We start from the raw sequence: 70123 nt of genomic DNA, 5'->3' as shown, positions 1-70123 counted from the left end.
CTTCAGTATAATTTTACTTGTGATGATATTAATGATATTGTTCAATATTTTTGTTGGATCACCTTTCTTTGGAATGGGCTCAAATATGGATCTCTTCCAGTTGGTTGGCCAGGTAGCTGTCTTCCACATTGCTTGGCATAGATTAGTGAGCGCTTCCAGTGTTGCATTCATGTGTTGAAACATCTCGATTCTGTCAATTCCTGGAGCCCTGTTTTCTGCCAGTGCCTTTAGGGCAGCTTGGCCCTCTTTCTGCACCTTCGGTTTCCTGATCATATGCTCCCTCTTGAAATGTTGAATGTCAGCCAGTTCTTTTTAGTACAGTGACTCTGTGTATTCCTTCCTTTTTTTTTCCTTCTAAATTTTATTTATTTTTTGTTGTTGAGTATATACACAGCAAAACATACACCAATTCAACAGTTTCTACATGTACAATTTAGTGATATCGGTTACATTCCACGAGTTGTGCACCCAGTCTCCCCCTCCTTTTCTGAGTTGTTCTTCCCTCACTAACATAAACTCACTGCCCCCTAAGGTTCCTATCTAATCTTTTGAGTGGCTGTTGTCAATTTGATCCCGTATATATAAGTCTTAAAAGGGCATAATGCTCAAGGTAGGCCTTTTTTACTAGTTAAGCTAAACTGCTGTTTGTTTTTAAGATTACTTCAGGGATATTTCTGGTTTAAGGTTTAACAGCTATCTTAGGGCAATCGTTTCAAGGGTTCATCCACCCTCCATCGCTCCAGAAAGCCTAGAGTCCGTGAAAATTTGAAATTCTGTTCTGCATCTCCCCCTTATTGATCAGGATTCTGCTATGGAATCTTTGATCAAAATATTCAATAATGGTAGCTGGGCACCATCCAGTTCTTCTGGTCTCATGGCAAAGGAGGCAGTTGTTCGTGGAGGCAATTAGCTACACATTCTATATCCTCCCCCTATTCCTGACTCTCCTTCTTCCTCTGATGCTCCAGGTAAACAGAGACCAATTGTTGTGCCTTAGGTGGCTGCTTGCAAGTTTTTAAGACCCCAGGCACTATGCAGCAAACTCAGAGGTAAAACAGCAGCACTAAACACATTATTAGGCCAATTAACTGGGATGTCCCATGAATCCTCTAAACCAGGGAACCAAATCTCATGAGTTTTTGGTTGTACATAAGCAGCTTCAGCAGCTACTCTTTTATTTATTCTTGTCATTGTAAATGTATCTATCACACAACTTTTGATAATTCAACTTTTTACAGGTGTACAGTTTATTGACTGCAATTACAATAATTGGCTGTGCAATCCTCTTAACGTGATTTTTCCATCACTGCTAATGCCCCTTTTCCCCTCCCTCCTGCCCCTGGTAACCACTAATAAAGTTTTGTCTCTATACATTTGCCTTTTCTTGTCTTTTTATATAAGTGAGGTCATACAATATTTGCCATTTTGTGATTGGCTTATTTTCCTCAGCATAATGTCTTCAAGCTCCATCCACACTGTAGCATGTATCAAGACTTCGTTTCTCCTGCTGGTTGAGTAGTACTCCATTTTGTTTATCCATTCATCTGTTGATGGGCATTTAGATTGTTTTCACTTTTTGGCTTTTGTGAATACTGCTGCAACGGACATTTGTTGCAATGTCTTTTTGAGTTTCTGCTTTCAAGTCTTTTCGGTATATACCTGGGAGTGGAATTGTTGGGTCATATGGTGCTCTAGTTTTAGTTTTTTGAGGAACCACTGCACTGTTTTCCACAACAGCTGTACCATTTTGTATTCCCACCAGCAATGGATATTGTTGTTGTTAGGTGCTGTTGAGTCGGTCCCGACTCATAGCAACCCTGTGTACCACCGAACAAAACACTGCCCGGTCCTGCACCATGCTCGCAATCCCAGCAATGGATAAGGGTTTCAATTCCCCACATTCTTGCCAACATTGTTATTTTCTGTTTTTTTAATCTTAGCCATCCTAATGGCAACGAAATGGTATCTCACTGTGATTTTGATATACATCTCTCTGATGGCTGATGACACTGAGCATCTTTTCATGTGTTTGGTGGCCATTTCAGTATTCTCTTTGGTGAAATGCCCATTCAGGCCCTTTACCCATTTTGTGATCGGGTTGTCTTTTTGTTGTTGTCAAACTTTTATATATGTTTGGTTATTAGATTCTTGTCAGGTGTATGTTTTCCCAGTCAGTATTCTCCCAGTCAGTAGCTTGTTCTTCACTTTTTTGGTAAAGTTTTTTGATGAATAAAAGCTTTTAATTTTTTTGAGGTCCCATTTATATATTTTGTCTTTTTCTGTTTGTGCTTTTGTTATTATATTAGATAATCCACTGTTGCAATCTAGGCCCGACAGAATTTCCCTTCCTTGTTCTTTTAAGGGTTTTATGGCTTTAGTTTGCACATTTAGGAGCTTAATCCATTTCGAATTTGTTTTTTTGTGTGATGCGAGACATGGATCCTCTTTCATTTTTCTGTATGTGGAAATCTGATTTTCCAAGCCCGTTTATTGAAGGGAAACCCTGGTGGCATAAGTGGTTAAGAGCTACAACTGCTAACCAAAAGGTCGGTGGTTCAAATCCATCAGGCACTCCTTGGAAACCCTATGGGGGCAGTTCTACTCTGTCCTATAGGGTCGATATGAGTTGGAATCAACTCAATGGCAATGGGTTTGATTTGGTTTGGTTTTATTTATTGAAGATACTTTCCTTTCTCCATTGAATGGACTTAGCACCCTTGTCAAAAATCAGTTGACCATAGATGTGTGGGTTTATTTCTGGACTCTCAATTCTGTTTCATTAGTCTGTGTGTCTCTTGTTGTACCAGTACCAGGATGTTTTGATTACCATAGCTGTATAGTATGTTTTAAAACCAGGAAGTGTGAGTCCTCCTACTTAATTTTCTCTTTCGACATTGTGTTAGCTATTTAGAACCTCTTGCCATTCCATATAAAGTTGAGTATTGGTTTTTTTATTTCTGTAAAGAAGGCTGCTGGAATTTTGATCAGAATTGTGTAGAATCTATAGATAGCTTTGGGTAGTATCGACATCTCAACAATATTAAATCTTCCATGAACGTGGAACATCTTTCCATTTATTTAAGTCTCCTTTAATCTCTCTCATCTGTGTTTTATAGTTTTCATTATATAAGTCCATTACGTCCCTGGTTAGATTTATTCCTACGTATTTTATTCTCTTAGATACTGTTGTAAATAGAATTGTTTCCCTAATTTTCCTTTCATATTTCTCATTGCTGGTATATAGAAACCCAGCAGATTTTTGTTTGTTGACCTTGTACCCTGCTACTTTGCTAAACTCCTCAAGTTTTCTTGTGGACTCTTTGGAATTTTCTATGTATAGGATCATATTATCTGTGAATAGAGATAATTTTACTTCTCCTTTTCTAATATGGATACCTTTTCTTTCTTTTTCTCATCTTATTTCTCTGGCTAGGACTTCTAGTATAATACTGAATAGAAGTGATAAGAGTGGGCACCCTTTCTTGTTCTTGATTTCAAGGGGAAAGTTCTCAGTCTTTCTCCATTAAGTATAATGTTGGCTCTTGACTTTTCATATATGCCCTGAACCGTATTGAGGAATTTCTCTTCTATTCCAATCTACTTTAGGGTTTCCATCAAGAAAGGGTGTTGGATTTTATCAAATCCTTTTTTCTGCATCCATAGGGATGATCACTTGGTTCTTTTCCTTTGTTCTGTTGATGTGGTGTATTATGTTGATTGATTTTCTAATGTTGAACCATCCCTGCCATTCCTGGACTAAATCCCACTTGGTCAGGGTGTATGACTTTGATATGATGTTGGATTTTGTTTGCTAGTGTTTTGTTGAGGATTTTTGCATTTATATTCATAAGAGATACTGGCCTGTAGTTTTCTTTTTTTGTGGTGCCTGTCTGGTTTGCGTATCAGGGTTATGTTTGTCATTGAGTGAGTTAGGGAGTGTTCCTTCCTTCTCCATCTTTTGGAAGAGTTGAAATAGTATTGGTGTCAATTCTCCTCTGTTTGGTGGAATTCCCCAGTGAAGCCAATGATCTGGTCTGGGGCTGTTTTTGTTGGTGGAATTCCCCAGTGAAGCCAATGATCTGGTCCAGGACTATTTTTGTTGGTGGAATTCCCCAATGAAGCCAATGATCTGGTCCAGGACTATTTTTGTTGGTGGAATTCCCCAATGAAGCCAATGATCTGGTCCAGGACTATTTTTGTTGGTGGAATTCCCCAGTGAAGCCAATGGTCTGGTCCGGGGCTATTTTTGTTGGTGGAATTCCCCAATGAAGCCAATGATCTGGTCCAGGACTATTTTTGTTGGTGGAATTCCCCAGTGAAGCCAATGATCTGGTCCAGGACTATTTTTGTTGGTGGAATTCCCCAGTGAAGCCAATGGTCTGGTCCGAGGCTATTTTTGTTGGGAGGTTTCTGATAACTGGTTTGATCTCTTCACTTGTTATGGGTCTTTTGAGAGTTTTTGTTTTCTCTTTCCATCTTCTTTTGATGCTTCCTGTGTCATTCAATATTTTGCCCATAGAATCCTTCAGTGTTGCAACTTGAGGCCTAAATTTTTTCTTTAGTTCTTTCAGCTTGAGAAGAAGACTTTGTCATAAGACAATGTCTTTTTTCTTGGGTAATACACACTGAAGTATTTAGGGGTAGTGGAGTTTGAAAACAATTTACTGTCAAACAGTTTAAAAATTAGATAGTAATGTATATAGACATGTACCAGTACCCGTTGCCATCAGATTGATTCCTGCTCATGGTAACTCCATGTGTATCAGAGTAAAACCGTGCTCCTAATTACTAATTGAAAGGTTAGAGTTTTGGGTCTACCCAGAGGTACCTCAGAAGAAAGACCTGGCAATCTACTTGTGAAAAACTGGCAATTGAAAATTCTGTGGATCACAGTTCTACTCTGACACACATAGGGCCACCGTGAGTTGCAATCTCCTTGCTGGTAACTGGTTTAAAGAGGCATGATAACCATGTGCAATGCATGAGAGCATGTATGAGCATTATAAAGAAAATGGGACAAAATGTAAACAATTGGAGCTCCTTGGACTAGTACTGAAATGTCTGTAAATTTGAAAGTGTATAAAACATTTATCAAAAAAAAAAAACAAAAAACACTGCAGTGAAAAGGTGCCCAGTCCTGTATTCATTTAAAGTTTGGGTTTCTTGCCTTTCCCTTCTAAACCTTCAGGTCTGGAATCCTGTAGTAGAAAGAAGAGGTGGTATTTCTCCTCCCACGCCTCAGTTCATTCCACAATTTTGACACATCCTAGGCTGAAACAGATGGTTGGAGGGTGGGTGGGTGGGGTGGGTGGGAGGAGAGGTACAAGAAAGGTTTTTAACTGGCATCCATCTAATCTTTAGCAGCTACTTGTAGCTGTCATAGTTTAAAGCTGATTCTTGGGTGTGTTTGTGGTTCTACAGAGCCCTCCCCAAAAATGGAAACTTCTCACTTGCAGTTCCCTTTGCCTGGTGAATGTCTTCTTTGACAGTGTGCCCACGTAGCCTCGTTTGTGGTAGTGCATCACACCCTTTGGCAGCCAACATGGGCAGAGGCCCTTTCAATGGCTCCAGGCCTTCTCTCTTTCCTTGTAGGGCCCACATCTGTACCACAGAAGCACTTAGACATCCTTTGCTCTGACAAGCCCTGGGAGTGTAGGCTATTCCATGACGTAGCTACCTCAAAGGAGCCTGCCAGTCTGTTTCTGCCTTTAGTCTTTTCCAGGCCTGAGTTGGCAACCTGGCCCACAGACTCCAGGGGTGGCAAGTCAGGATGCCAAGAGTGGTCGGTCTCCTTGAAGTGTAGGGGTCTCACAATACACAGCCAACTCTTTCCAGAAACATCTTCTAGCTCTTTTCATTCCCTCTTAGTGGGTGAGGGCTTGGGTTACAACGTCAGCTTTTTAGCCACTTTCTAAGTCATGGCTTAGGTGGTCTAGCTATGAAATGTGTGATGGCACCTATTTTCTTGGGCCTTCAGCCAAAACAAAGAATCATGTTTTAGTATCCTGTTGCATCTGTTTATTGCTATTCCTGATTTGTTGATTTTAGATATTATCTACTGATTCCTACTGGGAAGATGAAGATATGGTCCTCTTACACTATCCAAAGCCCCCACTTCTCTCTCCTCCATCCTCTCAGAACAGGTATCTCACACTTTTTTTGGTTAAATCAATATAAAATATTTGCCTAATTATGGCTGTGTGTTACTCACTGTTGAGCAAAGTGGTATATTATGACACTTTCTTTGTTGTAGGAATGTTTTTCCTTGGATTGAAATTTTTTCTCATTTTTTATTTTGTTCCTTTTCTGTACTATCGCTTATTCTTCCCAACTCTATCAGAATTGTGAGACTGCTCTGAATAGTGTTTTCCACGTGGTCAAACAATCCGTTTTCTATCAGTTTCATTCTTTTCCTGGATACTTTCCTCATTCAGTCTTGCATTTTCCTGAGCTACCTAGTTACTCTCTAGGAAGTCTCTAGTACTCTCTAGTAACTCTCTAGTACTCTCTAGTAACTCTCTTGTACTCTCTAGGCAGTCTCTAGTACTCTCTACGAAATCTCTAGTACTGTCTAGGAAGTCTCTAGTACTCTCTAGGCAGTCTCTAGTACTCTAGTAACTCTCTTGGACTCTCTAGGCAGTCTGTAGTACCCTCTAGGAAGTCTCTAGTACTCTCTAGGAACTCTCTTGACTCTCTAGGAACTCTCTGTTAACTCTAGTACTCTGGTAACTATCTGCACAGAGTGGCTGTGGACTTCTTTTGTCTCTCATTTCCTGAATCTGTCTCTTCTTTCGTGGTTTGTATTTTGGTGTAGAACATCTTCAGTAGCCTTTTAAGAAAGGGTGCATGGGAAGAAATTTTTTAAAGACTCTAAATTTCTGAAAATGCCCTTATACTCTTACAATTCGTTGATACTTTGGCTATGTGTAGAATTCTAGGTTGGAAATAATTTTCCCCAGAATTTTGAAAGCATTGCTCTTTTAGGTTTTAATAGTGCTATTGAGAAGTCTAAGGCCCTTTTTACTCCTAAATCTTTTAACACAACCTATTTTTTCCACTCTGGAGCTTTTAAAATTCTATTCCACTGATGTGAAATTTTTAATGATGTACCTTGATGTAGGTGTTTTTTTCATCTTTTGTGTTGGGCATCTGGTGGGCCCTTCCACTGTAGAAACTCTTATTTTCCAGTTTTGGGAACTATTCTTATATTATTCCTTTATGATTTTTCCCCATATATTTTTTCTGTTGTTTCTTCCAGAAACTCTCATCTAGTGCTAGTTAGATACTGGACTTCCTGGGTTGAGCCTCTTATTTTCTTTCCATTTTCTCCTATTTTTTGCTTCTATCATTTCTCTTCTACTTTCTTAGAGATTCCTGAATTTTATTATCTAATAATTCTATTTAATTTTTTATTTTTTCTAACATACTTCTGAATTTCCAAAAGCTCTTATTGCTCCTTTCATGGATGAATATCATGAGTTTTCTCTCTGGGACTAACAATTACAGCTTCTTCAAGTTTTATTTTGTTCCCTGCAATATCTCAATTTCTTCCAGTCCTTTTTCCCCACTTGTATCCATCTCTGTCTTTTATGCTGGAAACTTTTTTAATACAAATATCTGTAAGTTCATTCATATTTAAGAGTAATGCCCTAAAAATGGATTGGGAGCTATGTGTGTGTGGCTGGGTCTCACAGGTTTAGTTTAGGGTGGTCAGTCATAAACCTGGATGTTTCACTGCAAGGTCCACAAAAGTCAGTATCCGTAGATCTTTCTTTTCGGGGAGGGGAAGGGTGACCAATCATTTTCTCCGAGAAGACTGTTCCAGACATCTGCTTGGAGGAATTAGCCTGTCTTCAGCATTCTTGGAGCTGAGTCATGACCCTTTCAGTCTATATGCTTTTACTTCATCTCTGTTTTTAGTACAACACTTCTCCTTCCCCTTTCACTATACCCAGTGTCCCAGGGCCAGGGACTTTTCTGCTTAAATTTTTTCGGTAGGATAAATCTCTCTTCTCCTCCCAGGACTACATGTAGTAGGTGAGAGGACCCATGGGTCTGACTGGTCTCTATGCAGATTTTGGCTCGGTCCATTTCCATGGCATTCCTTACCCACCACCTTCTACAGTGCCCACTACCTCCGTTTTTTGATGCTGGGATTCTGTGGTCTTAACTTAATTCTTGTTATCCTCCTCTGCAGGCATTTGGTGTTCAGCTCAGTTAGCGCTACTCTCTCTTTTATCTCTTTTCCTTTTTCCAAAAATGTGTTAGCATTTCTAGCCCAGTATTTCTCTTGGGCTTATGCTTCTTCTTCTTCTTCTTATTCCTCTGGTCTCATTTTAGAGGAAGGAAATGTCTTAGGAAGCATGTGTGTCCAATCTACCAGACTTTAATAATTTCTTTAGCTCTATCTTTATTAGTAAATATGTGGATACGTATGCACACACACACATAAATATATTTGAGTGGTGCAAAAGGTGTATAGTGAAAAGTAGTCTTCCTTTTAGCTTGACTTCTGGTTCCTCCCCAGAAGCCCCCACAGTGACCAGCTGCTTGTGTATCTTCCAAAGCAAGTTTATACAGATTCATGCAGACATGCAAAAGCATCTAAGTAGACGTCAACAGATTTTGTTTTAAATGAAGGATGCAATTTTTTTGCGTACCAGTAAGAATACCCATATTTTAAATAAGGGCAGTGCTTCACCCAAAGACAGTCAGACTTCAGGTTTCACTGCAGGTGGGGGCAGGTACTTTTAAGGGGCAGCTGTGGTGCTCTGAGGGGTATGCTCATGGACAGTTGCAGGGGCTCTCTTCCACTTCTCATGTAGCTTTGTCACCCCTCTCTTCTTTCCTCTACTGTTTTATTGTCCATGTTTCTTGTATTTCCCCCTTCTCTTCTAGACATGTTTAGCTGGTTCAAGGCTCCCATGGCTGGCACATGGAGCTAAAGATGCCGTTTATCCTGGCGAGGGGATGCACTCCTATCTGACTGTCTCTTCGGGTTTGAAGCACAAATTGGCACCTAGATGGGTATGCGTCCAGCCTGCCCTGAGTGAATAGATTTTGTAAAGAGATAGAGCCCAGGGGCCATCCCTGAGTGTTGTAGGTACCATGTACAGCTTGAGGTGGGCTACTTGACTTGGCAGTTCCCAGCAGTTACATTAGCGTGACTCTCCATCCTTGTTATAGGGCCTGCTGCTGCCAAGCCAGATTTGATCTCCAAGTTGGAACGAAGAGCTGCACCCTGGATCAATAACCCCAAAGGGCCCAAGTGGGGGAAAGGTCGTCCTCCAGGTGAGTCTGGCCCTACTTAGTTCTGAAAGGCATATGCAGGGTCCCATGTCACTATGGAAACTCACACAGCAGAGGTTCAGCCATACATAGCCTGCACCTTTTGTGTGCTAGGCCCTATAGTAGGCCCTAGGTATACAGAGATGACTAAGATACTTACCCTGCCCTCTATGCGCAGAGTAGACTGGAAGCTTGAACAGTATAGAAACAGTAAGATCCTCTGATAAGCATAAGTGCCAAAGGGGCTCTGGCAGAGCTGATGAGAATGGCATGGGGTGGACACTGTGGTTAGGAGGAACAATGAGGCACAGGTCTGTGAATGGCTGTTCCTCCTTTCCTCCCTCCTCCTTGGTTTTTTAGTGACAACACTATTGGTCTGTGAAAAGTAGTTGCTTTGCATATCTCAATAACTTACTGGCTAGTAGCTACTATATATACTCCTGTACCTCCCTTCTTTCCAGGATAAACCACCTGTTTATCCAATAATATCTATGGCCATAGGTAGTTACTTAAACTTAGCATCTGATGTCTGCTAAGGTACCTGTAAGGAGAGGTGGAGGCTAGCAAAAGAACCCACAAGGATCAGGGTGGGGAACCAGATTGCCTTTCATAGATAATAATGGGGAAGGTTTTAAGGAGAAGCTCTAATGATCACTGGAAAGATGGATCAAATTCATCTTTTCTGCTTTGGCTAAAGGGTGCTTACTGAATTGATTGGGTATCTTAGCTGATAGGAGACCGTTCTGACTCTCCAGGGTACTGAGCAGCAAAACCAACCACAATTTTCTCCACAGGGAAAAAGAAGATGGTAGCAATAAGAGAGGTAGACACACAAGCCTCAACTGTAGGATCTGCATTGCCTTCAGCTCCTTCTGTGGAAACATGTGCCTCCTACTGCAGACCCAGCGTTTGTGAAGTAGAAGTAGATGGACCCGAGCGAATGAGGAGGACATACAGACCCCGTTCAATTCAGAGAGCTTGGTTTGGGCAGTTTCCATGGCTAGTGATTGACCCAAAAGAGACCAAGCTCTTCTGCTCAGCTTGCAAAGCAAGACCCAATCTCCATGACAAATCCTCTCGATTAGTCCGAGGTTATACTGGGCCTTTCAAAGTGGAGACTTTAAAGTACCATGAGGTCAGCAAAGCACACAAGCTCTGCGTTAGCACTGTGGGGGTCCAAGAAGATGCCCCTCAACCTTCCCTAGTCCCAGAGATCTCCAGCGACCTGATGGCCAACATGGGGCACTTTTTCAGTGCTGCCTACTCCATTGCGTACCACGCGAGGCCACTGAATGACTTTGAGAAAATCCTGCAGCTTCTCCAAAGCACTGGAACCATGATTTTAGGCAAGTATCGAAATCGCACTGCGTGCACCCAGTTCATCAAGTATATCTCTGAAACCCTGAAGAAGGAGATCCTCGATGATATCCGAGACTCCCCTTATGTGAGCATGTTGCTGGACAGGTCCATGGACTCCTCTGACCAATCGTGTGTGGGGATTTATATCCGATACTTTAAGGAGATGGAGGTGAAAGAGTCTTACATCACTTTGGCCCCTCTGTACAGTGAGACAGTTGATGGGTATTTCGAAACCATCATTTCTGCCCTGGATGAACTGGATATCCCTTTCCGGAAGCCTGGTTGGGTGGTGGGCCTGGGAACCGATGGCTCAGCCATGCTGAGCTGCAAAGGAGGCCTTGTGGAGAAGTTCCAAGAGGTCATCCCCCAGCTGCTGCCTGTGCACTGCGTGGCCCACCGGCTCCACCTGGCTGTGGTTGATGCTTGCGGGAGCATCGACCTGGTGAGGAAGTGTGACCGGCACATCCGGACCATCTTCAAGTTCTACCAGTCCTCAAACAAAAGGCTGCATGAGTTGCAGGAGGGCGCGGCTCTGCTCGAGCAGGAGATCCTCCGCCTGAAAGACCTGAATGCCGTCAGGTGGGTGACCAGCAAGAGGCAAACGCTGAATGCACTTCTGGTGAGCTGGCCTGCCTTGGCTCGGCACCTGCAGAGCGTGGCAGATGCGGGGGGCCAGGTTGGGCACCGGGCCCAGGGCATGCTGCGGCTGATGAAGAGCTTCCACCTCGTCAAGTTCTGCCACTTCCTCCTGGACTTCCTGAGCATCTATAGGCCTTTGTCTGAGGTGTGCCAGAAAGCAGTTGTACTGATCACAGAGGTGAATGCCACGCTGGCACGGGCCTATGTGGCCCTGGAGACCCTCCTGCACCAGGCAGGGCCCAAGGAAGAGGAGTTTAATGCCAGCTTCCAGGATGGGTGCCTGCATGGCATTCCCCTGGACGGGATGGAGATGGCAGAGCAGAGGTTCCAGGCAGACAGGGAGAGAGTGGTTCTGACTGGGATCGAGTACCTGCAGCAGAGGTTTGACACAGACCGCCCTCCCCAGCTCAAGAACATGGAGGTGTTTGATACCATGGTCTGGCCAGATGGGATGGAACTTGCCAGCTTTGGGAATGACGACGTTCTTGCCCTTGCCAGGTATTTTGCGCTCTCGCTTCCCACAGGGTACAGTGAGGATGCCCTGCTGGAGGAGTGGCTGGGCCTGAAGGCTGTGACCAAGAACCTCCCGTTCTCCATGCTGTGTAAGAATGCCTTTACTCAGCACCGCCGCTTCCCCCTGCTGAGCAGGCTGGTGGCTGTGGTGGTTTGCGTGCCTGTGTCCACATCCTGCTGTGAGCGTGCATTCCATGCCATGACCCGGATCAAGACCGACGAGAGAACCAAGCTCTCCAATGAGGTGGTCAACATGCTCATGATGACAGCTGTAAATGGGGTGGCGGTCACAGAGTACGACCCGCAGCCAGCCATCCAGCGCTGGTACCTGACCTCCTCCGGGCGCCGCTTCAGCCATGTCTACACCTGTACCAAGGTGCCTGCTCACCCTCACACTGGTAAGTACAGCAGGCGCACATGGCAGGGTCCCTGGGTGCGGGAACACTGTGCTGATGTGCCACAGGTCTGATAAAGGCCAGTGTCCGTGACGCATAGCAGGCATGGTCATGCATTTGCCGAGCCTCTGTGGTGTGCCCAGCTGCTTGCTGGCCAGTGGGTGCTGGAGATGGTATGCCTCCTCCCCTACGAGCTGATGACCCAGCAGAGATGAGACATGGCCATGGTAGGCAGCAGGACCCAGAGTTCAGAGCAGGAATTTCAGAGTCAGTCTGTCCGGATCCAAATTCTGACTCTGCCACCTAGCTTGCTGTGTGTCCTTGAGCAAATCAGGCTATTTGCACTTTGGTTTTCATTTGTAAAATGAGTTAATATGTGTAAAGCACTTGGAGCAATTCAAGGGTTGGGTATGACTAAGACAAGTGTTCAGGATAACTGGAGGGTGGGGCAGCCGGTGGACTCTGTCACACTCCAAGTGGGACTGACTGTGTGGACTTGAGTTGGGCAGTTGTTTTTGAGGGGGAGGAGGTCAGAGAAGAGGTCAGAGCAGGCCAGGAGGAGGTCAGAGAAGAGGTCAGAGCAGGTCAGGAGGAGGTCAGAGAAGAGGTCAGAGCAGGTCAGGTAGTACGTGATACGTGGGGGCAAAGGTCAGGGCATGTCAGGCAGAGGAAGAGCTTGGACCAGGTTGAGAACAAACTAATCCTATTAGGCCCAGAGAGGGAAACAGCCTGACTAGACTGGAGGGGAACTTTGTAAGAGAGGACAAGTTACAGAAACACTGAAAACTGAAGAAAACATGAGCATTTATTGAGATTCCCCAGCCACTTCGTGTTTCCTGAACTGTGACAGAGCAGTGAGTTTTCTCTTTTGGTTCATTTATGTAGCTGGCCCCCTTCCTGTGGCTTCCAGCTGTACTTCACCTCTGAGTCTGTAGTCGTCAACAGTGGGTCTGGGTCTCGGGGCCAAGAGAGGCGCTGTGGGGAGTGAGGGGGCCCTGGAGCTAGAACAGGGCAGGGGGAGGAACAGTCTAGGTAGAGTGCAGAGAGGAGAAAAGGCAACAGCTGAGCTGGAGGTTCCGTGAGTCCATCACCAGGCGTTTGTCATGTGATCGTTCTCAGTGGCCCACCCTGTGGGGGGAGGAGAAGACGCTATCAGGTGTGCCCTTTTGCAGGTGGCTTTTTCATGGGGGTAGTGGGACTGGTATGTATGAAACGTAGAGAACTCCCCAGATTTTATGCAGTGAAACCCCCTTCTCAACCTCAACATTATTGACGTTGGGTCACTTCGTTCTTCGTGGTGGGGGCTGTCCTGTGCATTGTAGGATGTTGAGCAGCATCCTGACCTCTAGCCACGAGGTACCCCATAGATACCAGTAGCAGCTTCCCAGTGGTAATTAAAAGTGTCTCCATTGTCAAATGTCCCCTGGGGACAGAATCACTCCCCATCCCCTGCTGAGGACCACTGTTCTAGGGTGAAAAGGGGGACTAGATGGGGCTGCAGAGCACAGTCCTGGTCATGTCTCCAGTCTGTTTGACCAAATGTACCCTGGGGTAAGCTGGAAGTGGGAGGGCGGTTATCAGTTAATCTGTTTTCTCCTCTGTCTAATTGTGGATTTTCTCCCCTCCTGCCTGAGGTGCTGGGCTCAGAAATGAGAGGATGGGAGCACTTGGTATGGAGAAGTCTGTGACCCAGAAGACACCCGCTCAACCCTACAGGGAACCCACAGGGGTCCAGAAGGAGTACACGGTGGATTCACCCAGCAGGTTCACGCACCCCACGCGCAGGGAACCCGCGGGGGTCCTGAAGGAGTACATGGTGGGCTCCCTCAGCAGGCTCACATCCCCTACGCACAGCTGCGCCGATAGAGAGGGGCTCCTGCAGGAGCAGGAATGCTAGCGCTGCCTGGTAGAGGCTGCCCTGAGGTGGTGGCCATGGCGCCAGGCTTTCTGCAAAGAACCTTTGTTTGGATGTAGGCAGTGACAAGACCACATTCCAAAGAGGCACCACTGCCTACCCTAACCCTAACCCTAACCTGTCCAACACTTAAACTCGTAGAAAAGGCTCACACCGCTAGTTCACTTCTGAGGTGCTCCAGGAAATCATTCTATTGTGAATGATGTCACCCCCACATTCCTGAGGGGCTGATGGCTTAAAAGAGCAGCGCAGCCCCCTGGGTAGGTGGGAAGTGTCCAGGAGGCTCCTACAGCTCAAGTGGCACAGGGCAGGGCCGCTTGCCGGAGTGGAGGGCTATAGGCTCTGGAGTCCCCATTCTTGAACCTTATACCGGCTCCCATGGCAGAGTCAGGGAGCCTCAACTTCAGCTGGGAGATGCACAAAGAGTTTCCTGCCTCCTCTCAGGCTTTCCTTTCAGAATGAGAAATAAAGGCCCACTGAACTGAGCCTGAAGAAAGGTGCTCCTCCTGAGCTTCCAGATGGGGTGGGGGAAGCGCCCCTGGGGAGAAGCCAGGTGCTTCCTGAGCTGCATCCCACCGAGCCCTTCCCAGGAGTGTGCAGAACCAAGCGAGAGTTGGGAGGCTAGGATTCAGCCCAGTTCTGCTGCAGGCAGAGGTGCACTTGTGATTTCTCCCTCCCTCTTTGCTGTGCCTCGGTTTCCCTCTCCATGAAGTGGCAGCAGAGAATCCAAGTGCCTGCTGCCTCCCAGTCAGCCCTGGGTTGGATGAAGGATGTCAGACCCACACACTGTGCATCCTTGGCCTGAGCATCCAACCTTTCTGCTCAGCCTAAAGTACTGCACTTTTCCTTCTCCTTTAGGGAAACTGCACTGGGCAGGCTCAGTAAGGCTGCTCATTGGATGGAGGTAGTTTTATTTTAGGTCTGTCTTCCTCAACATGGATGGGGCCTCTTCTTTTTCATCTTTCTCCCGAGGAAGCACCTGCCTGTTGCTTGATTTTCATCAGCAGGCAGTGGTGCTGCGTCCTGACCTTTCTCGTTGCCCCTCTCAGAACAGGCAGGTCCCTTGTTCTGTGCTGCACACCCAGGTAGTCTGGCCACATAACCCACAGTCTATGAGGTGCTGGAGGCTTCCTGGGATATCATCACCAAGCATCCTGGGGTGACTGCAGACCCTGTTTCTGTCTCTCTACAGCCTCAGCACCTTCCATCTCCCATTATCTTCTTCAGTGTCTAGCCTGGAATTCCTCTCTCACTTTCTGCAACTCAACCTTGTGGAAATGCCTCCCTTTAGCCCTGTGGATCTGGAAGTATGAGGCTACCAGGTGCTCTCTGGAATAAGAGATCCATTAGCGTTCCCAGATGTGCAAGGTTCCCCCTCTAGTCCACAGCAGCTTCTATTGGGGAGTTCAGGAATTTGCCTTTGATCAGGGGCTGTGGGTGTGAGTTGAAATGGAAAAGAGAAAGGCCCTTTAAAGTGGGCGGTGTAGACCTGCCCAGCTATACCCAGAGGGTTTCAAATGGAAGTGGCTTCCTGGCCCTTCCCCATGGGGTTACCCAGAGCAAAAGGCTGGGTTTCTGTGAGGGAGATTCTGTACAGTGATCCAAGAGTGGAGGTAGGAGCCAGGTAAGGAGCAGCTTCCTCCCCTCAGAAAGCAGTATGTTGGGCTGGTGGCCTCTGTGGTCTCAGGAATGCATCCAGTGGCAGGCTTGGACCAGGGGACAGAAATGCCGTTTAGCTTAGGTGTTTGTCTTAAGTCTCTCGGGCATGGCTGCCCTGGTTTCTTTTTGATAGCTAAAGGCAAAGAGGGCTACTGATGTTTTATGGAAGGAAGGAGGAGGATTGAAACATTGCGAAAGCCTTTGGTAGAGACCGTTGCCCAGGCTTGCCTCTTTGTCTCCAGAGACTAGGGCTGGAAAAACCCTTGTTGGAGAGGGCTCCTGGTTTTGCCTCCCAGGAAGCAAGCCGAAATGGGAGTGGAAGGAGCCGGCACTTTCCCTTTGGCCAGAGTCCTAGCCATACTCCCTGTCACCTTTACAGCGTCTCTGTATATCCTGGCATTTCCCCCTTCATCCCCCATGATGGATGTCCACGGGGTCTGACACTATGAGTGATCAGCATTATGATTCGCAGTTTGATTTCAGTAGCCACAGAATCTTGAGATGAGGGCAGGAGTGAGGGGCCTTCTGTCCTGCCTAATGTCAGCAGAGAGTGTAACCATGCTCCAGAACGTTGCTGCGCTTAGCTGGGCCTGCAGAGGCTGTGTTCCTGCAGTGATGATTCCTAATTAGGCTAGTGTGGAGATGGGCCAGAGCCCTCCCTAGGGGTCTGCTCAGCCAAGGACACAGGGTGACTGACCCACCCCAGGGAGAGCTTCTCCCTCTGGCTTCAGATATGTGCAAATGAAGTTTAGAAACACCAAGTCTGAGTCTTCAACTTTTGGTGTCTAAATAAAGCCTCTGTCTTGTGAGTTCCATAAGCAGGAAGTAGGAAGGTAGAGACACTTCAAAGTATTCTCTCTTGTGACTATAAAATAATATCCTTTAACACATTAAGCTCCTTGCTGTTCTGTGAGAGATGACCAGGTGTTCATACACAGCTCCTACCCCCAGAAGGGAGGGGTGGTGTAGCCAGCCCTGCCTGATGGGATGTGTCTAAGAAGTCCACCTGCTTTGGGGGAAGGAGGGTGAGCAACCATTCCTGCAGCTGAACCTCTAGCTTTAACCCCATTTTGTAGACAAGTACTGGTTCAGCAAAGTCAAGACACTTGCCTAAGGCCATACAGCTGTTAAATGATGGAGCTCTTACCTGCCCAAGCTTTCCACTATACCACAGACACACACACTCAAATGCCCTAGGGCCAAGCAGGTAACATAAAGGAAGTGAAAAATGGAGTGCGTATCTTGCCTAAAGCCATTCATATTTTTTAAAAAATTTAAAGAGTGAAAAAGTACATATGAGACTGTGCACTGGCCAAACCAGTTGGACACTAAAAGGCTCACTGGCCCATGTGGCTGTGTTCTTGAGCTCCACACTCGGCAGTTTGGGACAGCTTTTCAGAGAATATCTCAGAGGCAGAGGGGCACTCTCAGAGGTAACTCTTGGACAGACTTTGTTTTCGCTGGTCTTGTGGTTTTTCAACTTGACAGAAGCCAGAGGAATTGTCTCTGACTTCACTACTTTGAGGTTTCCTAATAGCTTCCAGGATCATCTTCAGTCTTACTTCTGTTATCAGATTCTCTGAAAAGAATTCAGATGTTGGTCTAGCAATAGGGACATGTTCCTTTTATTCAGTATCAATCTCTCTCATCTCTACCCCCACGGATGGGGCACCAAGGGGAGCTCAGCAGATGTGACGCGGCCAGTCTGAGAATGTAGAAACTTCTGAGGTCCCAGAGCCCTCTGTCAGGACTTCTAGCTGACACCCTTCCTGCTTCCATTGCAACAGCTGCACAGGGGTGTCTTCTTTGGAGAGTCTGGGCTCTTTTGCTGCCACTTTAATAATTTCCTGCAGCCACTGCTACACAAGAATCTTCTAACGTAGGAAAGTCATGAAAAATGTCACCGTCCCTTATAAAAGGTAATGGACCAAGAAGTACCTGGCCCTTGCTCCTGACTGCCAAGTTCAGTGACCCAGGTTAAGCCTTTGCCTAAACTCATCTGTCATGAGGTCAACACAACAGATGCTCCATTGCATCCCTCCAAGCCAGAGAAGCCCAGCTGGCTTATATCATAAAGGCCATTCTGTGTCTCCCTCCCTATAGACAGAAAAGGCCTGGGCTTGTAAGGGTTTGTGAGACTGAACATGGCAGATTCTAAGATTTGTACTTTTAGATATGTGCCCCTGAAAGAGTAAACATGGGCTAACACAGCCCCCCTTTATAGCACTGCCCCAAATTCTTCCTTTCAGGTATAGCTTGTCTCGAGGTTTATAAGTGTTCCTGTGTTTCTCATGAGGCTGCTCAAAGGGAAAAACAAACTGCATACAAATTTGTAAGTGCTGAAGGATTGCAGATTGATAGATCAACTGAGCTGGGATGGGCTACTGAAGGCTCAATGAATGTCGCAAATTTTGAGAGGAATTTCTAGGAAGATGCGGCTTTAAGACTTACCCAGCTGGTGGGTTTTTTGTTTCATTTTGTTTGGTCTCTGATTGGGGGGACTGAGAATCCTTCATCTGGAGCGCTTGTTCCCTTTCAGATTTACAGACGCTCTCTGGTTTGGCAGCAAGACACACTTCATGGAGACAGACAACCTAGATAACCTTAAACTCACACACTGGGAGTGCGAATGGATCCCATGTCAGTCCTGAAATCTGATTTGCTCCACCCACCTGGGATGCTTTGGGCTCACCCTGTGTTGGGCAGTGGGAAGAAGTTGTAAACCTCAGGAGAGCTCAAGAAACAGATTGGGCCTGGGGAGAAGTAAGAGTAAAGATTACTTCAGGGCAACTTTGGGAGTGTCAGAAGCTAAATAAAGCAGTGCAGTCATCATACTTTCCCACTTTCCAGAGGCTCTTGAGGAAAAAACAGGCTCAACCAATTACAGGGCCTAGAAGGTCTAGGCCTCCCTGACGCACCCCCCCCCCCCATACCACCACAATAGGGGAATTCCCTTTCTAGGAATTCATTAGTTCCAAAATCAATGAAAAGATCACAGGCGTGACCAAAATAAAGGCCAATTCCCTAGGAGATGTCATGGAAATTCATCAATGATACCTCAAAGCAATCATGGGGGAGCCATTACAGTATGGTCAGTGACCAGTAAGAAGCAGAAATCACCAGGAAGAGGGGGACAGACACACAGCTAAGCCACTAGGCCACTCGGGGGTCTGATAGCAGTGCCTCTGCCACACATTAATGCTTCACAGAACAGTGTCAGCTTGGATGCAAGCCCCTGTGAGTAAGCTGGGAGTTTGCCGAAGACACTGGATTAGGACTGAGAGACTTTGGTCATGGTCTGGTGTTGTTATGTGAACTGTGTGGCCTTAGGTAAGCTATACACTTCTTGGCCTTAGTTTTGTCATATCTATATAAAGTGAATGGCCTACCTTGATAGCCTCCAAGGTCTCTCTCAGCTAGGTACAAACAAAAATTCTATGCAGTAAATATGTGGTACTGTGGAACTAAATTTTGGGAAGCTGTTTAATCAAGTGGATAGTTTACCTCTGGAAATGAAGTACCAGCACAAAGGGGCCCATATCATTGCTCTAGGGAACAGCTGGAACTCAGGGGCCCAGTGTATAAGACTCATTGCCTCCAGTGCTTAGAATAGGGGCTGGGTTATGGCTTTGATCCCCATATGAAACAAAGACTACCATAGGGGAGCAAGCAGATGACAATAGCCATCAAATGCAAAATAGGACAGAAATGAATCAAAGACTATTAAGGGAACAAAAAGTAGAAGCTGCAGGCACCTAAAATGAGCTGGCTATTTAAGTCAACCCCCATGCATCTGTCAGCTTGTCATACTGTGGGGGCTTGCATATTACTGTGATGCTGGAAACTATGCCATCAGTATTCAAATACCGGCAGGGTCACCCATGGCAGACACGTTTCAGCTGGGCTTCCAGACTAAGACTAGGGAGAAGGAGCCAGCAGTCTGCTTCTGAGAAGAAATAGCCAGTGACAACCTTATGAATAGCAGCGGAACATTGTCTGATACAGTGCCAGAAGACGAGCCCCTAAGGTTGGAAGGCACTCGAAAGATGAGTGGGGAAGAGCTGCTGCCTCAAAGTAGAGTCAACCTTAATGACGTGGATGGAGTCAAGCTTTCAGGACCTTCGTTTGCTGATGTGGCATGACTCAAAATGAGAACAGCCGCAAACATCCATTAATAATCAGAATATGGAATGTATGAAGTATGAATCTAGGAGAATTGGAAATCATCAAAAATTAAATGGAATGCATAAACATCGATATCCTAGGCATTAGTGAGCTGAAATGGAATGGTATTGGCCATTTTGAATTGGACAATTATATGGTCTACTAGGCCAGGAATGACAACATGAAGAGGAATGGCATTGCATTCATCATCAAGAAGAACATTTCAAGATCTATCCTGGAGTACAGTGCTGTCAGTGATAGGATAATGTCCATATGACAACAAGGAAGACCAGTTAATACAACTATTATTCAAAATTATGTAGCAACCACTAAAACCAAAGATGAAGAAATTGAAGATTTTTACCAACTTCTGCTGTCTGATCGAACATGCAATCAGGATGCAGTGATAATTACTGGTAATTGGAATGCAAGAAAGATGGAAACAAAGAAGAAGGCCTTGGTGATAGAAATGATGCCGGAGACCACATGGTAGAATTTTGCAAGACCAATGACTTCTTCATTGCAAATTCCTTTTTTCAACAGCATAAATGGTGACTGTACACATGGATCTTCCCAGATGGAATACACCAGGGATCAAATTGACCACATCTGTGGAAAGAGAGGATGGAAAAGCTTGATATCAGCCAGAACAAGGCCAGGGGCTGACTTTGGAATAGACCATCAGCTGCTTGTATGCCACTTCAAGTTGAAGCTGAAGAAAATTAGAACAAGTCCTCAAGAGCCAAAGTATGACCTTGAGTATATCCCACCTGAATTTAGAGACCATCTCAGAATAGATTTCGCATGTCGAACACTGATGACCCAAGATGAGACGAGTTGTGGAATGACATCAAGGACATCATACATGAAGAAAGCAAGAGGTCATTAAAAAGAAAAGAAAGACCAAAATAGATGACAGAAGAGACTCTGAAACTTGCTCTCGAACATTGAGTAGCTAAAGCAAAAGGAAGAAATGATAAAGTAAAAGAGCTGAATAGAAAATTTCAAAGGGCAGCTCTAGAAGACAAAGTAAAGTATTACAGTGACATGTGCAAAGACCTGGAGTTAGAAAACCAAAAGTGAAGAACATGCTCAGAGCTTCTCAAGCTGAAAGAACTGAAGAAAAAATTCAAGTGTTGAGTTGCAATACTGAAGGATTCTATGGGCAGAAATCTGAACAATTCAGGAAGCATCAAAAGAAGATGGAAGGAATACACAGAATCACTATAACAAAAAGAATTGGCCAATGTTCAACCATTTCAGGAGGTAGCATATGATCAGGAACCGACGGTACTGAAGGAAGAGGTCCAAGCTGCACTGAAGACACTGGTGAAAAACAAGGCTCCAGGAATTGATGGAATACCAGTTGAGATGTTTCAACGAACAGCTGTAGCACTGGAAGTGCTCACTCCTCTATGCCAAGAAATCTGGAAGACAAGCTACCTGGCCAACCGACTGGAAGAGACCTGTATTTATGCCTATTCCCTGGAAAGGTGATCCAACCAAATGCAGAAATTACTGAACAATATCATTAATATCACAAGTAAAATTTTGCTAAAGATCTTCAAAAGGGGCTGCAGCAGTACGTTAACAGAAAACTGCCAGAAATTCAACCTGGGCTTAGAAGAGAACGTGGAACCAGGGATATCATTGCTGAGGTCAGATGGGCCTTGGCTGAAAGCAGAGAATACCAGAAAGATGTTTACCTATGTTTATTGACTGTGCAAAGGCATTTGACTGTGTGGATCATAAGAAATTATGGATAACATTGTGAAGAATGGGAATTCCAGAGCACTTAATTGTGCTCATGAGGAACCTGTACATAGATCAAGAGGCAGTTGTTTGGACAGAACAAGGGAATACTGCATGGTTTAAATTCAGGAAAGGTGTGCGTCAGGGTTGTATCCTTTCACCATCCTTATTCAGTCTGTATGCTGAACAAATAATCCAAGAAGCTGGACTCCGAAGAACAGGGCATCAGGATTGGAGGAAGACTCATTAACAACCTGAGTCATGCAGATGACGCAGCCGTGCTTGCTGAAAGTGAAGAGGACTTGAAGCACCGATGAAGATCAAAGACTACAGCTGTCAGTGTGGATTACACCTCAACATAAAGAAAACAGAAATCCTCACAATGGGACCAATAAGCAACATCATGATAAATGGAAGAAAGATTGAAATTGTCAAGGATTTCATTTTACTTGGATGTACAATCAACACCCATGGAAGCAGCAGTCAAGAAATCAGATGATGCATTGCATTGGGCAAATCTGCTGCAAAAGACCTCTTTAAAATGTTGAAAAGCAAAGATTTCACCTTAAAGTCTAAGGTGCGCCAGATCTAAGCCATGATATTTTCCATTGCAGCATATACACGTGAAACCTGGACAATGAATAAGGAAGACAGAAGAATTGACACCTTTGAATTGTGATGTTGGTGAAAATACTGAATATTCCATGGACTGCCAAGAGAATGAACAAACCTGTCTTGGATGAAGTACAGCCAGAATACTCATTTAGAAGCAAGGAAGGCGAGACTATGTCTCACGTACTTTGGACATGTTATCGGGAGGGACCAGTCCCTGGAGAAGGACATCATGCTTGGTAAAGTAGAAGGTCAGCAGAAAAGAGGAAGACCCTCAATAAGATGGATTGACACAGTGGCTGCAACAATGGGCTCAAGAATAATGATTGTGAGGATGGCGCAGGACTGGGCAGTGTTTCGTTCTCTTGTACATAGGGGTCACTATGAGTGGGAAGCGACTGACAGCACATAACATTTAAGTCAAACACTGGCTTTAGTTCTGAGCTCCTGGCAGCTGAGGCAAAGAACACACCTTACTGTATATATGTATGTGTGTATATACGTGTGTGTGTATATATATATATATACATATATATATATACACCAAAAAACCAAACCTGTTGCCATCGTGTCGATTCCGACTCATAGTGACCCTATAGGACAGAGTAGAACTGCCCTATAGAGTTTCCAGGGAGCGCCTGGTGGGTTTGAACTGCCAGCCTTTTGGTTAGCAGCTGTAGCACTTAACCACTACGCCACCAGGGTTATATGTGTATGTATATATATATATATATATTTTTCTTCCTGAAACAAATTTCCAGGAAGTAGAACTTTTAGAAACACAGAGAGATGGACTTTCATGGAGATTTTTTTGAAGGACTCTGTGGACCAGTTTTACTGTATCCCATGGATGCAAAGTGTGCCCTTATCCTAGGCCAGTGTTCACGAAAGTGCACAATCTTGATGAGAATCCTAACCATTTTTTACAATCCTGCTAAAAATTCACAGCTAGTCTTCTCTTCACCCTCTGAATTCTCATAGCAGGCACTGACTATCTTTAGTGGCCTTTTTGGGCCTTTAACCTAGACTGGGCAACGTTGTGGTTTTAGCAGAATATCTCAACTAGATGAGCAAGTCCTAGAAGGCTAAAACTGTACTTTATACCTGAAATCTTTGTGTATCATCCACTCCCTCCTAACTTGCATGAATGTTAAAAAGATAAGGAGGTCTCCGCCCGAGAAGGGCAGTGAAGTTCCTGCTTTGGCAGTAGGTCAGGACAGGTACGTTTCTTGGTGCACCACCTCGGAGCCGCTGCCCTTCCCGCCGTACGCAGCCGCCAAAGCTGGCGCGTGCGCGTGCTCGTGCTCGGGGCACTGCTGCGCAGACGCAATGCGCAAACGCCCCGTTCCCGCGCACCGGGAGGCTGGTTGTCAGCTGCTTGCGTCCCCGCCGATCATGACGGCGCACTCCTTCGCCCTTCCAGTTATCGTCTTCACCACGTTCTGGGGCCTCATCGGCATTGCCGGGCCCTGGTTCGTGCCGAAAGGACCTAACCGCGGGTAAGAAAGGCAATGCCGGGGCTCCCTACCGGATCTCTCCGCCCCGTGCATGCTGTTCGCTCCCGGCCCGGGGAGCGGCTCTGACCGCGCGGCGCGACCCCGGCCCGGGGAGCGGCTCTGACCGCGCGGCGCGACCCCGGCCCGGGGAGCGGCTCTGACCGCGCGGCGCGACCCCGGCCCGGGGAGCGGCTCTGACCGAGCGGCGCGCGCTCCCGCGTCCACCTCTGGCTGCACAGGGTGTCAGGCGCCGACATCCTTTTCCGAAGACTTTGTACAGGTGCCTGTTGTGAGTTCAGCCCGGGAACAGGCAGAAAGTCTGCGTGAAAGGGCAGATAAGGGTCCTACTCCAGAAGGGCGAAGCCCAGAGTGACACTGGGAATCAGTTAAGTGTCACCTTCACGCACTATTCCCTCCCCAGCCAGTAGAGGGATGGTTTCTCCTATCCTGTCTAGCTCTGTGGCTTTGAGCAAATGTTAACCCTTTCAAGACACAGTTTCTTCGTAGGTAAAATGGGAATGACAGTAATACTTGCCTTGTTAGGCTGCTGTGGGGATTACAGGAAATAATGTACATAAAACATTTAATAGTGCATGGCACGTATTAGGTATTTAATATCTTTTAGTTGGTCTCATTGGCAGATTTCTGTACCCATTATACCACTCTCCAATTTCTGCTTTATGTTATCCTCTGTTAGAAAGCACTCTCACTGCCTTGACTACAAGTTCTCTGCAGTCAGAGACTGTCTTTTTCACTGCTGTTGTACCCCTGGGCCAGCACAGGACTGGCCCAAGGTGCTTAGTAACGTTGACAGAATAGATAAAGGGTTCATTTCTCTGGCACTGACTTGAAGTGCTTTACATCAGAGGTCATAGCTGGTTTGGATTCAGTTTAGCTTTGATTGGACACTGCTTGGACATATGGGCATCGCCTCTGTTCTCTCTTTTTTTTTTTTTTAATTGAACTTTAGATGAAGGTTTACAGAACAAACTAGTTTCTCATCAAACAGCACACACATTGTTGTATGACATGTCAACACTCTCCCTTCTTAATCCTGGGTTCCCTATTACCAGCTTTTCTGTTCTCTCCTGCCTTCCAGTCCCTGCCCCAGGGCTGGTATGCCCCTTTAGCCTTGTTTTGTTCCATGGGCCTGTTCAATCTTTGGCTGAAGGGTGAACCGCAGGAGTGGCCTCATTACTGAGCTGAAAGGGTGTCCAGGGGCCATACTCTCAGGGTTTCTCCAGTCTTGTCAGGTCAGCAAATCTGGTCTTTTTGAGTTAGAATTTTGTTCTACGTTCTTCTCCAGCTCTGTCCAGGACCCTCTATTGTGATCCCTGTCAGAGCAGTCAGTGGTGGTAGCCCAGCACCATCTAGTTGTACTGGACTCAGTCTGGTGGAGGCTGTGGTAGATGTGGTCCATTAGTCCTTTGGACTTATCTTTCCCTTATGTCTTTAGTTTCCTTCATTATTCGTTGCTCCCAAAGGGGTGGGACCGGTGGAGTATCCTAGATGGCGGCTCACAGGCTTTTAAGACCCCAGATGCTACTCACCAAAGTAGAATGTAGAACATATTCTTTATAAACTTTCTTATACTGGTTGAACTAGATGTTCACTGAGACCATGGTCCCCACAGCCCTCAGCCAAGCAATTCGGTCCCTCAGGGAGTTTGGATTTATCTCTGGAGCTTCCATGGCCTTGCCTTGTACAGGTTTTGCTGGCTTCCCCAGTATTGTGTACTGTCTTACCCTTCACCAAAGTTTCCACTTTGTCTTTTAAGTGTTTTTCCATCCCCACCCCGTCTCCGTCGTAACCATCAAATATTGTTTCTTTTTGTATGTAAACCGTTTCTTGAATTTTTACAGTGGTGGTCTCTTAAAATATTTGTCTTTTTGTGACTGACTGACTTTACTCAGCATAATGTTCTTCAGATGCATCCACGTTATGAGATGCTTCACAGATTCATCGTTGTTCTTCAGCGTTGCGTGATACTCCATTGTGTGCGTGTACCACGGTTTGTTTAACCATTCTTCTGTTGATGGGCATCTAGGCTATTTCCATCTTTTGCTATTGTGAGCAATGCTGCAGTGAACGTGCGTGTACGTATATCTATTCATTTGATGGCTCTTATTTCTGTAGGATATATTCTTAGGGCCTCTGTTCCTAAAGATGTGCAGACTTCTGGGTCCCACAGCTTCACTCTGTAAACCATTTGAGTGTGTCCCCTCTCCTGTATGTCTTGGTAAGATTTTTTTTTCACTCTCATTGATGTCTCCCCCAGTTCCATTTTAAGTTTATTATAGCTCGTTTTGCAGCAAAGATGGCTCATAATCTCCTTGCTTCTTGCCCTACATATGGTCTTTTGCTTTGCTTCTCCCCCAATGAATTTTGAATTCCAGAGATCACTCTGCGGTGGGTTGCCACAAACACAGCTCTGTGCAGTGTCTTTCCTCAACATCTCTGCATTAAGATGGGAAATACTAGGGCAGAAGCATTCCTAACTTGGATTTGGTCAAGTTTGGCCTCTCCACTATGTGTTACTTAGAGTTTTTGTTTTTATTTTCCGTCTTGGAGTTCTTACACTGAGTGAAACTCAGTTCCCTGTACAAGTAGCATCCAGAAGGCAATGGGAAAGGGGCTCACACGGGAAGGCTTTCTCTGCCCCAGAGTCTCCTGAGGGCTCTGGCTGTGTCCGTCCTGACCTGACCCCCTCTTCTGTTGCAGAGTGATCATCACCGTGCTGGTGACCACTGCTGTCTGCTGTTACCTCTTGTAAGTATACCTCCCCATCTCTAAGTCAGTGGCCTGCATTGTTCTCCCTTCTTCCCCCTCCATCCTAGCCTGCTCTCCCCTCTGTCCTGGTAGTGAGCTCCCCTTGAAAGGTTGACCATCGAGCATAGATGTGCAGGCAGAGTGGAATGGCGAAGAAAGGATGGACCAGACACCGTGGACTCCAAGTTCTGGTTCTGGCTCTCCTGTGAGTGTGTGACTTGGACACACTTTGCAACTTCCGTAGGCTGCCGTTTCTCACCTGTGAAACGAGTGAGTGCGTATCCTGGGGGTACAGAAAAACTGTCCATGTGTGAGTATAAGGGAATCAGTCTCCAGGTTCTCAGTACCCATATATCTTCTTTACGGACATTTCTGAGACCCATTCACAGTAGCCCTTGCCCCCTTTACCAAAGGAAAGTACCTGCCATCCATTTCCACTCACTGCGTTGGGCTGGTCCATGGTTACAATTATCCCGGCTGCAAAGGCCAAGGCTAAGTCCAGGTTTTGGTTTTGGGGGAGGCCTCGCTTATGGTTAATCAAGCCACTTAAACATTGTTTTTATGGGTTATGCTTGGCATTGGGGGGATGTCCTGAATTCAGAACAATGAAAGCAGAACAGATAAAGTGATGGCATGCTGATTCCTTAAGAGAGAACAGACTTCTTTAGAGATGACTGGAATGTTTCTCAGCACAGCCAAATTTTTCAAAATATATAGGATAAAACCAATGTTTGAAAAAAGTGACTTATTTCAGATTTGGCAGATTTAGTTAAAACCCATTTTATTAGGTCATGTCATGACTTATTTTTCTTATTTTATCTATTAATGTTTAGTATTTCCTACTTCTTGTTAACAAAAAAGAAACTTATTTGAAAGAGTGATGATTCGTAGATGTTAAGTACATGGGGATATGTGGTTTTTCAAAATTGTTTGGGCGGTACATGTGCAGAAAGGAACACAGCCACTGCACAGAGCGTCTCCAAGGCCTGTTCCGTAGTGCTGTTTCCCAGTCTTCAGGGCTTGGCGTCGTGTTCTCATTTGTCCCAGGAAGGGCCTCAGAGGGCTGGAACTCAGTGGTTCAGAGACCAGGTTATTGAGAATGACGATTGGGATCGTGGGGGATACCAAATGTTCCCATGATGTAGGGATAATTACAAACAATCAACAAATGAGAAGTGAAAAGCATGCTGCACATTTTAAGCTCATACCTCAAAACTAAAGCACAGAATGCAAACCTGGGGATAACAACAGTGATGCAAAGCAAATAACTTCATGGCTCTTGGGGTATCAGGCACTCCACTGGCTCCTGTGGGGATTCAGGTGAAAGCTTGGCTTCTTTACTCCAAACGCAGAGCTAGAGTGTCACCAACATGCTCGTGTGAGGCACTGGGAACTGTTTTCAGTCATGAACTTCCAGAGATTCTTTTGGGGCCAACAGCTGCGGGACAAATGAAGTCAGGAGTGTTTGTCATGAATTCTGGGGTCAGACATTTGCCAGGTCTGCTTACTGGGGGTAGGAGTTACACCACTTGCTTGAGGGACAGATAGTTCAGACTAGGCCTGGGGCAGTGGCTCTTGGTCATCAGCTCTCATGTCTCTGGATTGTTCTTTCATTTTCCTCTTAAAAGGGGTGATTCTGACTCACCTCCCTCCAGACCAGCCCTTGTCCTGCTCCCGGGTGGCGTGGATCATGGAAAAGCCCAGACAGACATATGAGGGAGCGCATAAACAGCTCAGAATCCCTCCCAAAGCATCCCTGGCAGTGCAGACTTAGCTCTTCCAAACCCCAGGGTCCATCCCAACTCAGGAATCTGACAAATGTGCAAAAAAGTCAAATTACACCAAAACACACTAGCCCCAGGCTGGCCCCATGGAGCTGCAGAGCATGGCTCTCTGTGACCCTGATCTGGCAGGTCGGTCCCATCCTCCCTGGGTGGGAAGACCGACAAAGGCCTGCTCTGGGGCTCAGGGCAAGTTCCTTCTGTCCCAGCCTTACCCTCACTTTGCTGTCCTCGCAGCTGGCTCATTGCCATCCTGGCTCAGCTGAACCCCCTGTTCGGCCCCCAGCTGAAGAACGAGACCATCTGGTATGTGCGCTTTCTGTGGGAGTGACTGCTGTGGCCCCAGGTATGGAAGGACGCAGGTATGGAAGGAGGCAGGCAGCCTTAGCCACAGGAGGCCTCTGGGGGTGGAGAAGTTACCAGGCAGGGCCCATGGTGGAATTGCTCTTGTGGTTTCAGGCCATCACTTATTTATCTGACACAAAACCCTTGCTGCCTGCCTGCCTCCTGGCACTGTGCTGGACCCTCGGGATGTCCCTGTCCTCACACTGCTTCATCCTGGGGGCAGGAGGGTAACTTTGATTAAGTCATCTCATAGATGTGTAATGAGAGCCATGGCAGGGCCTGGTCCTGGTCACCAGGGAGGTTTATGAGGCAGCAATGACCCGAGGACACAGCTGGCCAAGGGGACGGGGTGGGGAGAAGTGAATGAGAAGGTTGCTGCGTCCTCCAGGCTGGCAGAGCTGGAGAGGGCCGGCAGGGCAGCTGAGAGTCCCAGGGTGCTGGAGCTGCTGGGCCCTGTCAGCCCTGCTTTGAAGGCTAGACTTGCTGTGGGGGCCATAGAGACCTGTAAAGGGCTAACCCAGAGAGGTGGGGTCCATCTGTATCTTTAAAAGACCCCTTTAGTGTCTCCTTCCATCTGTCTGTAGAGCTGGGGAGGGCTCAGAAGCAGCCAATGCCAGGAGGCCGACAGGGAGAGGGAAGGGATAGGCAAGATGAGGAAGAAGGGAAGGTGGGCGGTGCCTCACAGAGTACAGCTGGGTATCTTGAGCCATGGCCCCCTCAGGCACTTCCAGGCTCAGCCTTGGGGTGGGTGTCACAGAATCTGTAGGTTGGGTCACAGGAGGCATGAGACACGGATCTGGACAGAGGATATGGGAGGGGGGCAGAGTGACCCAGGGCAGACGCAGGTCGTTGAGGCTGCTTTGAGAGGGAACCAGGGGGTGCCCAGGGTGGGGCAGGGGTAGCCCAACAACGAGGAGTTGATCCTTCATATGATGCACTTTTTAGGTTCCTCTGTTCTCTGGACGGCCCTGGAGCGACTGTCCCTGATGACCCCTCATCCTCAGCCCTCGCCCCCCACACTGTGTCCCCCGGTGCTCCTGCTGCCTCCTAGACAGGACCATCTTCCCGGCAGTCTAGGTCCTGGGGGAGGTGCCAGGGAAAGCCCTGAGGTTGGAGTCAGGCTGGAGCAGGGACTGAACAGCCCTAAAATTCCCCTGTTCCAGAATTTTCTTCCCTCCCCTGTAAGTCCCAGCCCAGCCCCAGGAAGGACCTGATTCCAGCAAGCCTGTTGGAGAAGGAACCCGGGTTAGGTCACAGAGAAAGCCCTGGGTGGGGACTCAGGGGACCCGGGTGACTGTCCTGGCTTTGCCATCGTACGGCTGTGTGACCCCAGGTAAGCGTCTTCCCCTCTGTGGATCTCTTGTACTCAAAATGGAAGGGCTGTATCAGACTATGTCAGAGGCCTTCTACTTCTCTGGCACAGGGTGGTTCTTTAATTTTCTGACACATTTAGATGTGAAATTTCTGAAAATGTTTGAAGTAACGGGATAAATTTCACACACAAAAAACAACATAGTAGTTGAGTCAAAATAGAAGTCTGTATACTTAGCATCCCTTATAGTTACAAAGCCACTTAAGTTGACTTTTTCAGAAAAGTTTTATTCTCTCAGAATATTCTTTTCTGCTTTCCTTCCCTGCCTTGGTCTCCCCTTCCCCATTTGCAGAGGCAGTCTGTCTGTCAGTCTGTAAGCACACGGGAGTCCCTAGGACGCTGGGGTTAAGCTTCACCTAGGCTGGGGTGAGTAGCAGGTTTTAGAGTCTGCGATGAGGGAAGTGGATTGTACCCCAGGCACTGGGTCCACCCTGGGTGATGAGGCCACGCTAGGCCTATGCCCCCATTGAGGATGTGGCTCAGTGTTAGGAGATGGTGAGGGTGAAAGTGAGGCCTCTAGCCTGACAGAGGTTGCAAAGTGGAAGGCACAGGTGTCAGTACTACAGGGGACCTGGGACCTGTGCCCTTGCACCTCAAAGGATCACAGTGAGGCTGAACCTAAATTAGACACTTGCAGAGGTCTCAGAGCTTGCCAGGACAGGATGAGGCTCACGCTGTGTTGCCTGATTCCCAGGCTAGGGTCTTTCCACTTTGTGGTGTTTCTTCTCTGGAGGGAAGAAAAGCCAACCTTGCCTATTTATGGACTTCATTTGACTGGCATTCATTACTTCCTGGGAGTGGCATCATTTTGGAAAGGCTGTAGAATATGATGAATCTCACCCAGACTTCTTGGTGCTGGCCTTGGCCAGTTCCCCAGAGCTCGGGTTGTAACCTCCCGTTAACATCCCACCCACAGACCCCCTTTTCATACGCCTTTCCTGCATGGAGTGGAGGATGCTGAGAGTCTGAACTGTACTGAAAAACCCAATTTACGTTTAGTGAATAATGCATGGTGGGAAATTATTGTGTTTGGTGCAATGTCCTGGCTCCCGGCCACCAGATTTCCATTTCTTTAGTGGTTTGGTTTTGGGGCAGCAAAGGGATCTGATGCCCATACTTGGAGCTGCAGCTCTGGGACACAGACACGAGAACGACATTCTCCCAAGATGTGGAGGAAAGTACGGGCTCCTGCGCACTGCCTCAGTTGTCAGCAGAACTGAGTCCTGGGAGGAGGAGCTATGCATGTGGAACCCTAACCACTGCCCCTCTGTGGCCTAGATTGTAGAGCATGAGTCCTGTTGCAGGGAAGCGTGTGGCTGTGCAATAAACCAGGTCTCCAACCTTGCTGGAGAGTGGTCTCTCTCATTCCTGACCATCGCGAGGGCATGGGGTTGATCGCAAACAAGGGCCTGCTCTGTGTCTGCACTGGGCGTGGCTGGGGGGTGCCATGGAGGAGGGCAGGTGGGGATCGTGGACAGAGGGCATGGGGTACACCAAGGCCAGAAAGTCTATCTGTTGGGAGAGCTGCAAGGAATGGGGCTGGAGAGGAGAGGGGTAGGCATAGGTGGTGTGGGCAGATGACGATCCCATCTTAGAGGCAGGAGGAAAACTGGGTGAGTATATTGTCATGGGAACCAAAGGAGGAGTGGTTCCACAAGGAGGGAGGGTCTCTGTCCCAGAGAGGTCAAGATCAGCCTCAGCTTTGGGAAGGGCGTGGTGAAGTCAGATTGCAATGGGCTAAAGAGTGGGTGGGAGGGTGGGAGGTCAGGAAGACCAGTGACAGCCTCGTAGACCCTCCAAATGGGCCAGGGGATAGAATTCAACAAAGAGAGGGCCTTTGTGGCTCAGACCCAGGGCCTGGGGCGCTCACTGCACAGGGCTGCACCCCTCCTCCGGCCTTGCTGCGGTAGCTCTTAAGCCAGGCCCAGCAGCCACCTACCCAGCCCTACCTGCATCTCCAGCTCCACTCACTGGACTCCCATGTGAGACCCTCAGGTCTGGAATGTGGAGGATCCTGGGCCTGAGGCAGATCCCACCCCATTATGCGGGAGCGGGGAGGGATTGTAGATGTGTGTGTTGAGTTTCTGGGCTCTGGGCTTCCCAATGGTTGGGTTGTCCCAGCTCATCTCTTGCACAATTCCAAGGATGTGTGTATGTCATTGAATTCTCACTGAGACGGCCAGCACAGCCCCTGTTTCTGGACAGCCAAGCAGGGAGTCCTTTCCCAGGTTTTTCATCCTTTCTTTCTGTCAACCATTCAGGGACAGGAGAGAGAGGACCCTCCCTGGACCCACCTCCTAACCCTTTGTTAGCATTTCGTTCCTGCCAGAGGTTTGTACTCCTCACCAGGTGGAAACCCGCAGGTGCGCAGGTCTCAAGGAAGAAGCACTCCCACCCCCAAACATAGGGGGCACGTTAGTAAATGTCACCTCCAACCCAGAAGCTGCAAGAACCTACACAAAGCAAAAGAACTCTGAAAATGAGCAGTGGCCAAGAGGAGGGTACTCCCTCAATCATACTAAATGGCCAAGTGGGAAGTGGCATTAGACCACCCTACTGACAGAGCATGGAACCCATTAAGGTTAAATATAACCAAAGCAAGTTAAGCTGCACACGAAGAATGCCCAACAGAGGGTGGTGCCCATACAGCAGCCAGGAAAGGAAAACGTGAGGCTCCTGTAACACCACTGAGGGTGGTAGGGGAGGCTGGACTGGCCAGCGATGGAGACTGTGTGGTCTTGAGGGGTGGTTTTTAGCATGGAGCGAGGATAACTCCCCGGACACCACAGCCTGATTGATATGCCCTTCAAATGCATCTGATTAGAACAACAGCTCACATTTCTTGAATGTTTCTATGTATCGGAAACTGCTTAGGGAAACCACAGGACAAAGTCATCTGAGGTGCCTTGTCTCATTTAATCCTGCCTGGATTCCAGGCTCCCCAAACGATGTTACTTTTCTACCTCAACCTCCTTGGGAGATCAGACACACCCTCATCTCTATGGTTAACACCCATCAGGAGAGATTCTCAGGGGGCAGGGGATACACAGCTCTAGTGTGCTGGCCATGGGGTCCCATCACCCTGCTGAAGCCCTGAAGCACTGCCGTTGAGTAATTTGGTTGCTTTTTTGAACAGAGAGAGGATTGTTGGTAACAAAGGGAATGAGAGGGGCCCGTGTAAAATTGCTGGGGGTGGGGAGATTGTTTCTGTTTATAAATGGGGTTTCCAGGAAAGAAATCAATTGGCAGCCACTAGGGTTTTGCTTGACTTGTAACACCATGATGCGAGGGAAGATGACCCAAATCCTATACCTACCTCAGGCCACACTCTGAGTTAACAAATTTGAATAATCATAAAAACAAAAAACAGACTCTGGGACATAAGGCTGGCCTCTAAAGAGACTCTCCAGGGAATGGAGTGAGACTAGAGCTGTGATTGGTGAAAAAAACAGCAGTCATTCATATTAGTCAGGAAAGGGGGCTGTTTGGTTGCTTGTGGTTTGGAAAATGTTCTTATCTGTGTGCAGACGTGTTTATGGAATAGTCTCGTTATTGTCTTTATCCATCATGGTCACAGAGCAAACTTGTCTGATGATGATGTTCAGTAAAATTGTTTCTGTTCAACAAGAGAACACAGCGGCCTAAGTGGGTGCCAGGCCAGCTCCCAGGTATCGGGGCTGCTTCTCTCCTCCTCAATAGGTTCCTCATACTGAATTATCCTTGCATTCCTGGAATAAACCCACTAGGTCATGGTGTATTTTAATGTAGTCTAAAACCTAGATGAACGGTGTGACATTACAGGAAAATGTAAACAACCAAAATTGATTTGAGTGATTAAAATCTGATAATAATGATAGAAGAACTTTAAACGGTAGTCAGACATCTCCTAAAACAGTACAATATCCAGAAGATCTGTCCTTATCGTCCCTCCTTCCACAGATATTTTATAGGCACTGGGGAGACAGCAGTGAACAAATAAATCATAGATCTGTATCAGGTAGTAAAATTCTGTAGAGGCAAATCAAGCCAGATAAGGGAATAGAAAGTGCAGCGAGGGGGAGAGTGGGGGAGGGAGTGCTGCTTTAGATGCTGTCTTAGTTATCTAGTGCTGCTGTAACAGAAATACCACAAGTGGATGGCTTTAACAGAGAAATTTATTCTCTCACGGTCCTGTAACCTGGAAGTCTGAATTCAGAGTGCCAGCTCCCAGGGAAGCCCTTCCCTCTCTGTTGGCTCTGGAGGACGGTCTTCATCCATCATCAGTCTTCTCTTGGTCTCAGAGCATCACAGTGGAGGAACCCCAGGTCCAAAGGACGCACTCTGCTCTGGGCACTGTTTTCTTGGTGGTTTGAGGTCCCCCTGTCTCTCCGCTCGTTTCTCTTATATCTCAAAGAGATTGGCTTAAGACAGTAGCTAATCTTGTAGATCTCATCAACATAATTGCCACTAATCGATCTTATTTCATCATAGTGATAGGATTTACAACACATAGGGAAATCACATAAAATGGTGGACAATCACAATACGGGGACTCGCAGCCCAGCTAAGTTGACAGATATTTTGGGGGGACACAATTCAACCCATGACAGATGGGAAGGTCAAAGACTTGTTTTTAAGCATTATGGTCAAAGGAAATTATAAAAATATTTTCAATGTATGTATTATTTTTCTTACAGAGGACTAATAGGAAGATCAGTTTAACCAATTTAAGCATAAATGTGTATTACATTAGTATAAAAATTGTGAGGAAAGAAATGGAACTATAAATTGAAGCAGAAAAGTAAAACTTCTGATTGTTGAAGAGCTGGTCGTGTATTTTTCAACGGATGATCATAGATATACAAACCATTATACCTAGGTACTGTTGAATATATTTAGAAAAGTGAAGTAACAATTTTATTTTAAAGTGTTCAGTATCTATAATATGCTGGAAATTACATTATCTGCAATATTTAAATTTATGATAAAAATGGTTAGATGTCAACTTCAAAATGTCAAGTTTTTCAAGATTCTTTTACGATATATGTGAGCCATAAAGTTTGCTTTAGATCAGTGCTTTTCAGAAGTGTCTCTGCAGTGTGATTCTGATGCATTTCACTCCTCTGGAGGCGTATTTAAAATGTCATTTAAACTCCAAGTCCACAAATTGGATGTGGGTTCCCTATTCTGCATTTTAAATAAGCTCCCCAGTGGTTCTTGTGTATCCTGAACCACTGTAGAAGTAGGAAGATCAAGGGCCTGCACACAAAAACTTGGATTTAGTCCTTGTTCTTTGCTGAGGAAGTCTTCTCATTAAATTCTCCATGCCTCAGTTTCCTCATTTATCACTTGGGAATAAGAAGCTTCTTTCTACCTCACATAATTATTATAAGCAAAAAGAGTTCAACTCCTCTATAAAATGTGGTACTTTTTATACCTGTAAAAATTCATTGCTCTGCATTTCCCCACTTTATTGCTGGGTGGAAACCCCAGTTTCTGCTCGGCGCAGCTGTCTCAGCTAGTAAACGAGAGACTGAGGTGGGAGAGTAGAAAGACGCCTATGTTTCGTTGCACAAGTAAAGGAAACAGGGCTGTTGCTGCCAAGACTGCTCAGCAAGGGCAAGGGGGAAAGTTACTTTTAAGGGGTTTACAGGTAGGAAGTTCATACAAGTTATACCAGCAACATTCTTAATCATACTACACAGGCTCAATGGGATTTATATATAACTTCATACATTGCGTGTTCAGAAAATGGCGGTTAAGCTCCACTGAGAGGCAGGGAGGTTACTATGCATGAGGTATTTAATGAGCTAAAATGTTACCCTGAATGTCAGCATGGCATCTAAACTAGTTTCTGCCAGTTTCCTCTGGTTTAGCAGCGGTTTAGGAGAAGGAAACCAGGATTTCAATGTAAAGCTGCGGGGTGTGCCAGGCAAGCTGCTTGAGGCTTTTCAGCAACCGGGGGCCTCTGTCTTAACTGGCACAAAGACATTGCCCAGGGCACCTCCTGATGCCAGAAGGTGGTGGGGAGAAAGCCAGGTCATTTAAAAGCATACGCACTAGTGGGGATGCATCTAGCCCTCTGTTTGAGCCGCAGTCTGAAGAGCACTGTATGCATTTGTAATGTTGGAGGTAGGGGTTAGACTCTGAAGACTTCACCCAGCTCTGACATTCCACAAGTCTATGAAATGATCCAGGAAATCAGCTGAAGGCCAGGGTGGCTGCAAGAAGTGGGTAGGAGCTGGGGTAGAGCAGGGAGAGCAAACTCAAATGCCTGCAGGGAGATAGGTCAAGGCAAAGTACCCGTCCACCTAATTACTTTGCACTTTAAAACACTGTGTTGGGGGCAAATGAGCTGGACTGTCCTCTACCCTGAGGCTGGCTCAGGATGACAATGTTGCCTCTTCCTGCTTTCTATCATCCAATCCCCCAAGCTTCTGTCAGTTTGTTGTATGGCGGGGGGTTGCCCGTTGCTGTGATGCTGGAAGGTATGCCACCAGTATTCAAATACCAGCAGGGTCACCCATGGTGGACACATTTCAGCTGAGCTTTCAGACTAAGACTAGGAAGAAGTACCCAGTGGTCTACTCCTGAAAAAATTGGCAAGTGAAAACCTTATGACTAGCAACAGAACATTGATATAGTGCTGGAAGACGAGCCCCCCAGGTTGGAAGGCACTCAAAAGACGACTGGGGAAGAGCTGCCTCCTCAATGTAGAGTCGACCTTAATGCGTGGATGGAGTCAAGCTTTCAGGACCGTCATTTGCTGATGTGGCATGACTCAAAATGAGAAGAAACAGCTGCAAACATCCATTAATAATCAGAACGTGGAATGTACGAAGTATGAATCTAGGAAAATTGGAAATAAAAAATGAAGTGCATAAACATTGATATCCTAGGAATTAGTGAGCTGAAGTGGGCTGGTATTGGCCATTTTGAATCAGACGATCATATAGTCTATGCTGGGAATGACAACTCGAAGAGGAATGGTGTTGCATTCATCGTCAAAAAGAATGTTTCAAGATCTATCCTTGAGAACAATGCTGTCAGTGATAGGATAATATCCATATGACTACAAGGAAGACCGGGTAATGCGACTATTATTCAAATTTATGCACCAAACACTAAGGCCAAAGATGAAGAAATTGAAGATTTTTATCAGCTGCTACAGTCTGAAATTGATCGAACATGCAATCAGAATCCACTGATAATTACTGGTGATTGGAATGCGAAAGCTGGAAACAAAGAAGAAGGATCAGTAGTTGGAAAATATGGCCTTGGTGATAGAGGCGATGCCAGAGAGTGAATGATAGAATTTTGCAAGACCAACGACTTCTTCATTGAAAATATCTTTTTTCACCAACAAATGGTGACTATACACGGGGATTTCACCAGATGGAAAACACAGGAATCAAATTGACTACATTTGTGGAAAGAGACAATGGAAAAGCTCAATTATCATCAGCCAGAACAGGACCAGGGGCTGACTGCGGAAGAGACCATCAATTGCTCATATGCAAGTTAAAGCTGAAAATGAGGAAAATTAGAACAAGTCCATGAGAGCCAAAGTATGACCTTGAGTATATCCCACCTGAATTTAGAGACCATCACAAGAATAGATTTGATGCATTGCACACCAGTGACCGAAGACTAAACAAGTTGTGGCATGACATCAAGGACATCATACATGAAGAAGGCAAGAGGTCATTGGAAAGACAGGAAAGAAAGAAAAGACCAAGATGGATGTCAGAAGAGACTGTGCAACTTGCTCTTGAATGTCGAATAGCTAAAGCAAAAGGAAGAAATGTTGAGGTAAAAGCTGAACAGAAGATTTCAAAGGGCAGCTTGAGAAGACAAAGTACAGTATTAAGATGACATGCGCAAAGACCTGGAGTTAGAAAACCAAAAGGGAAGAACACACTCTGCACTTCCCAAGCTGAAAGAACTAAAAAAAAAAAAAAAAAGAACTAGGGGGGAAAATTCAAGCCTCAAGTTGCAATTTTGAAGGATTCTATGGGGAAGTATTAAACAATGCAGAAAGCATGAAAAGAAGATGGAAGGAATACACAGAGTCACTGTACCAAAAAGAATTGGTCAGTGTTCAACCATTTCAGGGAGTACCATACGAGCAGGAACTGATGGTACTGAAGGAAGAAGTCCAAGCTGCACTGAAGGCATTGGTGAAAAACAAGGCTTCAGGAATCGATGGCATAACAGTCGAGATGTTTCAACAAACAGATGTAGCGCTGCTCACTCGTCTCTGCCAAGAAATATGGAAGACAGCTGCCTGGCCAACAGACTGGAAGAAATCCATATTTATGCCTATTCCCAAGAAAGGTGATCCAACCAAATGTGAAAATTATTGAACAATATCATTAATATCACACGCAAGTAAAATTTTGCTGAAGATCATTCAAAAGCAGCTGCAGCGGTATATTGACAGGGAACTGCCAGAAATTCAGGCCGGATGCAGAAGAGGATGTGGAACCAGGGATATCATTGCTGATGTCAGATGGATCCTGGCTGAAAGCAGAGAATTCCAGAAAGATGTTTACCTGTGTTTTATTGACTATGCAAAGGCATTTGACTGTGTGGATCCTAACAAATAATGGATAACACTGCGAAGAATGGGAATTCCAGAATACTTGATTGTGCTCATGAGGAACCTGTACATAGATCAAAAGGCAGTTGTTCGAACAGAACAACAGGATACTGATTGGTTTAAAGTCAGGAAAGGTGTGTGTTGGGGTTGTATCCTTTCACCATACCTATTCAGGCTGCATGCCGAGCAAATAATTCAAGAAGCTGGACTCTGAAGAAGAACGGGGCATAAGGATTGGAGGAAGACTCATTAACAACCTGCGTTAAGCAGATGGCACAACCTTGCTTGCCGAAAGTGAAGAGGACCTGAAGCATTTACTGATGAAGATCAAAGACCATAGTCTTCAGTATGGATTACACCTCAACATAAAGAAAACAGAAATCCTCACAACTAGACCAATAAACAGTATCATGATAAACAGAGAAAATGTTGACGTTGTCAAGGATTTCATTTTACTTGGATCCACAATCAACATTCATGGAAGTAGCATTCAAGAAATCAAAGACACATTGCATGGATCAAATTTTCTGCAAATAACCTCTTTAAAGTGTTGAAAAGCAAAGATGTCACCTTGAAGGTAAAGGTGTGCCTGATCCAAGCCATGGTGTTTTCGATTGCCTTAGACGCATGCAAAAGCTCGACGGTGAGTAAGGAAGATGGAAGAAGAATCAACACCTTTGAATTGTGGTGTTGAAGAATATTGAATATGCCATGGACTGCCAAATGAATAAACAAATCTGTCTTGGAAGAAGTACAACCAGAATGCACCTTAGAAGCAAGGATGGTGAGACTACTTTGGACATGTTACCAGGAGGAATCAGTCCCTGAAGAAGGACATCATGGTTGATAAATTAGAGGGTCACTGAAAAAGAGAAAGACCCTCAACAAGATGGACTGACACAGTGGCTGCAACAGTGGGCTTAAGCATAGCAATGATTGCGAGGATGGCGCGGGACTGGACAGTGTTGTTCTGTTGTTCATAGGGTCACTATGTGTCGCAATCGACTGGATGGCACCTAACAACACCATCCCTGCAGATGAGAAACTGGCTGCTGGTAGTTGAAGCTCTGAGGGCAGGAGCCGTTCCTAATTGCCCTTATTTTGTACAACACCTACGAAAACAAGATGATGGTTTTACATGCAGCCTCCCCAAACTCGGCAAGGCTGGAGTGACAAATTTTGCACCAACAGGTAAATCACAGTTTCCTTCTCTCCTTCCCGTCGAAGTCCATCTCTAGCTGGTGTTTTCATTAACTTCTGAAAGTGGAAAGATTTACGCCTTTGTTCCCAGCTGTATCCCAAGCTGGAGGATTTGACCTGCCTGGAGCTGATTTGCTTGGGGCCAGGGGAGAGAAGCCAGAGGGGATGGAAACAGCTAAGATCCCTGCTGGGAAGATGGACGGGGAGGACTTCAAGATCTGATGATGCCCAAACTAGCCCCTTCAGTTTGGGTCTGGTGTCGACAAGAAGCTCGGGGTTGTGAAATGCTAGTTGTGCATTTTGGTGTCCAAGTGGGACACGGTATGGGAGGAAGAGGCTTGGGATACAGCACCTCCGTGGCCTCAGTATGATTTGCAATTTGGGAAGGTGGGAGAGCACCTGGGGCTGGGCTCAGAAGGGTGGTTTGGTGAGTGGAGTGCACCCAAGTGGGTGTTCAGCCTAATGCCCTTGGCAGGTGTTAGGCTTTAGGGCTGATTTCCTGCAAGAATGGGTGAGTATGGGAGGGATAGGGCAGGTGGGGAGAGAACCCAAGTGGATTGTTATTGGTATCTAAGACATGGTCTCTCTTACACACGCATGCCCGCACACACACACACACACACACACGAGAAGCAGCCAAGATGGTTAGTGTGTGGCCTGGAAGAGCCTTAGAGACCACTGAGCAGTGAGGAAAGCTCAGGCTTGGAGCCAGGCACAGAATGAATGCTCAGTAAACGTGTGTTGAAGGTTATTTTTAGCTGTACTGCTGATTCAGACCGATGGCGACCTCGTGTACAACAGAACTAAACCCTGCCCAATCCTGTGTCATCCTCACAATTGCCAGTATGTTGAGTCCATGACTGTGGCTACCGTACCACTTCAGCTTACTGAGGGCTCCCACCCCTCGCTGGCCCACTACTTCTCCAACTACGGTGACTTTCTCTAGCGGTGACATGTCCAAAGCAAGCAAATCGGACAATGTTCCACTGTAATCCATAAGGTTTTTTTTTTTTAATTTTTATTGTGTTTTAAGTGAAAGTGTACAAATCAAGTCAGTCTCTCATACAAAGATTTATACACAGCTTGATACATACTCCTAGTTGCTCTGCCCCTAACGAGGCAGCACCCTCCTTCCCTCCACTCTCTGTTCCGTGTCCATTTCCATAAGGTTTTCACTGATTAGTTTTCAGACGTAGATCGTCAGACCTTTCTTCCTAGTCTGTCTGAGTCTGGAAGCTCTGCTGTAACCTGTCCACTGTGGGTGACCCTGCTGGTATTTGAAATACTGGTGGCAGAAGCTTCCAGCATCAAGTAACAGGCAAGCCACCACCCAAAAAACCCAAACCCACTGCCGTGGAGTCAACTCTGACATAGCGACCCCATAGGACAGAGAACCGCCCTGAAGAGTTTCCAAAGAGTGCCTAGCGGATTTGAACTGCTGTCCTCTTGGTTAACAGCCGTAGCACTTAACCACCAGCCACCAGGGTTTCCGCAAGCCGCCAGAGTCCGGTGTATTGATTAAGGCACCGAAGTGTAAGCGCTTTCCCCAGGGGCACACGGATAAACCGCGGCGGCGGCGGCGCTGGTCGCCCGCCGGACCCGGCAACTGTCCGCGCCTGCGCGCTGGGCACCCGGCAGCTCGCGCCTGCGCACTCGGCGCCTGCGCGCTGGGCACCCGGCAGCTCGCGCCTGCGCACTCGGCGCCGGGGCCCACCGTCCGCAGGGCGGCCGCCGCCCCGGTACCCGGTCTTTCCCGGGGCGTAACCTCTTCGGGCTCTGGAACCCGGGCCGCCGGTGCCTTTCCGGCCCCGGGGGAAAGCGGCGTGGCAGGTGGGTGGGCGCGGGCCTGGGCCGCGGCGGTGCAGCTCCCGTGCCGGGCGGAGGGCGGGGAAGGGCTGCGCGCGGTCGGCGCTGACGGGCTGGGTCGGCGGTTGCAGGCGGTTCTCCGACCCTGCGGGGACGAGGGCGCCGGGGGAGCGGGCGGCGCCGCCCCGGGGCCAGTGGACGTGAGCTCGGGGCCGGGGTTGTCCTCGCTGTGGACAGGAGACCGGGTGTGACTGCGGCCGCTGGACCGCTTCAGCTTACTGAGGGCCTCGGAGGTGCAGTCCCCTGCGCGCCGTCGCAGCTGGTAGGCAGCAGAGCCGGGACTAAACCTAGATGGTCTTCACCCATTGTGAGAAGCAGCTCTCGGAGAAGAGCGAGGGGTTCTGCTGGTGTCTCACTTCATGTCACATCTGCATAACGTGAAACCTAATGATGCATGGTTATTGCTTTAAAATATTTGCGTAAGTAGCCAACTTTGTACGTGGAACAAAGCCCAAAAATAGTGGTTTGCTTTACTTTTTTTTCCTCAACACTTCTCTTTTCCATCCTTTTCCTCACCACCTTTCAATCCCCTGCTCACAGGTAGGTGGAGGAGGCGGGGTGAGAGCTCTGCGTAAGGCCCTGGAGTGGGGCAAGTGTGAGAGAAATGGAAAAGTGGCTCTTTTCTGGGGGACAGAGTCTGAGCGTGCACACATGGGGAAAGGATTGAGGAGAGCCCTTGGAAGAAAGTCTGTCATGGATGGAGCAAATAAATGTGTGAACGCCAAAGCACTTCACAGAAGCACTTCCTGTCCCAGGCTAGCACTGCTAGCAAGTCACACAGACAGCAGGTTGCTGCCCGCACAGATATATGGCTTTCACTTGGAATTCATAAGCTGCCTCAGTGCCTGTCCCCACCCATCCTTACTTCCTTTCTGTATCAGAAAAAACATATATTCTTTCTCATTTCCAAGGCTCATTCCACCTACTGCTTGTGCCCTGGATTCCTTTCTTTCAGGAATTCTGTGCCATCAGTTTCCTCCTCTCTCTTGTATTTTTATCTTCACCCTCCTCCCATTGCACCTTTTCTCTGTTTAGAGACATGTCGTTGTTGTTAGGTGCTGTAGAGTCGAGTTCCAGCTCATAGCAACCCCATGTGACAGAGTAGAACCATCCCGTAGGGTTTCCTAGGCTGTAATCTTTACAGAAGCAGATTGCCAGGCCTTTCTCAGAGCCATCGGTTGGGTTCAACTCACCAACCTTTCAGTTAGCAGGTGAGTGCTTAACCACTGCGCCACCAGAGATATAACCAAGCCATTTCCCTCCTGTCCCAAAGAATGAACCCTCCCTTCCCCATCCCACTCTGCCATTCTGAGTCGCTGCTTCTCCCACACTTCTCACTCCACAGCCCCAGGCACCACCTTCTTCATCCCCTGAAATGACATCTGCCTCAGCTGACCACACCTTTCTGGAAAACCTTATCCTTGGAATTCCCTAACATCATTTCTTTCTGGCTTTTCTATGTTTCTACCCTTTGCTTTTCAGTCATAAGAGCAGGAACCAATGCTACTGAAGGAAGAAGTCCAAGCTGCACTCAAGGCACTGGCAAAAAACAAGGCTGCAGGAATTGACGGAATACCCATTGATAAGTTTCAAGAAACGGATGCAGGTCCAGAAGTACTCACTCATCTATGCCAGGAAATATGGAAGACAGCTACCTGGCCAACCACCTGGAAGAGATCTATATTTATGCCTATTCCCAAGAAAGGCCATCCCACTGGATGTGCAAATTATCGAACAATATCATTAATGTCACATGCAAGCAAAATTTTGCTGAAGATCATTCAAAAGCAGCTGCAGCAATATATCAATGGGGAACCAGAAATTCAGGCTCGTTTCAGAAGAGGACCAGGAACCAGGTATATCATTGCTGATGTCACATAGGTCCTGGCTGAAAGCAGAGAATACCAGAAGAATGTTTACCTGTGTTTTATTGACTGTGCAGAGGCATTTGACTTTGTGGATCATAACAAGTTACGGATAACATTTCGAAGAATGGGAATTCCAGAACACTTAATTGTGCTCATGAGGAACCTGTACATAGATCAAGAAGCAGTCGTTCGAACAGAACAACGGGCCACTGGGTGGTTTAAAGTCAGGAATGGTGTGCGTCAGGGTTGTATCCTTTCACCATGCCTATTCAGTCTGTATGATGGGCAAATAATATGAGAAGCTGGACTCTAAGAAGGAGAACGGGGCATCGGGATTGGAGAAAGACTCATAAACAACCTGCGTTATGCAGATGACATAAGCTTGCTTGCTGAAAGTGAAGAGGACTTGAAGCACTTACTAATGAAGATCAAAGACCACAGCCTTCAGTATGGATTACATTTCCACATAAAGATAACAAAAATCCTCACAACTGGACCAATAAACAACATCATGATAAACGGGGAAAAGACCAAAGTTGTCAAGGGTTTCATTTTACTTGGATCCACAGTCAACACCCATGGAAGTAGCAGTCAAGAGATCAAAAGACACATTTATTGGGCAAATCTGCTGCAAAAGACTGTTTTAAAGTGTTGAAAAGCAAAGATGTCACCTTGAAGATTAAGGTGCACCTGACCCAAGTCTTGGTATTTTCATCCGCCTCCTATGCATGTGAAAGCTGGACAATGAATAAAGAAGACTGAAGAAGAATTGACACCTTTGAATTCAGGTGTTGGAGAAGAATATTGAATATACCATGGACTGCCAAAAAGATGAACAAATCTGTCTTGGAAGAAGTACAACCAGAATGCTCCTTAGAACCAAAGATGGCAAGACTATGTCTCACATACTTGGGACATGTCAGGAGGGATCAGTCCCTGGAGAAAGACATGTTTGGTAAAGTAGAGGGTCAGCGAAGAAGAGGAAGACCCTCAATGAGATGGATTGAGACAGTGGCTTCAACAATGGGTTTAAGCATAACAACGATTTTGAGGATGGCGCAGGACAGGGCAGTGTTCCGTTCTGTTGTACGTAGAGTCGCTGTGAGTTGGAACTGACCTGATGGCATCTAACAGCAACAACAGCAACTCTAACCCATATATCTAACTGCTAAATCTACTCTTGAAGATTTGTCCCAGAAGAATCTCAAACTTAGCTATCTAAAATTGAACTACATTAATAAATGTATCCCTTCTTCATTCTTTGCGTCTCAGTTCAAATCTTATCTGTCTCCTGAATAGCTCTGTAAACCGTCCCCTCCACTCCTCTCCTGCCATTACTCTCCTCTGGCGCTCCTTACCTCTGTCTCCCTGCCGTGTTTGTGGCCCTGAGACGTCCACTCTCCAGACTGCTGCTAGTGTAATCTTCCCAATGTGCAGCCTAAGAAGGCCATTCCTTGGCTTAAAAACCCTTCAGATCTTCCCCTTAGCATGGTTGTCCTCAACTCTGGGTTTGTGATCTATTGTGAGATGTGTCACAAGTAGCTTATTACTACTACTGATCAAAGTACTGAAGTTTGTGGATGGTTTGCTTTTTTAAAACTTAAGTTTTAGAACACATGCAAGGTTAACTCCAAACATTGTCAGCCTCACAGTGTCACTCTCATTCTGATGTGCTTTTTTCAGTGTGACATTAGTGCTGGTACCAGTAATTGCACAAGATCCAGGATCTACCCAAGTTAGTCTGTCAGGAATTAACGATCCTAAAGTGATAGCCTAAGGTAAACAGTCCCTTACAAAATAAAATCTAAATTCTTTAACTTGGTGCATTCTATTTATCTTTAAATCAGCCCGAGGCCCCACTCCTCTGGGAGGCCCTCCCTGTTTCCGGTAGCACCTTATACCATGTACCTTACTGCAGTGTAATGTGCCCATTTACAAGTTCTCTCGTCCTGAATCGGGGCCAGCAGGGCAGTTACTCTCTTACATTTGTGTCTTTAGGGCACAGTGCCTGTCTCATAGTAGAGATTTGGCGAATTTTTGTTAAATAATTGAATGGATGTCTTGCTTGGTAAAGTGCAGAGTCAGTGAAAAAGAGGAAGACCCTCAACGAGATGGATTGACGCAGTGGCTGCATCAGTGGGGTCAAGCATAGCAACGACTGTGAGGATGGTGCAGGACCAGGCAGTGTTTCATTCTGTTGTGCATAGGGTCACTGAGTCGGAACTGACTCGATGGCACCTAACAACAACAACAATTGAATGGATATTCTGGTTCCTTCTTCTCTGCCTGTCCCTTAAATGAGAATGTTTGCAGAAAAGAGAATTACTGGTTAATTGGGAAACAGAACAGGATTGGTGCCTTGGGGTAAAGCTAGTAGGTCGAGTTGAAGATTCTGAGGTCTGACCCAGGCCATAGTCCCAGCAGACAGGTTCTCCCTTTTCTCTACCATTGTCAGTGTGGACATTACAGGGATGGGCCTAATTTTTGTGCCCTGTTCTACGTCCTCACTGATAATGATGAAGTGACAAACTGCTGCTGGAGACCTGGTGTGAGTTCTGCTCTCTGTCCTGCCACTAACAGTCACTTACCACTCTGGGCTTTTATTCCTTCAGATATATAACAAGAGCTGAGGTAAGTTCCCTCCAGTTGTAACTAGAGCAGTTCTTCTGGAGCAAGGGTTGAACCTCCCATTTCATTTGCACCTTTACCAACCCTTCATAAGTGTCACTTCATGTGCTTTGCATGCTTCATAGCATTTGATTTTGTCACTGGCTGAGTTTTGGAGAGACAGGCTTGAATTGATCACTTCTTGATACTTTCAACAATCTTGTGGCTGGAAGGAGCTTCTCCGTATCATACCGGCCATTTAGAGTCTCCCTTAAGCCACCTCAGCCCCTTGTCATTAATTTAAGGTGGTCCGGCCATCTTTGGTGATCCTTCGTGTAAACATCACTCCGTGTCAGAACGCACTGGTTTTAAATCTTAATCTTCCTATTTTATCTACTTCTTGTTCAAGTCTGAAGGATGGAGACTAGTTACTTCCAGACATTTATGGCAGAATCATTAAGCCACTTTCCTCTGAGTCTTCTCTTTCCAAAGGAGACAAATCCTAGTTAGTTTACTGGGTTTTTCCTTCCCCCATCACTTTCTTTTCTTCCCCCCACCTATATGCTGCCTACAGGAGAGACACCTTAGACTTAAAGACACAAACTAAAACTCAAAGGATGGAAAAAATATATCAATCAAACAACAATCAAAAAGCAGGAGTGGCAATATTAAACTCTCACAAAATAGACTTTAAAGTAAAATCCACCACAAAGGATAAGGAAGGACACTATATAATGATTAAAGGGTCAGTATACCAGGAGGATATAACCATAATAAATATTTATACACCCAACGACAGTTCTCCAAAATACATAAACTCTAACAGCATTGAAAAGAGAGGCAGCTCCACAATAATAGTAGAAGACCAACACACCACTTTCACTGAAGGACAGAACATGCAGAAAGAAGCTCAGTAAAGACATGGAAGATTTAAATGGCATACTCTACCAATTTGACCTCATAGACATATAGAGAACACTCCACCTAACAGCACATGGAACATTCTCCAGAATAGACCACATATTAGGTCATAAAGTAAGCCTTAACAGAATCCAAAACATCGAAATATTACAAAGCATCTTTTATGACCATAAAGCCATAAAAGTAGAAATCAGAAAAAGCAAGGGAAAAAAATCAAACACCTGGAAACTGAACAACACCTTACTCAAAAACTGTTGGGTTATAGAAGAAATTAAGGATGGAATAAAGAAATTCGTAGAATCCAATGAGAATGAGACCACTTCCTACCAGAACCTTTGGGACACAGTAAAAGCTGTGCTCAGAGGTGACTATATAGCAATAAATGCAAACATCCAAAAAAGAAGAAAGGGCCAAAATCAGAGAATTATCCCTACAACTCGAACAAATAGCAGCAAAAGAAGCCCTCAGACACCAGGAAAAAGCAAATAATAAAAATCAGAGCAGAATTAAATAGAGAACAGAAGAACGATTGAAAGAGTTAACAAAACCAAAAGCTGGTTCTTGGAGAAGATGGGGGGGGGAAAAACATTGGCTAAACTGACAAAAGAAAAACAGGAGAGGAAGCAAATAACCCGAATAAGAAATGAGATATTGGCAATATCACAGTAGACCTAATTAAATTAAAAGAACCATAACAGAATGCTGTGAAAAATTGTGCTCTTAACAAATTTGAAAACCTAGAGGAAAAGGACAAATTTCTAGAAACACACTACCTATCTAAGCTAACACAGAGATAGAACAACTAAATAAATCTATAAGAAAAGAAGAGATTGAAAAGGTAATTTAAAAATGCCCAACAAAAAAAAGCCCTGGCCCTGATGGCTTCACTGGAGAAATCTACCAAACTTTCAGAGAAGAGTTAACACCACTACTACTAAAGATATTTCAGAGCATAGAAAAGGACAGAATACTCCCAAACTTATTCTATGAAGCCAGCATATCCCTGATACCAAAACCAGGTAAAGACACCACAAAAAGAATTGCAGACCAATATCCCTCATGAACTTAGACGCAGAAATCCTCAACAAAATTCTAGCCAGTAGAATTCAACAATATATCAAAAAAATAATTCACCAAGTGGGATTCATACCAGGTATGCAGGGATGGCTCAACCTTAGAAAAAGAATCAATGTAATCCATCACATAAATAAAAGAACCACATGATCTTACCAATTGATGCAGAAAAGGGATTTGACAAAGTCCAACACCAATTTATGATAAGAACTCAAAGCAAAATAGGAATAGAAGGGAAATTCCTCAACATAATAAAGGGCATTTATACAAAGCCAACAGCCAACATTATCCTAAATTTAGAGAATCTGAATGCCTTCCCCTTGGGAACGGGAACCAGACAAGGATGCCCCTTATCATCACTCTTATTCAACATTGTGCTGGAGGTCCTAGCCAGAGCAGTTAGGCTAGACAAAGAAAGGAAGGGGATCCAAATTGGTAAGAAAGGAAAAAAAAAAAAAAAAGGAACAAGTAAAAGTATATTTGCAGATGATATAATCTTATACACAGAAAACCCTAAAGAATCCACAAGAAAACTGGAGCTAATAGAAGAGTTCAGTAAAGTATCAGGATACAAGATGATGTTGTTAGGTACCGTCTGGTTGATTCTGACGCATAGCGACTGCATGCCCAACAGAATGAAACATTGCCCGGTCCTGTGACATCCTTACAGTCTTTCTTATGCTTGAGCCCATTGACTGACCCTGTAGTTTACCAAGCATGATGTCCTTCTCCAGGGACTGATCCTTCCTGTCAACATGTCCAAAGTATGTAAGACACAGTCTCGCCATCCTTGCTTCTAAGGAACATTCTGGTTGTACTCCTAAGACAGATTTGTTCATTCTTTTGGCAGTCCATGGTATATTCGATATTCAAGATAAACATACAAAATCAGTTGGATTCCTTTACACCAACAAAGAGAATGTCGAAGAGGAAATTACCAAATCAGTACTATTTACAGTAGTCCCCAAGAAGATAAAATACTTAGGAATAAATCTAGCCAGAGACATAAAAGACCTATACAAAGAAAACTACAAGACGCTAGTACAAGAAACCAAAAGAGACCTACCTAAGTGGAAAAACATACCTTGCTCATGGATAGGAAGACTCAATATTGTGAAAATGTCTATTCTACCCAAAGTGATTTATAGATACAGTGCAATCCTGATCCAAATTCCAATGGCATTTTTTAATGAGATGGAGAAACAAATCATCAGCTTCATATGGAAAGGGAAGAGGCCCCAGATAAGTAAAGCATTACTGAAAAAGAACAAAGTGGGAGGCCTCACAGTACCCGATTTTAGAACCTATTATACCGCCACAGTAGTCAAACCAGCCTGGTACTGGTACAACAAATACATAGACCAATGGAACAGAATTGAGAATCCAGACTTAAATTCATCTACCTATGATAAGCTGATATTTGAAAAAGGCCCAAAGTTCGTTAAATGGGGAAAAGACGGCCTCTAACAAATGGTGCTGGTGTAACTGGATACCCATCTGCAAAAAAAATAAGACCCATACCTCACACCATGAGCAAAAACTAACTGAAAATGGATCAAAGACCTAAATATGAAATCTAAAATGATAAAGATCATGGAAGAAAAAATGGGGACAAAGCTAGGAGCCCTAATACATGACATAAACAGTATACAAAACATTACTAAAAATACACAAACACCAGAAGAGAAACTAGATAACTGGGAGTGCCTAAAAGTCAAATGCTTATTAAACAGAGAAGAAAATATTCTTTGATCGTTACGAGAGGGGGGAGGGAGGGAGGGAGGGTAAGAGAGGGATATTCACTAATCAGATACTAGATAAGAACTACTTCAGGTGACGAGAAAGACAACACACAATACAGATGAGGCCAGCACAACTGGACTAAACGAAAAGCAAAGAAGTTTCCAGAATAAACTGAATGCTTCGAAGGCCAGTGTAGCAAGGGCGGGGGTTTGGGGACCATGGTTTCAGGGGACATCTAAGTCACTGGGCATAATAAAATCTATTAAGAAAACATTCTGCATCCCACGTTGGAGAGAGGCATCTGGGGTCTTAAACGCTAGCAAGCAGCCATCTAAGATGCTTCAATTGGTCTCAACCCACCTGGATCAAAGGAGATTGAAGAACACCAAGGACACAAGGTAATTAAGAGCCCAAGAGACAGAAAGGGCCACATAAACCAGAGACTACATCATCCTGAGACCAGAAGAGCTAAATGGTGCCTGGCTACAACCGATGACTGCCCTGACAGGGAACGCAACAGAGAACCCCTGAGGGAGCAGGAGAACAGTGGGATGCAGACCCCAAATTCTTGTAAAAAGACCAGACTTAATGGTCTGACTGAGACTAGAATGACCCCAGTGGTCACGGCCCGCAGACCTTCTGTTGCCCCAGGACAGGAACCATTCCCAAAGCCAACTCTTCAGACAGGGATTGGACTGGACAATGGGTTGGAGATGGATGCTGGTGAGGCGTGAGTTTTTTGGATCAGGTGGACACTTGAGACTATGTTGGTATCTCCTGCCTGGAGGGTAGATGAGAGGGTAGAGGGGGTTAGAAGCTGGCAAAATGGACACGAAAAGAGAGAGTGGAGAGGGGGAGCAGGTTGTCTCATTAGGGGGAGAACACTTGGGAGTATGTAGCAAGGTGTATATAAGTTTTTGTGTGAGAAACTGACTTGATTTGTAAACTTTCACTTAAAGCACAATAAAAATAAAATAAAATGAACACTTATGTTCATCCAAAGACTTCACCAAAAGAGTAAAAAGATAACCTACAGACTGGGAAAAAAAAAATTTCCCTACAACAAATCTGATCAGTGTCTAATATCTAAAATCTACAAGATACTGTAAGACTTCAACAACAAAAAATCCAAATAACCCAATTAAAAAATGGGCAAAGGGTAGGAACAGGCACTTCACCAAAGAAGACATTTAGGGAGCTAACAGATACATGAGGAAATGCTCATGATGATTAGCCATTAGAGAAATGCAAATCAAAACTACAGTGAGATACCATGTCACCCCAAGAATGATGGCATTAATCCAAAAAACACAAAATAAACTTTGGAGAGGTTGTGGAGAGACTGAAAGACACACTGTTGGTGGGGATGTAAAATGGTACAACCACTTTGGAAATTGATTTGGCCCTTCCTTAAAAAGCTAGAAATAGAACTATCATAAGATCCATTAGTCCCACTCCTTGGAATATATCCTAGAGAAATAAGAGCTTTCACACAAATAGATGATATGCATACCCATGTTCATTGCAGCACTGTTTACAATAGCAAAAAGATGGAAGCAACAAAGGTGCCCATCAACAGATGAATGGATAAATAAATTATGGTATATTCACACAGTGGAATACTGCGCAACGATAAAGAACAACGATGAATCCTTGAAACAGCTCATAGCATGGAGGAATCCGGAAGACATTATGCTGAGTGAAATTAGTCACAAAAGGACAAACATTGTATTCAATCACTATTATAAGAACTCAAGAAAAGATGTAAACACAAAAACATTCTTTGATGGTTATAAGCATGGGGAGGGAGGGAGGGAAATATTCACTAATTAGATAGTAGACAAGAATTATTTTAGGTGAAGGGAAGGACAACACAATATAGGGGAAGTCAACACAACTGGACTAAATCAAAAGCTAAGAAGTTTCCTGAATACACCCAAACACTCAGAGGGACAGAGTAGCAGGGGTGGAGGCCTGGGGACCATGGTTTCAGGGGACATCTAGGTCAATCGGAGTGTATTAAGAAAATGTTATGCATCCTGCTTTGGTGAGTGGTGTCTGGGGTCTTAAAAGCTAGCAAGCAGCCATATAAGATGCATCAACTGGTCTCAACCTACCTGGAGCAAAGGAGAATGAAGAACACTAAAGACAAAAAAATATGAGCCCAAGAGAAAGAAAGGGTCACATAAACCAAAGACTCCATTAGCCTGAGTCCTGAAGAACTTGATGGTGCTCAGCTATCGCCAAGGACTGCCCTGACAGGGCACACAACAGAGAATACCTGATGGAGCAGGAGAAAAGTGGGATGCAGACCTCAAATTCTAGTAAAATGTCCAGACTTAATGGTCTGAGACTGGAGGGACCCAGAGGTCCTGTCCCCTGGACTCTTTGTTAGCCCAAAACTAAAACCATTTCTGAAGCCAACTCTTCAGACAAAGACTAGACTGGACTATAAGACATTAAGATGATACTGGTGAGGAGTGTGCTTCTTGGCTCAAGTAGACACATGAGACTATGTGGGCAGCTCCTGTCTGGAGGCAAGATGAGAAGGCAGAGGGGGACAGGAGCTGGTTGAATGGATGTGGGAAATACTGGGTGGAGAGGAGTGTGCTGTCAAATTCTAGGGAGAGCAACTAGGGTCATATAACAATGTGTGTATAAGTTTTGGTATGAGAAACTGACTTGAATTGTAAACTTAAAGCACAATAAAAAAAAAAAAAACCAAAACTTGGATTTCTGTACTTCACTCCCAGAGTCTAGGGTAGGATCCAGGAATCTGATGCCCCTAATGTTGCCTCGGCTGCCCACCAAAAGGTCCGCTGTTTGAATCCACCAGCTGCCACTTAGAAACCCTATGGGGTGGTTCTCTGCCCTATAAGTTTGCTGTAAGGTTGCTATGAGTCGGAATGACTCGAGGGCAGCGGGTTTTCTTTTTTACTGTTGCCTTAAACCTGCTGATGTCGAGTCATTTCTGACTCATGGCGGCCTCGTGTTGCAGAATAGAACTCTCCATAGGGTTTTCCTGACTCTAATCTTTGTGGAAGCAGATTACCAGGCCTTTCTTCTGCAGCATCACTGAGTGGGTTCAGACATCACTGAGTGGGTTAATAGTCAAGCGCAAACTGTTTATACCACCCAGGGACCTAAAGTTGCCTTGCAGAGGTGTATTGGTCTACACCACCATTCCCGTCAGGTGCACCTTAGTCTTCACGGTGACATCTTTGCTCTTCAACACTTTGAAGAGGTCCTTTGCAGCAGATTTGCCCAATGCAATGCGTCTTTTGATTTCTTGACTGCTGCTTCCATGGCTGTTGATTGTGGATCCAAGTAAAATGAAATGCTTGACAACTTCAATCTTTTCTCCATTTATCATGATGTTGCTCATTGGTCCAGTCTTGAGGATTTTTGTTTTCTTCATGTTGAGGTGTAATCCATACTGAAGGCTGTGGTCTTTGATCTTCATTAGTAAGTGCTTCAAGTCCTCTTCACTTTCAGCAAGCAAGGTTGTGTCATCTGCATAACACAGGTTGTTAATGAGTCTTCCTCCAATCCTGATGCCCCAATTCTTCTTCATATAGTCCAGCTTCTCATATTATTTGCTCAGCATACAGATTAAATAGGTATGGTGAAAGAATACAACCCTGATGCACACCTTTCCTGACTTAAAACCAATCAGTATGCCCTTGTTCTGTCCCAACAACTGCCTCTTGATCCATGTAAAGGTTCCTCATGAGCACAATTAAGTGTTCTGGAATTCCCACTCTTCACAGTGTTATCCATAGTTTATTATGATCCACACAGTCAAATGTCTTTGCATAGTCAATAAAACATAGGTAAACATCCTTCTGGTATTCTCTGCTTTCAGCCAGGATCCATCTGACATCAGCAATGATATCCTGGTTCCACATCCTCTTCTGAAACCAGCCTGAATTTCTGGCAGTTCCCTGTTGATATACTGCTACAGCTGTTTTTGCATGATCTTCAGCATAATTTTGCTTGTGTGTGATATTAATGATATTCTATAATTTCCACATTCGGATGGATCACCTTTCTCGGGAATAGGCATAAATACGGATCTCTTTCAGTCAGTTGGCCAGGAAGCTGTCTTCCGTATTTCTTGGCATAGACGCGTGAGCACCTCCAGCACTGAATCTGTTTGTTGAAACATCTCAATTGATATTCCATCCATTCCTGGAGCCTTGTATTTCGCCAATGCCTTCAGAGCAACTTGGACTTCTTCCTTCAGTACCGTCGGTTCCTGATCATATGCCACCTCTTGAAATGGTTGAATATCGACTCATTCTTTTTGGTATTTTCAATTGCATCATGTGCATGTGAAAGCTGGATAAGGAAGACTGAAGAAGAGTTGACACCTTTGAATTGTGGTGTTGGCGGAGAATATTGAATATACCATGGAGTGCCAAAAGAATGCACAAATCTGTCTTGGAAGAAGTGTGGCCAGAATGCTCCTTAGAGGCAAGGATGGCGAGACTGCATCTTACATACTTTGGACATGTTGTCAGGAGGGATCAGTCCCTGGAGAAGGATATCATGCTTGGCAGAGTACAGAGTAAGCGGAAAAGAGGAAAACCCTCAACAAGGTGGATTGACAAAGTGGCTGCAACAATGAGCTCAAGCATAACAACGATTGTAATGAAGGCGCAGGACCGGCCAGTGTTTTGTTCTGTTGTGCATAGGGTCGCTATGAGCCGGAACTGACTTGCTGGCACCTAACAACAACAACCATTCCTGTAGCTTTTGTTCCTTTGTTGTTAGGGCATCCCTGAAGTTACTCCCCAGTGGAGAGGACAGGAGGCATGGAATGGTGGGGGTCCCAGGGTGAGGGAGCACTTGAGGAAGGTGGAAGGATGGAAGAAAGTGTGTGAGAAGCTGATGTCTTATCAGACTCTTGGAGGTACTGCAAGCGAGTTTGGGCTCTAGGTTAGTTGTCAACTGGGGGCAGTTTTGCCCCCCAAGGAGGCATGTGACAACGTCAGACATTTTTTGTTGTTACAACTTGGAGCGGGGTTGCTACTGCCGTCTAGTAGTTGGGAACCAGGGATGCTGTTAAATATCCTGCAATGCACAGGAGAGTCTCCCACAGCAAAAAATTACCCAGCATAAAATATCAGTAACAGAGCAAAGAGCGTCTTAGGCTGAGTTCTCTAGAGAGGTAAAACCAGTGGTTAAGAGTTTGGCTGCTAACCAAAATGTCAGCAGTTCAAATCCAGCAGCCGCTCCATGGAAACCCTATGGGCTGGTTCTACTTTGTCCTATAGGGTCACTGTGAGTTGGAATCAACAGCAGTGGCTTTGGTTTGGTTTTATATAAAGAAAATGGCTCACATGGTTGTAGAGTCTGGAAAGTCCCAAGTTGATGGATTAGGCTGGAGGCGTCTCCTGACTCACTTAACCCATAGGTGCTGGGGAATCCAAGAACGGAAGGTCATATAGGAGCCCTCTGGCTCACAGGCTGTGGAGACTAAAGAATCCCAAGGCCAGCAGGTAAGCTGCTAGCTGGAGTCCCAAGAACTGGAGGTCAGATGAACAGGAGCCAGGTACAGGATCCAGAGCGAGCAAAAGCCCGAGAGCCTTGCCAGAAAGTCCACCTATATTGGATGCAGGCCACACCCCCAAGGAACCTCCATTTCAACTGATTGGCTACTAACAGCAGATCCCATCATGGAAATGATGACATTATATCAGATCTCATCATCTAGGTGATTACATCAGTGAAAAGCTGGCATCATAACTGCCAGACCACCGAGGACCATGACCCAGCCAAGCTGGCACACAGCTGTAGCCCCCCAGAGGTTGAGCAATGATGCTCTGGAGTGTTGGGGGAGGGGACAGGCTGGAGGAAGAGCCCTAGTATTTTCTCATGACTGTCTGCATAAGGCTGCTCTGGATTGAACTATTTCTCCCTCTAAACTTGGCTCTTCTCTGCCCCTGCCTGACTTCTGGACATCATTTTCTGGCCTCATATCCTAGGTAAGCTGAGACTCAACAAGGGACTTTCTTTGTCTTCCCCTGTTCAGGGTCAGCCTGCCTTAGAATGAGACCCATTTGTCAACTGTACCCTCTGTCACAGTCATCCATGTAACTAAGTCCTTTTCATAAACTTGCTTGTTGGGGAAAGAGGGCTCTGTTCACTTCAAATCCATAGTTAGGACAAGGATTATTCTCATTGTATGTTGTTGTTAGCTGCCATCAGGTCGGCTTCTGACTCATGGTGCCCCCATGCACAACAAGATTGGACCATTGTGATCCATAGGGTTTTCACTGGCTGCTTGCTAGGCCTTTCTTAGGTGTCTTACTCTGGAAGCTCCTCTGAAACTTGTTCAGCATCACAGTAACACGCATGCCCCCACTGACAGACGGGTGGTGGTTGCGTGTGAGGCTGTGAATCGAGCCCGGGTATCCAACACGGAAGGTGGTAATTCTTCCACTGAGCCACCACTGCCCCACTGGTACACAGCATGACATCTGTACCATTCATTGAGTTGGTGTCAGGCTGTCCTCAGTCCCACCCAGACCTGCCTTGTTGATGGTCCAGGTTTGAGGGAAGATCTGTGGCTCAGAGCAGAGTCAAGTCAACAGCCCATATGAGGAGCAGAGTTTTGCCTTGTCCACCCAGTGCTGTGCGCTCTGCTGGACAGTCACAGGTCCCCTGCCTGGTGGGACTTCAAGGCATGGAAGTGACCTTTTTGCTCCACGCTTCCTTTGCTGTAAAGTCACATTGTTCCTCCCAGCTTTGACCGTGAGTGCACATGGTACCGATATCCTCTCGCTTGTCTTCTGTCCACCCAGCTCCTTGTCCTCTCCCTTCTGTGGCCTTCATCTGTCTCTAAAAAGTCACTTGACCAGGTCCTTACATCATTCCTTCATTCATTGCCTGAAACTTCCGTGGTGCCATTCACGCCTTGTCTTGTTTAAGCTTAGTGGGCCTTTACCATCACGTCAGTGGTTTTCTCCTCCCTCTTGTAGCTCATTAGTGTCCTTCCCAGACACTTCTTCAGCCTCATGAACATTGGTGTTCTCCAGAGTTCTGCCCTTGATTTCTGCTGCTTTTTACTGTACATGAGGGGTTCTTAGCCATTTTCACCCCAAAATAATGTGCAAGTGGGGAGGCTAGGTATTTTCCCAGAGTGTGGCCTACAGATGAAGAGGTCTGTGTCCCAAAAAAGGCCAACCCTGTGCTGCCCCCTCCCCCTGGGCAGCGCTGTGGTCTCCAGCTTTCAGACACCACCACATGCTGACAATTCCTGCATCCCTTGAGCCTAGAGTGCCAACTGCCTCCTAAAACATGTCACACGGTCACCTCAAACTCAGTACTCGGCAGTTAGATGTCCTGCTCCACCTCCCCCTTGCCCTTGTTGGGGTCCTTATCTCTTGTTTGTGCCTGGTGACCCTGCCTGCATCCTCCACCAAAACCCCATTGCTGTCGAGTTGATTCCAACTCGTAGCGACCCTATAGGGCAGAGTAGAACTGCCCCATATGGTTTCCAGTGAGCAGCTGGTGGGTTCAAACTGCCATCCTTTTGGTAAGCAGTCGTAGCTTGCTGTAACTCTTAACCACTGTGCCACCAGAGCTCTGGATCGCCAGAGCGATCTTAATCAAATGAAAGCTGGTGGCACCGCTTTCCTACTTAAGAACCCCAGCAGATCCCCACTCACAGAGAATGATCCAGACTTTTGTACATGCTTCAAACCCTTTTGGAAAGAAATGAGGTACAAATCTAAAAAATGAGCTAGAGTGTTGCATGCTAGAAGGGGAGCTAGGTGAAGGAATCGTTATCACAAAGGAGCCTCTTCTCAGAGGTAGGTGGAGAGAAGAGGAGCTTAAAAGTGGGAAGGGAGGAATCTATTAACATTGCCCCAGCCCCATTGGTGGGGCTCTGGGCCTGGTTTCCTTGGAGAGGGGAATAATTTAAAAGCTGTATTGATTATGTAAGATCCAGTGGGACGGGCATTCCCTGGTGCTGTGATCCACAGGTTCTCCACACAGCTGGAGTAAGTGAGCCTCCTAGGCATCACTGGCCTGGCCTGGGCCCAGGTCCACAGGGTTGGGAAACTGCCATTTGAGCAGAGGCCCATTCTTGTCCTCTCTGCTTAAACCTTGACCCCTCCATGGACCAGAGTTGTCACTGCCCCTCCCCCCCAAGCACTGGCCCAATACTTAGCTCTCCTTTGTCCGCTTGGAATGGCCTCCCCACCTTTCTGAAGCCGCTGCCTCTCCCTGCAAGATGGAGCACTTCCTTGACCGCTGGCCCCCGTCTTTCCTTTTTGAAATGGTGCCGTATTCATGTGTTCTGCTGATCTCTAGTCAGTTGATGCCAGAGCAGAAGAGGAGCTAGTTTGGGGGGCAGGGAGGACTGTGGGGAGAGCAGAGGCCTGGGAACTGGCCAGGGTAGCTACTTTCTCACCTTGGCCTCTGTTCCCTCATCCTGGACAAAGATTGATCCCATAGCGCCCCGCCCCCCTGCTTCAGCCAGAGGTTACAGATTGGCCCATAGAATCTGGAAAGTAGCCTTGATTCCTTGGTAATTTGATCGAAAAGTTGAGAGAAGGTTTTCAGTGGGACGCTGTGCCTGTGCTGTCATTGGTGTTTGCACATGGAGACTGTCCCAGGAGGGAGACAAAGAGAACCACCTATCACCTTTACAAAAATTAGATCTGAAGTTTTAAATTAGTAAGGATAGATGATGACTGTTACCAAAAAAGTAAATTAAAATAAGATTTTACCCCAAGCTCAGATGTGAAAAGTGGGAAGAACTGGTAATATTTGGCTGAGTCGGGGCCCCTCCCCTGGGGCCAGGTCCTGTGGATACACCTTCTCCTGGCCACAACCTTGCTCTTCAGGTCTGTCCTGGCCATGTGAGTTTTCAGCCCTGTGGGTAAAGGTCATCACTTTGTCCTGCCACCTGCTAGGACCCAAGAATGAGTGTGTGATTGTCTCTCCCTAGGGAGCTGCTGACCCTGAGCGGGCATTTGCAGCAGCCTCCTGGCATGGCCAGGCAGAATACATGGCGCCCTTTTCAGAGTGAATGCCAGCCGGCCCAGTGGCACCGTACCCAGTGACAGGCCCCACAGGACTCAGGCTGCCTGAGTTGACCATCTCATGGAGCCTCAAGGCAAGAAGCCGGAGGAGGGTGACGGGGACCGTGTAACGGCCCGGCTGCTGAAGGCACGCACAGGCGAGTTTGCCCTGGACTCCATCCTCTTGCTGAAGCTGCGCGGCCTGGGGCTGGTGGACTTGGGCTGCCTGGGCGAGTGCCTGGGCCTGGAGTGGCTGGACCTGTCAGGCAATGCACTCACCCATCTTGGCCCACTGGCCGCCCTGCGCCAGCTGGCCGTGCTCAATGTCTCCCACAACCGGCTGACCGGGCTGGAGCCGCTGGCTGCCTGCGAGAGCCTGCAGAGCCTCAATGCTGCAGGCAACATGCTGGTTGGCCCTGGCCAGCTGCAATGTCTGGTTGGACTGCGGGACCTCGAGAACTTGCGGCTCCGGGACCCCCTCGCCAGGCTCAGCAATCCCCTGTGCTCCAGTCCCTCCTACCGGGCTGTGGTCCGAGAGCTGCTGCCAGGCCTGAAGGTGATTGACGGGGAGCGAGTGACGGGATGTGGCAGCGAGCTCTACCAGTTGTGTCGAGACCTGGACAGCACCCTGTGGTCCAGCCCCAGCCCAAGCCCCCAGGCCACCAAGGCCCAGCCGTGGGTGCAGCCTGGCTACTGGGAGTCCTGGCCAGCACGGAGCGGCTCCATCCTGGAGGAGGCCTGCCGGCAATTCCAGGCCACACTACAGGAGTGCTGGGACTTGGACCGCCAGGCCAATGACAGCCTGGCCCAGGCTAAGCAGGCGCTAAGCCCAGCAGGAGCCCCTTCCTCCTTCGTGTTCTGAGTCCCCCTGGCCGGGGCGCCCCACTCTGGATCTGGCTCAGCCTCTCCTCCCGGCCTGCTCCTGGTCCCCAAATTGGGTTATTCATTAACTGTTCCTAGGAAGGGCCCCTCTCCCCCACGCCCCACTCACTGCCCTCCCTGCTCATACCTCCCACATGGCCCCCGGCAAGTGTGAGGCTCCAGGCCACCTGTGGTGCCCTTCAGGGAGGTTGCTGTCTTAGGCCTCTCCTGAGCCTAGGTTCCCACTGCTCAGGCCTGAGACTGTGGAAGAAAGTTACTTCTTCCCAAGACCCATGGTAAGAAGGGTTGGGATGGGCATGTCTCCTGCCCCAGCCATTCCTGGGGGGGAGAAAAACATTCTGGAAAGCTGGAGTCTCCTGCCTTCCAAACTTGGTGTGCGTACCCTACCCTGCATGTCTCTGAAGCCTCTGGGCCAACTCACCCAGACCATCCCCTATTAAATCCTTATTTCTGCTCTGTTGTGTCAGCACCTGCCATTCTCTGTGGGCAAGTGAGGTTGTTGCCTCCTGCAGAAAGGGGTTCAGAGATGTCATTGCTCAGTGGACCCCATGCTGGCCACAGGGCCAGCCCCCCCCCCCCTTTAGCTGGGGGCGCACCTCCGGCACCTGCCTTCTCACGTGAGAAGAGGTGTCTCTGGGCCCTCCCTCAGGCCCGGGAGCTGCAGGACAGGGAGAGAGGGCAAGGAGTGTAGGGGCACAGCTCAAGGAGGCCAGCTTTATTGTCTGGAGCAGGGTTAGAGGTGGTGCTGATGACCTCCTGCAGTTATCCAGGGAGTGGGGCTGAATTCTAGAGGATAAGAGACAGATCTGGGTGTGAGGAGGCTGTCCTGACCCCAGCCTCAGCTTGCTCTCATCCCCCCTCCCTGCCTCCCCCAGCCTCTTCCATCCCAAACCCCAGGCCCTGCTGCTGTCCCTTCCTGACTTTGTCCCCCGCCTCCTACCGATCCAGGGCTCAGTCAGGGGGTAGGGCCTTGAAGAAGGCGAACTGTCCTGGGAAGTAGTAGCCGTGGGGGTCCTCACCGGCCCGCTCCACCCGGGAGCACTGGGCCTCCCGGTGTCCCTCAGGCTCCTGTGGCGTGAGTGGACTGTCAGGTGCGGAGAGGGTTCCAGCCACCTCTGCAGCCCTCACCACACTCCTAGGGGATATCTGGGCCGGCCTCTCCTCCAGGCTTCTGGACCCCTCCCAGAGGCCCAGCTGCAGCCAGTTTTCGGACCCCCTAGCTGGACCCCCAGCCCAGCAGGCTCTTACCTGAGGAGCCTGTGTCTGGATGGGGCAGTGGACCAACCGGCCCAGAACTCTGTCCTCAGAGCCCAGTTTGATGCAGGCCAGGCATGTTCGCTTCCGCTGGGGAGGGAAGTGTGGGAGAGATGAGGGGATAAAGGGTGGGAGGGCCTGGCCACCCCAGATGGAGACTGAAGAAGACTGCCTCTGCAGGGGTGGCTGCAAACACCAGAGGTGCAGCCCCTACCCCGCAGGCCCTAAGGGTGTGATGGTCCTGCCAGCCGGTTTTGGGTGAGACCCCCCAGGACTGGGAGATTTCAGAAGTCAAATGACCCTGCGTTTTCATAGTGCAACTTCAGGGTTTTAGAATACGGGAATGGGTGAGTGTACGTGTTCACGTGTGGATGTGCATGCATGTGTAAGGGCCAAAACCCTCCTGGGTGGGCTCTCCCCACAACTTCACCACATCAGCTCTCATGTGTTAGCTTTATTTGCATTTTCTTGTAAGAACTGACTTGAATGAAAGGGTTCAGGCTAAATCCAGCCCCCTCCTGTAGCAGATGAGCAAACTGAGACCTTAGAAGGGCCTGCTGGCACAGGAGCCCAGGCCTGAGCTAGAACCCGGCCGCAGCAGTCCCAGTCCAGGGTGTCCCCATAGCAACTGGGCTGTGTCTCCACTTGGACATCACAGAAAACACCAGAGTCCAGACCAACCCATACCATGGGCTTCTTCCAGTAGTTGGCTAGATGGAAGGTGGGCCCCAGCTCTGGCAAAGATGTGTCCTTGAGGCAGCCCAACCCTCCCCACTCCTGCCTATCCAGGCCCCAGCCCACCCGCAGCCCTGGTCCAGTCTGAGCTGGTGCAGCTTCTGTGGTCCCCTCCACAGTGAGTAACCTCAGTTACACTGACAGACTCGAGCACGTGTCCTGTCTCACACATGCCCACACACACAGGGGTGCACACATACACTCAGATGCACACGCCCTTGCACTTACGATGTGCACACACACAGACACAGGCACACAGACGTGCACTGACACCATCCCTCACCCCGTTGGGTTTGATTTTGCACTCGGGCTTCTTCCAGTCCTCCTTCCGACAGTTTGTCTGCTGCAGCTTAAATTCCAGCCTCACAAAGATCCCTGCTGGCAATGGCTGTGGACAGACAGGAAGGCCAGCAAGCAGCCAGCTGGGTGGCCAAAGCAACACCTGTACATGGCCACCCTCACCGCCCCCATGAAACCACATCTGCTTCAGCCCCAAGCACTTTGCCCAGCTTTGCGCCACCTCCCAAGGATGTTCTGGTCTCCAGAGGTGAGGCCCTAACCCCACACTTCTTCCCCTTTTCCCAGGCTGTCCTGCTACCTTATCGGTCGCCCTGTCCACGCTGGTTTCCCTGAAGGCCCAGTGTACGGGAGGATGCTGGTGGAACTCGGCCAGGGCCACCTGCAGGCCCTGACGCTGTGAGGCGGAGAGCTCGGCCCGGCCCGGGTCCAACGCTCCCAAACACAGGGCTAGCGTGATCAGCAGCCGCTTCATCACTGGGCACTGCAAAGGGGGTGGGTCCTCAGCCCTCCGAGGCCACGTAGCCCCTGGCCCTGCCCTGGGGCCCCGCCTCGCAGAGCCAGGCAGAAGTGGAGCAACTGAGGGATGGCCCTTTCCCCAGAATTGCCAGCGGGGTCTCCCGGGTCCCTCTGGGTCCAACCTTAGACCCGCGTGGCCCTCTCCTGGGTAGTGGGATGCGTCACTCCAAACCCCGCTTCCTGTGGACTGGGAAGTGGCGCCGATCCCCTCTTTTGGCCCACTCTCCCCATTGGGTCCCTGGGCCTTTCTCCTTCGCTGCTGGCCAGCCTCTCGGCCCCACATGGGCCTCGGCCCCGGGCTAGTTTCCCGGACAGTTCCAATCCCCCACCCCCATGAGGTCCAGGCGCAGCTGCAACGGAGGCTTCCCGGCAGAAAGAGGGGAGGGGAGGGGCGGGGTTAGGCGGGGAGGCTGGCCCGAGATCGAATATTTTGGGGAGGACGTAAACACGTGGGAGGAGGGCGGTGGAGGGGTGGGCTGTGAGGACACTTAACTCTCCTGGCGCTGGGGCAGTCCGCGTTCGCCAGCCCTACCCCTGTTCCCGGGAGCGGGGCCCCACCTCGGCCCAGCCCTACCCCTGTTCCCAGGAGCGGGGTCCCGCCTCGGCCCAGCCCTACCCCTGTTCCCAGGAGCGGGGTCCCGCCTCGGCCCAGCCCTACCCCTGTTCCCAGGAGCGGGGTCCCGCCTCGGCACAGCCCTACCCCTGTTCCCAGGAGTGGGGTCCCGCCTTGGCCCAGCCCTACCCCTGTTCCCAGGAGTGGGGTCCCGCCTTGGCCAGCCCTACTTCTGTCCCCAGGGGTGGGGTTTCACCTCGGCCAAGCCCCAGGCTTCCCTACGGCAGGCAGATGCCTCCCCCCTCCCTTTTGCTTTTTTCCTTCTCGCTGCCCTCTCCCAGCCCTTATCCGGACCACCCCCTCGTCCCCTACTCCCCATAGCCCATGAGTTGGGGCTGCCCGAGAGGTCGACCCTCCCTGAAAGCCTGTATCCGTGGTCATAGGACCAGAAAGCCACAGATGTTGGAACTGAAGCTCCTGTGAAAAGCAAGGGGCTCCCAGAGAGTTTGTCAGTTTCGCCCCTAGCGCTGCCCCCGCGTTCTCACCATCTGTCCGCCCGTCTGTCGGTGCGCTCCCGCCGTCCTGACTGCCCGACTGCCCGAGGTGAAGGCCTCGGCCTCGCCGCGGGCTCCTCCCCCCGTGGGGTCGGCCTCCTGGCACGAAGTCCGCCACCAGCCTGCCCTCCCCGCCCCCAGTCCCACCCTTCAGCCTCCTCTCTCCCCATCGCACCCCCCTCCCCAGTCCAGCCGCCCGATTGGACCGCCCCAGGCCAAGGAGCCAAAGGATTTCGCGGTCTTGGCCAGCGCTTCTTGTTCGCAGCTCTGCTCTCCGAAGCCTCCTGGTCGCGCCCCTGCCTCCTGGTGGGGCTGCCCTGTTATTGGCCCCTCCGGGTAGAAGGCCCTGAGATGCTCATTTCAGGAAACTCCTCCCGGAGATTCGGACCCTCAAGCTAGATGAAAACTTGCGAAGCCCCTTTCGGCAGGCCCCTCTCCCTGCCTCCCACGCTGCAGCCAGACTGAAACGGTTTCTTTTCAGGGGTGGACGTGGGTGTCTAACAGCCTGACCAGCTGCAAAGTTCTGCTTTTGTGCAGTCTTGATCCCGCAGGCTGCCTTTCCGGACCAGTCCCTCTGGTTCCAGTCTCCTTGGCGGCAGGAAGACTCAAGAGCCTCCATTTGAGGTGCGCCCAGCCTTCAGAACAGAGAACAGGGCAGTGGAATTCTTAAGGCATGTGGGGAATCAGAGAAAACAATGTGCAAATATTGGCTCAGCTCTGGGGTACATTTCAGCCAATATAAACAGGCTCTGGGGTTTTGCATAAGAGTAATAGCAGCAACATCTGCTTAGTTCTAGGTGGATTATCTCCTTTAATTTACTGAATCTTTCTGAACTTCTGTTCCCTTATCCATAAAATGGAGATAATAACCCCCATCATAAGGGGCTCTTTTGAAGACTAAATGAGAAAATGTACGAAAAGTGACTCACTGACCCCTTGTTTGGTGCTAGATTCTCTTCCCTTCCCTAGTCACCCCCCTGCCAGGACCCTTCACATCTTTAGAGCTGAGAGCTTCCTTTAGAATGTGATCTGAGGGACCAGAAAGGTCCTTGGCTTCAAATAACCTGTCACTGGCACCTGAAATCCCACCATTTGCATTTCACTGGCTGTAAGTTATTCAGTTAGCATTAAGTGAAGAAAAACGATGTGGTCCTCATTCTCCTGAAGCTTAGGTGGGGTTAGAGAGGCAAGATGCAAACCCAAAGAAGTTTCACAGCTCAAAGCCCCTGTGGTGGTTAATTTTATGTGTCAACTTGGCTAGGCTTTGGTTCCCAGGTATTTGGCCAAACACTAGTCTAGTTGATGGTATAGAGTAGTTACATGTGACTAGATCAGCTGGCCTGGGGTAGAGCAGATTACCTTCCATACTGTAAACCCGTTGCCGGTGAGTTGATTCCAACTCTACAGGACAAAGTAGAACAGCCCTATAGGGTTTCCAAGGCTGTAATCTTTACAGAAGCAGACCGCCATATCTTTCTCCCATGGAGCATAGCAGCTGGTGGGTTTGAACCACCAACCTATCAATTAGCAGCTGAGCACTTAACCACTCTACCACCAGGGCTTCTTCCCGTACTATGTTGTTGTAGGTGCTTTCAAGTCGATTCTGACTCATAGCAACCCTTCCGTACTATAATGTAATTACTTTCCATAATGTAATCTAGTGTAATAGAATCAATCAATTGAGGTCATGCAGTGTGTGATAGATTCTTAACTTAATCCCTTTTGAGTTATAAAAACACCAGAATAAACACAGACACACACACACACACACAGGGGAAGACAGATGACATGTGAGGATCATCTCCAAGCAGAGGAACATCAAGGATTGCCAGCAGACACCAGAAATTAGGAGAGAGGCTCACAGAAAGAATCAACACAGCAAAGACCCAGATTTGGACTTTTAGCTTCCAGAACTATGAGAAAATAAATTTCTGTTCTTGAAAGCCACCTACTTGTGGTATTTGTGTTACAGCAGCACTAGGAAATTAAGATAGCTCCATCCTGAGAGACTTCCTAGGATGGGTCACCAGTGAAAATTTTCAAGACAAGGTGGGACTTGAGCTGAATAAAGTGGGGAAGTCATCCTGAAACTGAAGGGGGTGAGAAGAAAGCTGTGTGAGACTTGCAGTGAGGGAGGGGGGCTGGGAGCTGGACAATGGGAGTTGGTAAGGAAGGAGTTGTCTGCCTGTAGTGGAATGGTGATAAAACCAAGTGGAAAGATCAAATCTTGTTCAGTATCATATCCTCAGGGCCTAAGAGCTGCTCCGATTGTAAGCACTAAGTAAATATAAGAGTCCATGAATGGCGCAGATGGTTTGCACTCAGCTAGTAACTGAAAGATTGGCGGTTCAAACCCATACGGTGGTACCGCAGAAGAAAAGGCCCGATGATCTGCTTCCGTAAAGATTACAGCCAAGAAAACCCTATGGAGCAGTTCTACTCTGTGACTCATGGGGTTGCCGTGAGTCAGAACTGACAACACAAGACAACAACAATATAACATAGATTTTGTGGTGTATCAATCAGGGATCTCCAGAGAAACAGAACCAAAAGGAGATAAGAGGTACACACACACACACAAACATAATTCATACTAATAAAATAAGGAAGAAATACCCATACAATGACAATTCTCATTTCTGCAACTGGTCACATGGTTGTAACTGGTATCTACAACTGCCTTCTTCCACTGTTGTTGTTAGGTGCTGTCAAGGCGGTTCCAACTCATAGTGACCTTGTGCACAACAGAACGAAATACTGCCCAGTCCTGCGCCGTCCTCACGATGGTTGTTACGCTTGAGCCCATAGTTGCACCCGCTGTGTCAATTCATCTCGTTGAGGGTCTTCTTCCCTCTCTCTGACCTTCTCCTTTACCAAGCACGAGGTCCTTCTTCAGGGACTGATCCCTTCTAATAACATACATGTCCAAAGTTTGTGAGACAGTCTCGCTATCCTTGCTTCTAAGGAGCATTCTAGCTGTACCGCTTCCAAGACATATTTATTCGCTCTTTTGGCAGTCCACGGTGTATTCAGTATTCTTCGTCAGCACCATGATTCAAGGGCGTCAGTTCTTCTTCCATCTTCCTCATTCATTGTCCTGCTTTCAGATGCACGTGAAGCAACTGGAAACACCGTGGCTTGGGTCAGGCACACCTTAGGCTTGTGTTCGTTTGAGTAGGTAGTGTGTTCCCAGAAATCTGTCCATTTCCTCTAGGTTTTCAAATTTGTTGTAGTATAGCTTTTCTTAGTACTCTGTTATGATCCTTTTTATTTCAGTTGGGTCTGTTTTAATGTCCCCCATTTCATTTCTTAGGTGTATTGTGTCCTCTCCTGTTTTTCTTTGGTTAGTTTGGCCAGTATTTTGTCAATTTTGTTGATCCTTTCAAAGAACCCACTTTTGGTTTTGTTGATTCTTTCGTCGTTGTTCTATTCTATATTTCATTTATTTCTGCACTGGTATTTATTATTTTCTTTATTCTGGTGGCTGTAGGCTCCTTTTGCTGTTCTCTTTCTATTTGTTCTAACTGTATAGTTAATGTTTTGATTGTGTTTTTGATGTGTGCATCTATTGCTTCAAATTGACCTCTGAGCACTGCCTTTGCTGTATCCCAAAAGTTTTGGCATGACGTTTTTTCATTATCTTTTGATTCTAGGAATTTTTTGCTTCCATCTTTGATTTCTTCTATTATCCAGTTGTTTTTAGCAGGGTGCTATTCAGTTTCCATTTATTTGACTTTTTCCCTTGCTCTTTTTATTATTAATTCCTACTTTTACTGTGTTGTGGTCAGAGAAGATGGAACAGATAGGGTTAACTGTGCTGGCGGAACAAAAGAGCTGTTAAAAGATTACCATCTAGAAGTTGGGTAGACAGTAACCACACCCTGTGAACAAGAGATAAGGTTGAAACAACCCGAGAATTGCTATCTCCTTCTTAGTGTTTTTCTAGTCCCTTCTCCCTTTACAGGCTTCCACATGTGCAGAAGAACAAAGTGTGACCACTGTTTAACCTTCCTTAGCCCACTGAAGATGGCACTGTAGTGCCAAAGGTCAGTGCACTTGTGCTTCTTGTTGTTGTTAGGTGCCGTCGAGTTGGTTCCGACTCATAGCGACCCAATGCACAACAGAACGAAACACTGCCGGGTCCTGCGCCACCCTTACAATCGTTGTTATGCTTGAGCTCATTGTTGCAGCCACTGTGTCAGTCCACCTTGTTGAGGGTCTTCCTCTTTTCCGCTGACCCTGTACTCTGCCAAGCATGATGTCCTTCTCCAGGGACTGATCCCTCCTGAAAACATGTCCAAAGTATGTAAGACGCAGTCTCGCCATCCTTGCCTCTAAGGAGCATTCTGGCCACACTTCTTCCAAGACAGATTTGTTCGTTCTTTTGGCAGTCCATGGTATATTCAATATTCCTCACCAACACCAGAATTCAAAGGCATCAACTCTTCGGTCTTCCTTATTCATTGTCCAGCTTTCACACGCATATGATGCCATTGAAAATACCATGGCTTGGGTCAGGCGCACCTTAGTCTTCAGGGTGACATCTTTGCTCTTCAACACTTTGAAGAGGTCCTTTGCAGCAGATTTGCCCAATGCAATGCGTCTTTTGATTTCTTGACTGCTGCTTCCATGGCTCTCGATTGTGGATCCAAGTAAAATGAAATGCTTGACAACTTCAATCTTTTCTCCATTTATCATGATGTTGCTCATTGGTCCAGTCTTGAGGATTTTTGTTTTCTTTATGTTGAGGTGTAATCCATACTGAAGGCTGTGGTCTTTGATCTTCATTAGTAAGTGCTTCAAGTCCTCTTCACTTTTAGCAAGCAAGGTCGTGTTATCTGCACAAGACAGGTTGTTAATGAGTCTTCATCCAATCCTGATGCCCCAATTCTTCCTCATATAGTCCAGCTTCTCGGATTATTTGTTCAGCATACAGATTAAACAGGTATGGTGAAAGAATACAACCCTGATGCACACCTTTCCTGACTTTAAACCTGTCGGTATCCCCTTGTTCTGTCCAAACAACTGCCTCTTGATCTATGTAAGGGTTCCTCATGAGCACAACTAAGTGTTCCGGAATTCCCATTCTTCGCAGTGTTATCCATAGTTTGTTATGATCCACACAGTCGAATGCCTTTGCATAGTCAATAAAACACAGGTAAACATCCTTCTGGTATTCTCTGCTTTCAGCCAGGATCCATCTGACATCAGCAATGATATCCTGGTTCCACATCCTCTTCTGAAACCAGCCTGAATTTCTGGCAGTTCCCTGTCGATATACTGCTGCAGCCGCTTTTGAATGCTCTTCAGCAAAATTTTGCTTCCGTGTGATATTAATGATATTGTTCTACAATTTCCACATTCGGATGGATCACCTTTCTCGGGAATAGGCATAAATACGGATCTCTCCCAGTCAGTTGGCCAGGAAGCTGTCTTCCGTATTTCTTGGCACAGACGAGTGGGCACCTCCAGCGCTGCATCTGTTTGTTGAAACATCTCAATTGATATGCCATCAATTCCTGGAGTCTTGTTTTTCACCAATGCCTTCGGAGCAACTTGGACTTCTTCCTTCAGTACCATCGGTTCCTGATCATATGCCACCTCTTGAAATGGTTGAATATCGACTAATTCTTTTTGGTATAATGACTCTGTGTATTCCTTCCATCTTCTTTTGATGCTTCCTGCGTCGTTTAATATTTTCCCCGTGGAACCCTTCACTATTGCGACTCAAGGCTTGAATTTTTTCTTCAGTTCTTTCAGCTTGAGAAACGCTGAGCGTGTTCTTCCCTTTTGGTTTTCCACCTCCAGCTCTTTGCACATGTCATTATAATACTTTACTTTGTCTTCTCGAGAGGCCCTTTGAAATCTTCTGTTTGGTTCTTTTACTTCATCAATTCTGCCTTTTGCTTTAGCTGCTTGACGCTCAAGAGCAAGTTTCAGAGTTTCCTCTGACATCCATCTTGGTCTTTTCTTTCTTTCCTGTCTTTTCAGTGACCTCTTGCTTTCTTCATGGATGATGCCCTTGATGTCATTCCACAACTTGTCTGGTCTTCGGTCACTAGTGTTAAATGCATCAAATCTATTCTTGAGGTGGTCTCTAAATTCAGGTGGGATATACTCAAGGTCATAGTTTCGCTCTTGTGGACTTGCTCTGATTTTTCTTCAGCTTCAGCTTGAATTTCCATATGAGCAATTGATGGTCTGTTCCACAGTCGGCCCCTGGCCTTGTTCTGACTGATGATATTGAGCTTTTCCATCGTCTCTTTCCACAGATGTAGTCAGTTTGATTTCTGTGTGTTCCATCTGGCGAGGTCCATGTGTATAAAAAATATGGTCGCCGTTTATGTTGGTGAAAGAAGGTATTTGCAATGA

The 70123-nt window shown here is 47.0% G+C and overlaps 4 protein-coding genes across 6 annotated transcripts in view; 3 read left to right on the top strand and 1 right to left on the bottom strand.

Annotated features, from left to right (window-relative positions):
* The window catches only part of ZNF862 (zinc finger protein 862), a 48236-nt gene extending 29246 nt beyond the window's left edge, over positions 1-18990 (top strand). Inside the window, exons 8-10 of the mRNA XM_049894540.1 lie at positions 9187-9291; positions 10083-12197; positions 13829-18990. Of these exons, the coding sequence (XP_049750497.1) occupies positions 9187-9291; positions 10083-12197; positions 13829-14091 (2483 nt within the window). The 3' untranslated portion in view covers positions 14092-18990. The remainder of the gene's footprint in view (positions 1-9186; positions 9292-10082; positions 12198-13828) is intronic.
* A 4218-nt stretch (positions 18991-23208) lies between these two features.
* ATP6V0E2 (ATPase H+ transporting V0 subunit e2) lies at positions 23209-31404 on the top strand. Of its 2 annotated transcripts, none has more exons than XM_049894428.1 (4): positions 23209-23795; positions 26514-26561; positions 28580-28704; positions 29633-29720. In XM_049894428.1, the coding sequence occupies exons 1-3, from the start codon at positions 23440-23442 to the stop codon at positions 28671-28673; spliced, it is 498 nt and encodes a 165-aa protein (XP_049750385.1). In that variant the 5' UTR covers positions 23209-23439; the 3' UTR covers positions 28674-28704; positions 29633-29720. The 2 variants fall into 2 exon arrangements, with proteins under 2 accessions (XP_049750385.1, XP_049750384.1); XM_049894427.1 differs by having other exon boundaries at positions 23211-23795; positions 28580-28648; positions 29633-31404.
* A 10127-nt stretch (positions 31405-41531) lies between these two features.
* Positions 41532-60310, top strand: LRRC61 (leucine rich repeat containing 61). Its single transcript, XM_049894422.1, has 2 exons — positions 41532-41670; positions 58885-60310. Exon 2 carries the CDS (start codon positions 59040-59042, stop codon positions 59817-59819), a length of 780 nt encoding a protein of 259 aa, XP_049750379.1. The 5' UTR covers positions 41532-41670; positions 58885-59039; the 3' UTR covers positions 59820-60310.
* Positions 60311-60523: 213 nt separating this feature from the next.
* On the bottom strand, positions 60524-63844 carry RARRES2 (retinoic acid receptor responder 2). Of its 2 annotated transcripts, XM_049894430.1 has the most exons (6): positions 63743-63842; positions 62427-62609; positions 62112-62216; positions 61088-61183; positions 60780-60907; positions 60524-60625 (listed from the first exon to the last, which is right to left on the bottom strand). In XM_049894430.1, exons 1-5 carry the CDS (start codon positions 63743-63745, stop codon positions 60791-60793), a joined length of 504 nt encoding a protein of 167 aa, XP_049750387.1. In that variant the 5' UTR covers positions 63746-63842; the 3' UTR covers positions 60524-60625; positions 60780-60790. The 2 variants fall into 2 exon arrangements, with proteins under 2 accessions (XP_049750387.1, XP_049750388.1); XM_049894431.1 differs by lacking the exon at positions 60780-60907 and having other exon boundaries at positions 60540-60625; positions 63743-63844.
* Positions 63845-70123: the final 6279 nt, after the last annotated feature.

This window comes from Elephas maximus, chromosome 8, assembly GCF_024166365.1.
Source record: "Elephas maximus indicus isolate mEleMax1 chromosome 8, mEleMax1 primary haplotype, whole genome shotgun sequence".
NCBI lineage: Eukaryota > Metazoa > Chordata > Mammalia > Proboscidea > Elephantidae > Elephas > Elephas maximus.
The sequence above is the reverse complement of the archived record's forward strand: the minus strand, read 5'-3'. Positions and strand labels throughout refer to the sequence as shown.

Bases quoted from the DNA above. Each gene is read 5' to 3' on its own strand.
- ATP6V0E2 (XM_049894427.1), top strand. From the start codon at position 23,440: ATGAATGTTAAAAAGATAAGGAGGTCTCCGCCCGAGAAGGGCAGTGAA. The intron at 26,562-28,579 runs GTAAGTATACCT...CTGTCCTCGCAG, and splicing joins GCTGTCTGCTGTTACCTCTT to CTGGCTCATTGCCATCCTGG. The intron at 28,649-29,632 runs GTATGTGCGCTT...TGCACTTTTTAG, and splicing joins CTGAAGAACGAGACCATCTG to GTTCCTCTGTTCTCTGGACG.
- LRRC61 (XM_049894422.1), top strand. From the start codon at position 59,040: ATGGAGCCTCAAGGCAAGAAGCCGGAGGAGGGTGACGGGGACCGTGTA.
- RARRES2 (XM_049894430.1), bottom strand. The intron at 61,184-62,111 runs GTGAGGGATGGT...TTCCCTCCCCAG, and splicing joins GCAAAATCAAACCCAACGGG to CGGAAGCGAACATGCCTGGC. The intron at 60,908-61,087 runs GTAAGAGCCTGC...CTCACGCCACAG, and splicing joins TCCAGACACAGGCTCCTCAG to GAGCCTGAGGGACACCGGGA.